The sequence below is a fragment of the Heptranchias perlo genome, chromosome 2, assembly GCF_035084215.1.
Source record: "Heptranchias perlo isolate sHepPer1 chromosome 2, sHepPer1.hap1, whole genome shotgun sequence".
Lineage (NCBI taxonomy): Eukaryota > Metazoa > Chordata > Chondrichthyes > Hexanchiformes > Hexanchidae > Heptranchias > Heptranchias perlo.
This window is the reverse complement of record NC_090326.1, coordinates 14,788,100-14,860,188: the sequence shown is the minus strand read 5'-3', so window position 1 is coordinate 14,860,188 and position 72,089 is coordinate 14,788,100.

Here is a 72,089-nt window from a genome sequence, read left to right as displayed (position 1 = left end):
GAGTCAGAGATTAATCATTTACAAGAGACGCTCCAACAATAGCTTTAGGACTCTTTCAAAAGCAAGAAAAGCAAGAAGGCTGACATTAATCAATGTTGATTCATCTGGGTAAGAATTCCTCCATCGATCAGTTTGGTGACGCCATAAATATCTTCCTGAAGATTTCCCCTGGTATTTTCAGAGAAATTATTAAAATGTTCCTTTAGAATGTGAAATAACTTCACTAGAAATACTAAGCAGAAGAAGTCTTCATAGGTAAATTCACTAAGGGTAAATTTTCTGATTGTGTGTCCCCAGCATAGAGCTGCACCCGCCAGGAGTGAAAAATCAGGAAATAAGAACATACGAAATAGGAGCAGGAGTAGGTCAGATGGCCCCCCGAGCCTGCTCTGCCATTCAATCAGATCATGACTGATCTTTGACCTCAACTCCACATTCCCACCGACCTATTGATTCTCTTAGTATCCAAAAATCTATCAATCTCAATCTTGAATATATTCAATGACTGAGCATCCATAGCACTCTGGGGTAGAGAATTCCAAATATTCATGACCCTCTGAGTGAAGAAATTCCTTCTCATCTCAGTCCTAAATGTCCAACGCATATTCTGAGATTATGTCCCCTAGTTCTAGACTCACCAGTCAGGGGAAACATCCTCTCAGCATCTACCCTGTCAAGCCCTCTTAGAATCTTATATGTTTCATAGAATCATAGAATCATAGAAGGTTACAGCACGGAAGGAGGCCATTCGGCCCATCGAGTCCACGCCGGCTCTATGCCAGAGCAATCCAGCTAGTCCCGTATCCCCGCCCTATCACCGTAGCCCTGCACATTTTTTCGTTTCAAGTACTTATCCAGTTCCCTTTTGAAGGTCATGATTGAATCTGCCTCCACCAGTCCCTCGGGCAGTGCATTCCAGATCCTAACCACTCACTGTGTAAAAAAGTTTTTCCTCATATCACCTTTGGTTCTTTTGCCAATCACCTTAAATCTATGCCCTCTGGTTCTTGACCCTTCCGCCAATGGGAACAGTTTCTCTCTATCCACTCTGTCCAGACCCTTCATGATTTTGAATACCTCTATCAAATCTCCTCTCAACCTTCTCTGTTCCAAGGAGAACAATCCCAGCCTCTCCAGTCTATCCACGTAATTTAAGTCCCTCATCCCTGGAATCATTCCAGTAAATCTCCTCTGCACCCTCTCTAAGGCCTGCACATCCTTCCTAAAGTGCGATGCCCAGAACTGGACACAATACTCCAGTTGTGGCCGAACCAGTGCTTTATAAAGGTTCATCATGACTTCCATGCTTTTGTACTCTATGCCTCTATTTATAAAGCCCAGGACCCCGTATGCTTTTTTAACCGCTTTCTCAACCTGCCCTGCCACCTTCAATGATTTATGCACATATACCCCCAGATCCCTCTGTTCCTCCACCCCTTTTAGAATTGTGCCCTCTAGTTTATATTGCCTCTCCTCATTTTTTCTACCGAAATGCATCACCTCGCATTTTTCCGCGTTAAACTTCATGTGTCACGTGTTCGCCCATGCCACCAGAGTGTCTTTATCCTCTTGAAGTCTATCGCTATACTCCTCACTGTTCACTACCCTTTGAAGTTTTGTGTCACCTCTCATTCTTCCAAGCTCCAGAAAGTATAGGCCCATTCTACTCAATCTTTCCTTATAGGACAACCCTCTCATCCCAGGAATCAATCCAGTGTACCTTTGTTACACCAGCTAGAAGGCAAATATATCCTTCCTTAGGTAAGGAGATCAAAATTGCATACAATACTCCAGGTGTGGTCTCACCAAAGCCCTGTACAATTGCAACAAGTCTCACAGGCCCAGCCTGCAATCTTCCATCCTTTGAAATGAACAGACAGAAAATTAATGCCTATGCTGGGGTGTTTACCTAACATGTGCTCCCTCAGGCAAGGCTCTGCACTGGGAGCACGCAATTGAAAGATTACCAATCAACAGAATTCTCACCCTCAAGTGCTTTTTGGCACAAGCTGAATGTCTTGTAGTGAATATTACAAAGAGCAAATATTGGAAATGCCAACCATTGACATATCTCAGTCCTAAAATTGTGTGACTCTGCTCTCGCCAAAGAGTCTCACTCAATTGGAGCACAGATCAGAGAATCACATCACATGTTAATTCACGGCACTTCCAGTTTTTCACCATTGTTTTGGTTTTTCAATTTTGAAGCTTGCACAAGTTAAAAAAGCATTTTTCCTTTGTAAATTTTGAATAAATAAATGTTGCTTATTCCTATTCATCACTTACCACCCCATATGTTCCAGCAGAATGTACTACACAACCTGACGCGTGCTTTCTGTTCTTATATGAGTTGTGGCCTAGTTTTCCATTGTAACAATACTGTTTCTGTAGAAGATGCTGATTAGATCCAGCACTTTTTGTGCCATTTGTCTGAAATTTCGAGAGCGAGAATGACTCCTGCATTTCTTTGTCAGTCCTCCAATTAAAAAAAAATGAGAAACAAATAAAAGAAATGAGTTAAGAATCGTGGGCTGTATTTTCCTCTCTGTTATTTACATGATCAAGTGCCAGAATAAAAAGGGCTTGTATCAAAGGAGTCAGTGTCAATGGGAGAATTGCCTGACTTTATTCTTTTGGTGAGAAGTCTTGCTCACTGAGTGTACAGATGGGATATTTGGGCAGTAGAGTCGGAAACTCTTTCAATCCCTTGGGTCAACATTTCATCTTCAACTGCATCTTCAGCTGCTTCATCAATGACCTTCCCTCCATCATGAGATCAGAAATGGGGATGTTCGCTGATGATTGCACAGTGTTCAGTTCCATTCGCAACCCCTCAGATAATGAAGCAGTCCGAGCCTGCATGCAGCAAGACCTGAACAACATCCAGGCTTGGGCTGATAAGTGGCAAGTAACATTCGCGCCAGACAAGTCCAGGCAATGACTTATATGTTCTTATATTCTCAGACTGGCAACCAGTAGCCAGTGCTGTTCCGCAGGGGTCGGTGCTGGGTCCCCAACTCTTTACAATCTATATTAACGATTTGGAGGAGGGGACCGAGTGTAACATATCAAAGTTTGCAGGTGATACAAAGATGGGAGGGAATGTAGAGAGTGAGGAGGACATAAAAAACATACAAGGGGATATAGACAGGCTGGGTGAGTGGGCGGAGATTTGGCAGATGCAATACAATATTGGAAAATGTGAGGTTATGCACTTTGGCAGGAAAAATCAGAGAGCAAGTTATTATCTTAATGGCGAGAAACTGGAAAGTACTGCAGTACAAAGGGATCTGGGGGTCCTAGTGCAAGAAAATCAAAAAGTTAGTATGCAGGTGCAGCAGGTGATCAAGAATGCCAACAGAATGTTGGCTTTTATTGCTAGGGGGATAGAATATAAAAACAAGGAGGTATTGCTGCAGTTATATAAGGTATTGGTGAGACCGCACCTGGAATACTGCATACAGTTTTGGTGTCCATACTTAAGAAAAGACATACTTGCTCTTGAGGCAGTACAAAGAAGGTTCACTCGGCTAATCCCGGGGATGAGGGGGTGGACATATGAGGAGAGGTTGAGTAGATTGGGACTCTATTCATTGGAGTTCAGAAGAATGAGAGGCGATCTTATTGAAACATATAAGATTGTGAAGGGGCTTGATCGGGTGGATGCGGTAAGGATGTTCCCAAGGATGGGTGAAACTAGAACTTGGGGGCATAATCTTAGAATAAGGGATTGCTCTTTCAAAACTGAGATGAGGAGAAACTTCTTCACTCAGAGGGTAGTAGGTCTGTGGAATTTGCTGCCCCAGGAAGCTGTGGAAGCTACATCATTAAATAAATTTAAAACAGAAATAGACAGTTTCCTAGAAGTAAAGGGAATTAGGGGTTACGGGGAGCGGGCCGGAAATTGGACATGAAGCTGAGTTCGGATTGGTCAAGGCCCTGTGGGTGGCGGAGCGGGCCCAGGGGCTGAGTGGCCGGGTCCTGCTCCTACTTCTTGTGTTCTTTAGATTTGAGGTTAGGATCAGATCAGCCATGATCTTATTGAATGGCAGAGCAGGCTCGAGGGGCCGATTGGCCTACTCCTGCTCCTATTTCTTATGTTCTTATGTTCTTATCTCCAACAAAAGAGAGTCTAACCACTTGCCCTTGACATTCAACGGCATTACCATCGCCAAATCCCCCACCATCAACATCCTGGGGGGTCACCATTGACCAGAAACTTAACTGGACCAGCCATATAAATACTATGGCTACAAGAGCAGGTCAGAGGCTGGGTATTCTGTGGCGAGTGACTCACCTCCTGACTCCCCAAAGCCTTACCACCATCTACAAGGCACAAATCAGGAGTGTGATGGAATACTCTCCACTTGCCTGGATGAGTGCAGCTCCAACAACACTCCAGAAGCTCGACACCATCGAGGACAAAGCAGCTCGCTTGATTGGCACCCCATCCACCACCCTAAACATTCACTCCCTTCACCACTGGCGCACAGTGGCTGCAGTGTGTACCATCCACAGGATGCACTGCAGCAACTCGCCGAGGCTTCTTCGATAGCACCTCCCAAACCCGCGACCTCTACCACCTAGAAGGACAAGAGCAGCAGGCACATGGGAACAACACCACCTGCACATTCCCCTCCAAGTCACACACCATCCCGACTTGGAAATATATCGCCGTTCCTTCATCGTCGCTGGGTCAAAATCCTGGAACTCCCTTCCCAACAGCACTGTGGGAGAACCTTCACCACACGGACTGCAGCGGTTCAAGAAGGCGGCTCACCACCACCTTCTCAAGGGCAATTAGGGATGGGCAATAAATGCTGGCCTTGCCAGTGACGCCCACATCCCATGAACGAATAAAAAAAAATACTAATTGATCACTCATCTCAATGGCTGTATACCAAAACTTGCCTGGTGTTTAATGACATTGCTGTGACACGACTTCAAAAGTAATTAATTGGTTGTGAAATCCTTTAAGAACAGTCTTGCACTTGAATTGCACCTTGTATTGATACAAGTTTTTTCTTTCTTGATTTTCAAGTTTGTTCATGAACACTTGATAACAGAACAGCAGTTGTTTCATTGGAGCACAGCTTGTCTTCATTTTGTCTGTGTATTACTAGTCTCCATATTCTGTAATCGGTCTTTCGGATTATACGTTAAACCGAGACCCCGTCTGCCCTCTCAGGTGGACGTAAAAGATCCAATGGTGCTATTTCAAAGAAGAGCAGGGGAGTTCTCCCCGTGTTCTGGGCAATATATAGCCCTCAGCCAAGGTCATTAAACAGATTACTTGGTCATTACCAAAGTGCTGTTTGTGGGAGCTTGCTGTGTGCAAATTGGCTGTCGTAATTCCTACATTACAACAGTGACCACACTTCAAAAAATACTTCATTGGCTACAAAGTGCTTTGGCACATCCTGTGGTTGTGAAAGGTGCTATATAAATGCAAGTTCTTTATTTCTTTAATCTAAAGTTATCAATTAAAATAACTACCCATTAGCCCCTGTTGCATTAACTAATTCTGGAACAGATAGGCCCTGGTATTATGCTCTGTCCTGTCCTAGACTAGTTTGGAAACTCTGGCCACCAAAATTCTTGGACCTTCCGATGCAGATCTGCTGTAACCCTGGTGGGACTGCAGTGGAAGGCTCAGGAAGTAGGCCAAGAGATGGAAACTCTAGGTGCTGGCCTGGATCAGCCGTTTCTTCAGTGGGGGGGTGGGGAGGAGGGGAGGAGGAACCTTTGTCTGCTGCAAACATGGTTCCTCACATCAGAGGGCAGTAGGCTAGGATCTGGGACTTCATCTCCCCCATCCCTCCCCGCCGCTACCAGCTTCTTCCCGAGTATCCAAGGTATTCGGTGGAGGAGAGAGTAATGTGCCTCAGGTGCCCCCCCCAACCCAGTACTGCCAAAAGCCCGTTTCTGGAGATCCTTCCTCGGACCCTCGGAACTTTGGTAGTGTCAGCATTGGAGATATTCGGCAGATTCGATCCTGCTGGACGATCCCCCTGCCGATTATCAGGGCCATTGTCATCTTTTAAAAAACAATCATTAGAGCTGGTTTTAATTTTGCATCTCTATATTTAAATTCTACATTTTTGAATGCTAGGAAACTATTTTTGGGAAACTGAAAAATCTTGTGCTATTGTTGCGAGTGCACACAATTTTCAAAAGTTCATTTTGCGCTAGTGCAAAGCATTCATGCAATGCAACATGAAGACAATCTTAGGGGCCATTACCATGCAAATTGGACTCCACATGCTATTTTCAAATTTTTAAACAGGCACAGCTAGGAAATGTCTGCTATAATTATCTATGCCTGGCTTGAATCAACATCAATGAGGTGCAAATCCTTTAAAAAGCCATGCAATTCTGCTTGAAACTTGTAGGAAGTCAAAATATATTGCTGCTTTTATTAATAAGGGGAAGTCCAAATCTAGCAGGGATCATTTACAAACCTAAAATTACAAGAAAGTAACAAATCTTGTACAATTTTTAAAAATATATTTGTTCTCGGGATGCGGGCGTCATTGGCAAGGCCGACATTTATTGCCCATCCTTAGTTGACCTTGAGAAGGTGGTGGTGAGCCACCTTCTTGGATCGCTGCAGTCCGTGTGGTGAAGGTTCTCCCACAGTGCTGTTAGGAAGGGAGTTCCAGCAGTTTGACCCAGCGATGATGAAGGAACGGTGATATATGTCCAAGTCGGGATGGTGTGTGAGTTGGAGAGGAACTTGGAGGTGATGTTGTTCCCACCACATTGCTGTTTTTATCCTTCTAGGTGGTAGATGTTACAGGGGAGGGAGGTGCTGTCAAAATTACTTTGGTGAGCTGCTGCAGTGCATCCTGTAGATTGTATATACCGCACACCCAGAGTACCTGTGATGAAGGGGGGGTGGATATCGAGTCCAGTGGCAAAGCATTGTCTGAACAAGCAAATATTTATTGATCTACAAAAGCTGGAGTCAAAATTTTTTTACAATCTGTGCTTTTTCTGTAGCAAAATTGATGTAACCAGAACATTTAAATATCACGTCCTCAGGAGATCCCAAATGCTTCACGGCCAACAGATTACTTTTGAAGTGTAGTCACTATGGTTGTATAGATAACTGTGGACAGCCAATATTCACATGACCGGGTCCCACAAATAACAATGAGATAAATGACAAATTCATCTATTTCGTTGGTGTTGGTTGAGAGATAAATGTTGGCATTTGCAGGTTCCTGAAAGCATGGTTTCTGGTATTATTAACATCATAAGCCGTCTCAAAACAGAGTTGATGGCACAGCTGGACAAGATTCAAGCATTTGAAATTACAGGAGAAATTGATCATTGGAAGCTGAACATTCTTTGTACAGGCTCAGCAGCAAAGAATAACAGATCATAATAATAACTAGCTAGATGTGACTTCAAGAACAGTTTTCTTTCTTGTTGCACAACAAGCCATCACCAAATACAATTCAAAATCTATGGAATCTTTTATGAAAAATCTGAGCAAGTTCCTCATGGTGAGGGCTTGCTGAACTTGAGGATTACTTATGTCAAAATAAGCTAGTAAATGTCAGAAGGGTAAGACCCTGTCTGACCAATGTTTTGGAGTAAGTGATATTCTGAGTGATATTCTCACCGGAAAGAGAGGTGATATGATTGCTGTTTTTAGGATTCTAAAGGGACTGGATAATATAGACTATGACAAGCTGTCTCATCTTGTCTAGAACAGTGGAACCAGAGGACACAGCCTGCACTTGAAGGAGGTAAGTTCAAAAATAACTTGCAGAAACGATATTTCAGTCAGCGAGTGGTTAATGTATGGAACAGGGTCCCTTGGGAGATGGTGGAAGGAGTTAGTATTGATTCATTCAAATGCAAATTAGATAGATTCCTTTCAGAAAATAATATTTTGGGATACAGTATATGAGTAACTGGGGACATGACATGTGATAAGTGTGGCATACTTGGGAGTAACAAGTGACTTTGGACCTATGGTTCCCAAAGCTCTCCACCACTGGAGTTTTCCTCGCCTCATGTTGTAGATTAATTGATAGAGATTGATTGCTATGTTTAGTCAACAACTCCATTACTGTTGTATCATGTGACTACCAAGATGGTAGAAGGTGAACTGGATAGACTTTGGTCTTTTTTCATCTAGCAATTCCTATGTTCCTAATACTTAACCAACCATCCAGGACGTACCACTGGAAATCATGACAAGAATGAGCTGCCTTACATACGCTAAAGTATGTTGACGAAGGGGAAGACTTAGCACTGTTGGTGATATGAAATTCAAAGGGAGACTCTGGCTGCATTTTCTTCTGTTCGCTAACTTTCATGAATAGGTAGATGTGACCATAAGGCAGGAGTCCCCCCAAGGACAAGATGCAAAAGGACCTGCACTTTACCGTCGCAAAACTATTTGTTTATTCTGACAAAACAGATACTTTTAAAATGTTTTCTTTGACAGGAAATTGATGCTACTAAGCACAGGAAGGTTAAGAACATCAACCATAATATCGAAGAAAATCGAAGTAAAAGAGTCCACACTTGTCGGAAACACCTGGACCTAGAATTTCCTCAAAATGACTGTTGCATCTTTAAAAAAAAGTTTTATGTGCCAGTGGCCTCGAGAGGCAGATCCACAGGAGTTTCCTCGATCTCCTTATTTGCCATGGCGTTGGTGCAGGCTTTAATGTAAAACATGTATAAAATGGATGTAAGCAGCTAAATTACCTGGAAACTACTTTACAGCTTTTCTAAGGAACAAACCAAATTGGATTCTCAGAGGACACGTGCTAGAAATTGGATCATGCTGCGCTCATTTTACAGGCATAGAACGGGCGCCTAAGGGTCCAATATGGTGGGCAACGTGCACGCACTCATTCCCCGCCTGAAATGCGCCGCCCGCCATATTGGTAAAGGCTCCTCCATAGGCGTCCAGGGCCTGCGCCTGAAACTGGCGTTAGACCCTTTGCATATACAAACCGGGGGTCTAATGCCTGTTTCAGGCCCCTTTGCAAAGTTGGTTAGCGAATGACCGCAGGACCGCGGCGTGCGTGCTGTGGTCAGTATCTTCAGGCGCTCAGCAGCCAAACCAACGGTCATTAAAGTGACCACTGGAGGCTACCGCCCGAAAGGTTCTTTACTTAACTTATTGTAGAGCCGGAAAAAACAGGAGTGCTCCCCTCGGCTCCACATTAAAACCAAGGCCACTGCTTGTCACCACTGCCTCTCCACCCCCCACTCCTGATTGTTTCCCCCCCACCCCCCTCCTAAGGAATCTGAGCCAGTCGATCTTGCTGCCCCGCGGGACCAGCGAGCTTCCTCTGGAGCCGTGCCTGGCGCCCGCAGCTCACCGGCCATAAACAAATGAGGCCGGCAGGCCAATTTGCCGAGGTCCTGCCAGCGGCCTTTTTAGGCGCGTGCGCTGAGCCGGGATCGCGCTCCCCTCCGATTCAATCCAAGTTTTAGGCCCAAATGATCCAGACCGTTCATTTGTGCGATTTTGCCAGGTTGTTAATAAAATCACGCAAAGAGGAATTTCCACTATAAGGCGTTAATGCTGTAACAGCGTGCAACAGAATCTCTGTTTCTGTTAGTTTATGATCAGTCGTAATGCTAAAAGCTCAAGCTGATGCGATGCATAATTTCCTGCACAGTTTACTACCTGTGTATCCATATTACCACAGTGCTGAAGTACATCCTTAATACTCCAATGTCAAGTTCATTTGGCCATTCATCACCCAGTTTGTGAGTGTAAGTGGATATATTACTCAAACTATTTCATTGTACTTAGATAGATTTAGAGACTCTGAAAGAAGCAGTTGGATGGAAATGATCCTTTGCAAAGCTGCCCAGTAATGAAATAACCTTTGGAAATTAAAATAACTCACTATAAAGCAAATTATGAACACTACAATTAAGATCAAATTTTTGATTCCCTTGTGCAGACTTCAGAAAGCTGAAGGGAAAAAAGGCATCATAATGAACAGTACCTTCTTGTTGATTCATTATGTATATCATTTGCATTTTCCATTAACTGAAGTGATTACATTACATGGCTTTTTAGATATCCTGAGTCATAATTCCACTAACATTGATCTCCAGCTGAACAACGATACCAAATATAAAGTCCTATCAATTTGTAAAACAGAACAACTCACAATATTCATACTAAAATTTTGGATGCACACTCAAGACAGATGCAGTTACTAACTACAAAAGATATTTCATCTTCAACTCTTTGAACAGAATACATCAATCACCAAGTGTTGAAATATGATATTATTATTAGTATCAATATGATAATTGCTTTTTCATGCAAAACAGGATGTATACAAAGATTCATCTCATATGGTTGTGATGATACCATTACAAAATGGATATACCATCCAAGGACTCGACCCAGCCCATCGCTGCTACCTCTCCAGCCCTAAAACCAATTCCCCCCACCTCCGCCCAACCCTGCAACCCCACACAACCTCGCTATCTCCAGTTCTCTGACTCCAGCCTCTTGTAAATACCCCTCTCCTTTTGCCCCACACCCATTGGAGTAGCTCAATATAGGTGGGAAGTGGGACATGTTAGGTGTTCTGTGTACAACTGGATCTTCTTGATCACCTGTTAATAAAACTGGGTAAGTGGGTTAAACCAGGACTAGAATTTATGCCAAATCACAGTGATGAGAATGAGAGATCCCTGGGGTTGGACTGAGCTACCGTCAGGCAAATAATTAAAAAAGGGAAGATTGGCACAAGCTCCTCATGCCAAAATTCACTTAGATAGGAACCATGGAGTGAAATTTGTCTTGGGCACTAGTACCAAACAGGTGATAGCGAATCAGCAGCCCGTTTTACACTCCATTAATGGAAAATAAAATCGGGCGGGCTGTATAATGGGCGGCCGATTTGATAGCGCCCGTTTTTGCGCTACTGCACATGATCAATTTCACGCCCCCCCCCCCCCCCCCCCCAAAATGTCTCGGGTACTCAAAAAATCTTAGGCCAAGAAATTATGCCGTGGGATATCGGTGCACAAACGCTGGATGTGTCCGACTGAAATTCGTCTCTCCACTGATGTAGCTGAGGTGTTAACCCATTCTTACCAAATGTGGGTTAACATTTCTGCTACAAATAGTGGAGAGGGGAATTTCCGATGAATGAATTATGTGGGGTACATTTCCGCTGGCCCTTTGTAACTTTGGGGGAAAAGGTGCGGAAACCCCGGGAAAATGCCGTAAACAGCGTTTACCTTTCTCTTGGGGTTTTTGTGACTCCGAGGTTTCAGTGCACGAGCGGGTTAAGTGTTCTTTCACGAGTATCCCACAGAGCAATTTAAAGGCCTTTAGTTTATTAGCCTTTAAATTGTTATTGTACCAGCCACTAGTGTCCCTTTTATTTGTATTGCACCATTTGCATATATCAACACCAATGAAACATTTTTGGCAGGGAAGTTTAGCAAGTGATAAAGGATGAAGTGTTACAAATAATAACAAGATACCTTTCTGCCTAAAGCCTCAAAAGTTACAGATTAAAGGAAATGGCTCCATTTACTGTACGGATTAACAGGTGGAACTCTTGACCTCGTGAATTTTAGATAGACGTGTTTATAATTTTCCAAAAATGCAATAAAAATGTAACACAGTTAACGTTTACACATCAAATGACAGACTCAGCTATAAGAGACAGTGAAAGACCCTGCCTGACTCTACCAAACAACCATGAACCATACTAAGTGTACAGAGAGAGGGAAAAATGTGAAGGGTACTTGTTACAAGGCTGTGACGTACTCACAAGGTTGTGATTGTAACTTGGCTAAGTTAAGGGTGGTGTCATCTACCAAATGCGTGTTTGATCCAAGAAACGATATACATAGTTTAATTCACACAAGTGCACAGAGTCGATATTTTGTAAGTACCTTACACTTTACCTGATACATGAATGCAACAACACTGACAGCCTTGAGTACCAGCATGGTAATCAACTGTACACTTAACACACACATCTACAAGGCACAAGTCAGGAGTGTGATGGAATACTCTCCACTTGCCTGGATGAGTGCAGCTCCAACAACACTCAAGAAGCTCGACACCATCCAGGACAAAGCAGCCCGCTTGATCGGCACCCCATCCACCACCCCAAACAACATCTCTCCTCCACCACCGGCGTTCCGTGGCTGCAGTGTGTACCATCCACAGGATGCACCATAGCAACTCGCCAAGGATTCTTTGGCAGCACCTCCCAAACCCACGACCTCCATTATCTAGATGGACAAGGGCAGCAGGCGCATGGGAACAACATCACTTCCAAGTTCGCCTCCAAGGCACACACTTTCCCGACTTGGACATATATCGTCGTTCCTTCATCGTCGCTGGGTCAAAATCTTAGAACTCCCTACCTAACAGTACTGTGGGAGCACCTTCACCACATGGACTGCAGCGGTTCAAGAAGAAGGCCCACCTCCATCTTCTCAAGGGCAACTAGGGATGGGCAATAAATGCCGGCCTTGCCAGCGACTCCCACATTCCGAGAATAAATTTTTTAAAAAGATAATGTACTACTAAACCAGCTCAATCAGATTGTAGTATTGTGTGCAGTTTTGGTCTCCTTATCTGAGGAAGGATGTCCTTGCCGTGGAGGGAGTGCAACGAAGGTTTACCAGACTGGATTCCTGGGATGGCAGGACTGACGTATGAGGAGAGATTGGGTCGACTAGGCCTATATTCACTAGAGTTTAGAAGAATGAGAGATGATCTCATTGAAACATATAAAATTCTAACAGGACTAGACAGACTAGATGCAGGGAGGATGTTCCCGATGGCTGGGGAGTCCAGAACCAGGGGTCACAGTCTCAGGATACAGGGTAGGCCATTTAGAACCAAGATGAGGAGAAATTCCTTCACTCAGAGGGTGGTGAACCTGTGGAATTCTCTACCACAGAAGGCAGAGGAGGCCAAGTCATTAAATATATTCAACAAGGAGATAGATATATTTCTTAATGCTAAAGGGATCAAGGGATATGGGGAAAAAGCGGGAATAGGGTACTGAGTTAGACGATCAGCCATGATCATTTTGAATGGCAGAGCAGGCCCGAAGGGCCGAATGGCCTACTCTTGCTCCTAATTTCTATGTTTCTATGTTTCTAGTAATCGTCTTTACATTGCCTTGATGTTAATTAGCATTCGACACTAACAGATTGGGGGAGAATTAACTCTGTCACTGGTATTGCAGTTCTTGCATTCATATTTGCGAATGGAAATCCGGTTCCAGTGGTGTGCCACAGGGCTCAGTGTTGGGTCCCTTGCTGTTTGTGGTATATATTAATGATTTGGACTTGAATGTAGGGGGCATGATTGGCAAATTTGCAGACGACGCAAAAATTGGCCGTGTAGTTGATAGTGAAGAGGATAGCTGTAGACTCCAAGAAGATATCAATGGGTTCGTGGAGTGGGCGGAAAAGTGGCAAATGGAGTTCAACTCGGAGAAGTGTGAGGTAATGCACTTAGAGAGGGCAAACAGTAAAAGGGAATACGCAGTAAACGGGAATATATTGAGAGGGGTAGAGGAAGTGAGAGATCTTGGACTGTATGTGCACAGGTCCCTGAAGGTGGCAGTACAGGTAGATAAGGTCGTGAAGAAGGCATACAGAATGCTCTCCGTTATTAGCTGAGGTATAGAATACAAAAGCAGGGACGTAATGATGGAACTGTATAAAACGCTGGTAAGGCCACAGCTGGAGTATTGTGCGCAGTTCTGGTCACCACATTGCAGGAAGGATGTAATTGCTCTGGAGAGAGTGCAGAGAAGATTTACAAGAATGTTGCCAGGGCTTGAAAATTGCAGCTACGAGGAGAGATTGGATAGGCTGGGGTTGTTTTCCTTGGAGCAGAGGAGGCTGAGGGGAGACTTGATTGAGGTGTACAAAATTATGAGGGGCCTAGATAGAGTAGACAGGAAGTACCTGTTTCCCCTAGTGGAGAGTTCAAGAACTAGAGGACATAGATTTAAGCTGATTGGAAGAAGGATTAGAGAGGATATGAGGAAAAATCTTTTTTATCCAGAGGGTGGTGGGTGTATGGAACTCGCTGCCTGAATTGGTGATAGAGGCAGGGACCCTCAACTCTTTTAAAAGTACCTGGACCTGCACCTAAAGTGCTGTAAGCTGCAGGGCTGCGGACCGGGTGCTGGAAGGTGGGATTAGAATGGGCACCTGGTTGTTCTTTGAGCCGGCGCGGACATGATGGGCCGAATGGCCCCCTTCTGTGCTGTATCTTTTCTATGGGTCTATGGTTCTATATGTTGTATCCTGTTCATTGATCCTCCAGTTCCTCCCACCTTGTGTTTAAAATCACCTCCTGGGGGGTGATTTTAAACCCCAAGAACAGCTGAGTTGGGGGCAGGTGGCAGTTGAAAACAATTGTTTTTTTGGGTTGCAACCACAAAACTTTCGGACTTTGCGTTCCCAGTGGGAAGCCTGTACCTTTACACGCCAACGTTAAACCCGGAAGTGAAGCCGGATTGCGGTCGCGACCCAAAAAACAACCGTTTTCAACTCCCACCCGCCCCCAACCCACCCATTCTTGGAGTTTAAAATGACCCCCCTGGTGTCCCATGGTATATTTGTTTTGACAAATGCCGCTGGCATGAGAGTAATCGTGGAACGAGAAAGAGAAAAAACACTCCAGGCATTGCCCCAACAAATCAGCGGTAGGTTTTTCAATTTCTGTCGGGGTTCCCAGACAGATTACAATATTTCTGTTCGACCACTAGAGGTTGGGAGGGCTGGCTGTGTATTTATGCATTTAACCATACGGACTAAGGGTACTTCCTCGCTGCTGCAAACCATTGCTTTGTTTTATAGCGTCTCTCATTTGATATTATCAGATCAACCAGTGGAGGCTAAAATGGTTATGGGACATTACTGGGATCAGGATTATGAGGATAAATTATAAATCATGAGGACAGGTCGCAAAAACTTGGCTTGTATTCCCTTGAGTTTAGAAGTTTGAGGGGCGATCTAATTATGGTGCTTAACATGATGAAAGGTTCCAATAAGGTGGATACAGATAAACTATTTCCTCTGGTAGAGGAATGAAGAACAAAGGGGCACAATTTTAAAATTAGATCTAGGCCGTTCAGGGGTGAAATCGGGAAGCACTTTCTCACACAAAGGGGCGGTGGAAATCTGGAACTCTCCTTGCCAAAAGGCTGTGATTGCTTGGAAATTTCAAGAATGGGATTGATAGATTTTTGTCAGGTAAGGATATCAAGGGATATGAATCAATAGCGGGTAAATAGAGTTGAGGTACAGATCAGCTATGATCTAATTGAATGGCCCCGAGGGGCTGAAAGGCCTACTCCTGTTCCTATGTCTCTCGGATGAACTCCGAGCTTCCTGCCTCTACTCCCAAAAATACCCAGGAAATGGCACCTTGAGGCTGGGAGAGGCGATTCCAGGTTGAGAGGGTGTGACCACACTGTAAGTTTCAGAAAGAGGTTTGATAGATAAGAAGAGGGCCTACCCAATGTTGATGGCCTAGGCAGCTCATTACAACCTCCCCTGCCTACTGACATCGACCTGCTACCCCATCCACAGGGCCCACCCATTCTCCTTGATTTCGGCCCTTTCCTTCAAAGTCTGACTGACTGTTTCAATATGTAAGGTGAGTACATAGATGGACACCATACACTATATATATCAGAGTGGTAGCTATGATACTGGACCAGCAACCCAAAGATTGTGAGTTCAAGAGACCACCGTAGCAAGTTGTAAAATTGAATTCTGTAAACTTATGAGCTGGCTGTTGGGGAAAATTCCACAAAAGCTGCCAGATTGTCATAGAAATTTAACTGGGGCACTAGTTTTCCTCAGGGAAGGGAACTTGTCACTCCTACTTGGCCTGGCCTACATATGCCTAGTCCACACTACGTGATTGAAGTGGCCTAGTGAGCCATTTAGCTATGCAATCACTCACTCAAAAAGAAGGCCCAAATATCTCTTGAGGGCCACTTGGGATTAGCAATAAATGGGGCCTTGCCAGTGGTGCTTACATATTGAGAACAAATAAAGAAAGATACATTGAGCTACTGACACGGTTAGAGCAGTGTCTTTGTCCAGCCTTTCTGCCTCTGATATGCCCATGGGTCGTTTGCAACCAATCTGAGGGCTAGGAGTCAGGGCTGGATGGAAAGTGTTGAACAAGCTACCAATCATGCATAAGAAAAGATTCATTGTTATGATGTAAAAGAAACAGTTTTATCAGACGGGGGAAGGTCAGATTTTGTTTCTCCATCAGTTTCTACAGTCTTGATTAATTCAATTATTATGTTTGATCAATCCCATCCTCCGCAATAACAAAATGCCTGTGACATCGGATTTAGGATTACATCTTACGTGGGTGTTTTTGCATCAACCCCATTGGTTTCATAAAGTATATTTCTGAGCGCTATGGTGTGAAAGCATCAATTTTATTTACCAGGATTATGTGAAGTTACATTATGCCAATTTAATATTCATGTTTCTCCTGCGTGATCTCATAGCAGTGCAGCAGGATTAGTCTGTGCACTGGAGAGGAAACAGCCTAACACGGTACAGGAAATTTAAAGGATTCAGCTCCTCCCCTGCCCATGCCGAGACACTGGAGGTAAATGTCACCAAGGACTGTGGGGGACAGCCCTGGGCCCCGAACTGGAGCTCAAATGCTGGAGGTCAGATCTTGTCTAGAGAGAAAGGTATCACCACAAACAAGTCAATCAGCCCATGGCGGGACAGGGCGTTTTTGGAGGAAAGAAGTGAGGTTGTAAGAAATAAGTGAAATTTGCTTTGAGAGTCACTCTGTATGTTCACCTGCTGTCGGTCAATAAAGCAGCTTAACGACCTCCCTTCACTAAGGTGTGGTCTCAATCTGACTTCGGTAGAGGTGCCCTTGAGGGAACGTACGAAAGACACGATGTCCGGTTCCGATCACAAGATTGTCCGGTTGTTACACCCTTGGGTTGTGCTATTGCACAATTAGGTATTGGGCAGTATGGGCATCAACACACAGAGCTCCCAACAACAATGGACTCATTCAGTAATGAAACAGTCTTTGGGCAAGTTACTTTACAATAGGCCATGTACATACATGTCGGTCACCAGTGTTTCACATTGAGTGTCCTGGCCAATATTTATCCCTCAACCAACATCACTAAAACAAAATGGCATGGAATTTGTTGTCAAAATAATGGTGAGGCTAACAGTGCTCACCGCTATTTATACGCAAATCACACCGAAACTTCAGGCGAGGGCAGATGCGAGGTTATACGCGAAAATCCAAAAGTTGCTGTCCGAGATGTGCCGCTCCACCATTGGCTTTGCAAAAACAGCATCTCACTGACCGATTCACCATTGAAATGCATTGAATGGCGTGAAGTTCCTGTACTTTCATGGTAGATTCGAACTAAACTCACCACAGAAAGTTAGGGTTTCTCCATTTCAGTCTAAGTATCTTTTTAATGGTGTGATAACTCTTAATACTGCCCAACAAGCTCTTTGGCACTGAAAATTAACTTTTACAAGTGTGGAGACTCATTCCTTCACGTTTTAATTGTTGGAGATTTTTTTAAAAATGAAAATAATTTTTTTTTGTTTTTTTTCTTTTTCTGTCTCTTTTTTCTCTCTCTCTTCGTCCAATCTTTCTTTCCCTCTCTTTATTTATCTTTCTGTACCTGATTTGACCTTGAATTCACTATTCTATCTTACACCTCCTGTTCATTTCACAATCCTTCAATCTGATTTGTTAAGGGGGTACCCCGTTGCTTGCCCTGTTCACACAGATCCCAGATGCCGTTTCCATCTCACACTTTCAGTAACTTCCAGTGCAAGATCCCATGGAAATTAAACAGGCAGGGGCAAGTCTAACTAATGGCAGATGGGTTTGTTGACCGGCTACAGCAAATTTTGGGCCGTTATCTGGTTTTGTATCTCACTGCTGTGTGTGGGACCTTGCTGCCTTCAAATTGGCTGCTGCAGTGGCTACATTTCAAAAGTACTTCATTGGCTGCAAAGCATTTTAGGACGTCCTGAGGTTGTGAAAGGCGCTATGTAATTACTAATTACTTTCTTCTTCCTTAAATTTCTTTCTAATTAAAATATTTCATTTTTTTAAATTTGCATTCCATCCTAGCCAAAACAGAAGATTATGTCAGAGGACATCTTGGTAAACCTGTATAATGCCCTGGTCAGACTGTCCCTTGAGTATTCCATCCAGTTCTGGTCATCAAGTCACAAGGGCGACATTCTTCAGCTGCTTCATCAATGACCTTCCCTCCATCATAAGGTCAGAATGGAGATGTTTGCTGATGGTTGCACAGTGTTCAGTTCCATTTGCCACCACTCAGATAATGCCCACGTGCAGCAAGACCTGGACAACATCCAGGCTTGGGCTGATAAGTGGCAAGTAACATTCGCGCCAGACAAGTGCCAGGCAATGACCATCTCCAACAAGAGAGAGTCTAACCAACTCCCCTTGACATTCAATGGCATTACCATCACCGAATCCTCCACCATCAACGTCCTGGAGGTCACCATTGACCAGAAACTTAACTGGACCAACCACATAAATAATGTGACTACAAGAGCAGGTCAGAGGCTGGGTATTCTGCGGCGAGTGACTCACCTCCTGACTCCCCTAAGCCTTTCCACAATCTACAAGGCACGAGTCAGGAATTTGATGGAATACTCTCCACTTGCCTGAATGAGTGCAGCTCCAACAACACTGATAAAGCTCATAGAAACATAGAAAATAGGAGCAGGAGTAGGCCATTTGGCCCTTCGAGCTTGCTCCACCAATCAGTATGATCATGGCTGATCCTCTATCTCAATACCATATTCCCGCTCTCTCCCCATACCTCTTGATGTCTTTTGTGTCTAGAAATCTTTCTAGCTCCTTCTTAAATATATTCAGTGATGCGGCCTCCACAGCCTTCTGTGGTAGAGAATTCCACAGGTTCACCACCCTCTGAGTGAAGAAATTTCTCCTCATCTCAGTCCTAAATGTCCTACCCCGTATCCTGAGACTGTGACCCCTCGGTCTAGACCCCCGGCCAGGGGAAACATCCTCGCTGCATTCAGTCTGTCTAGCCCTGTCAGAATTTTATATGTTTCAATGAGATCATCTCTCATTCTTCTAAACTCGAGTGAATACAGGCCGAATCGACCCAATCTCTCCTCATATGACAGTCCTGCCATCCCAGGAATCAGTCTGGTGAACCTTCGCTGCACTCCCTCAATGGCAAGTATATCCTTTCTTGGGTAAGGAGCTCGACACCATCCAGGACAAAGCAGCCCACGTGATTGGCACCCCATCCACCACCTTAAAGATTCACTCCCCTCCCACCGGTGCACTGTGGCTGCAGAGTGCACCATCTACAAGATGCACTGCAGCAACTTGCCAAGGCTTCTTCGACAGCACCTCCCAAATGTATGAACCTCTACCACCTAGAAGGACAAGAGCAGCAGGCACATGGGAACAACACCACCTGCACGTTCCCCTCCAAGTCACACACCACCCCGACTTGGAAATATATCGTCGTTCCTTCATCGTCGCTGGGTCAAAATCCTGGAACTCCCTTCCTAACAGCACTGTGGGAGAACCTTCACCACACGGACTGCAGCGGTTCAAGAAGGCGGCTCACCACCACCTTCTCAAGGGCAATTAGGGATGGGCAATAAATGATCGCCTCGCCAGCGACGCCCACATCCCATGAATGACTAAAAGATAATTCAAGTGCTGGAGGCAGTGCAGAGAAGAACAACAAGGCTGATTAGAGGTTTGAGTTATGAGGAAAGACTGGAGAGATTTGGGTTTTTCATCTTTGAAAGGAAACATCTGAGAGGCGCCCTTATGGAAGTATGTAAGATAGTTAAGAAAATAGAAAACGTGAATTACTTTCAATTAAACTCTGGAAGTCAGACAAGGGGACACAGGTTCAAACAAGTAAAAGGTGTGATGACTGGACGTTCTTCACACAGAAAGTGATCAACACTTGGAATAGACTCTGGGCAAAGTGGAGGAGGCAAATACTCCAGAATCATTTAAAAAACAATTCGATGTAGCAATGGTGGGAAGGAGGTGGAAGAGTAGAGTCATTCTGGATGATTGAATTAAGATGGGCCGAATATCTTGTGATCTGATAAAGGAGGATTATGTACAATATTGTACTGCACAGCTTGAGGTTAGTCCCTCTACATGTACGGTACACACTGGGTAAAAGGGAAGAGCTCACTTCTTGTGGTGCTGCATTCCTCAGTGTCAGCTCCTGTACATGTACAGTACAAACTCAGTAAAGAAGAAACAACTCACTCCTGCCTGGTGTAGACATGCCATCCATCAGCGTTTCATGGTGACAGTCAGCGTTCCCTCAGCCCTGTCACTGGGTCAGAATTTGTTGACTGAAATCAGCTCTTTTATTGCCCCTGATCAATTGCCCCAGAAAACCCTGAATTCACTTTGAGATGTCCTGAGGTTATGAAAGGCGCTATACAAATGCAGTTCTTTCTTCTATTAATGGAGAGAGAATTGCTGGGGGCGGAGGTGGGTGCTTTCTATTGGCATGCTCCAATATTTTGACATGCGCCCCAACACAGAATTCTCTGCAGCAAGAGTACAAAAGCGGAAAATGTTTTCTTACAACCCTCAATCACTTTTTTCAGTGGACATCAATCCAGCTCCCTTTGAAGGTGTCAATTAATTTTAATTCTCTGAAAGTGTGTTCCATAGCCACTATCCCATGAGGAAATAGATTTTTCCCATTCTATGACCGAGGCTTGAGACTTCTGAATTTTGTACTTGTGCCCTCCGGACTGATGCTGATTGCCCAAGATAAATAGCTTGCTTTCTTTAATCTTTCATTTTTTTAATGACTTGTATCATTTTTATTTATTTATTTTTTTTTTTTTTTATTCGTTCATGGGATGTGGGCGTCGCTGGCGAGGCCAGCATTTATTGCCCATCCCTAATTGCCCTTGAGAAGGTGGTGGTGAGCCGCCTTCTTGAACCACTGCAGTCCGTGTGGTGACGGTTCTCCCACAGTGCTAATAGGAAGGGAGTTCCAGGATTTTGACCCAGCGACAATGAAGGAACGGCGATATATTTCCAAGTCGGGATGGTGTGTGACTTGGAGGGGAACGTGCAGGTGGTGTTGTTCCCATGCGCCTGCTGCTCTTGTCCTTCCAGGTGGTAGAGGTCGCGGGTTTGGGAGGTGCTGTCGAAGAAGCCTTGGCGAGTTGCTGCAGTGCATCCTGTGGATGGTGCACACTGCAGCCACTGTGCGCCGGTGGTGAAGGGAGTGAATGTTCAGGGTGGTGGATGGGGTGCCAATCAAGCGGGCTGCTTTATCTTGGATGGTGTCGAGCTTCTTGAGTGTTGTTGGAGCTGCACTCATCCAGGCAAGTGGAGAGTATTCCATCACACTCCTGACTTGTGCCTTGTAGATGGTGGAAAGGCTTTGGGGAGTCAGGAGGTGAGTCACTCGCCGCAGAATACCCAGCCTCTGACCTGCTCTCGTAGCCACAGTATTTATATGGCTGGTCCAGTTCAGTTTCTGGTCAATGGTGACCCCCAGGATGTTGATGGTGGGGGATTTGGCGATGGTAATGCCGTTGAATGTCAAGGGGAGGTGGTTAGACTCTCTCTTGTTGGAGATGGTCATTGCCTGGCACTTATCTGGCGCGAATGTTACTTGCCACTTATGAGCCCAAGCCTGGATGTTGTCCAGGTCTTGCTGCATGCGGGCTCGGACTGCTTCATTATCTGAGGGGTTGCGAATGGAACTGAACACTGTGCAGTCATCAGCGAACATCCCCATTTCTGACCTTATGATGGAGGGAAGGTCATTGATGAAGCAGCTGAAGATGGTTGGGCCTAGGACACTGCCCTGAGGAACTCCTGCAGCAATGCCCTGGGGCTGAGATGATTGGCCTCCAACAACCACTACCATCTTCCTTTGTGCTAGGTATGACTCCAGCCACTGGAGAGTTTTCCCCCTTATTCCCATGGACTTCAATTTTACTAGGGCTCCTTGGTGCCACACTCGGTCAAATGTTGCCTTGATGTCAAGGGCAGTCACTCTCACCTCACCTCTGGAATTCAGCTCTTTTGTCCATGTTTGGACCAAGGCTGTAATGAGGTCTGGAGCCGAGTGGTCCTGGCGGAACCCAAACTGGGCATCGGTGAGCAGGTTATTGGTGAGTAAGTGCCGCTTGATAGCACTGTCGACGACACCTTCCATCACTTTGCTGATGATTGAGAGTAGAATGATGGGGCGGTAATTGGCCGGATTGGATTTGTCCTGCTTTTTGTGGACAGGACATACCTGGGCAATTTTCCACATTGTCGGGTAGATGCCAGTGTTGTAGCTGTACTGGAACAGCTTGGCTAGAGGCGCAGTTAGTTCTGGAGCACAAGTCTTCAGCACTACAGCTGGGATGTTGTCGGGGCCCATAGCCTTTGCTGTATCCAGTGCACTCAGCCGTTTCTTGATATCACGTGGAGTGAATCGAATTGGCCGAAGACTGGCTTCCGTGATGGTGGGGATATCGGGAGGAGGCTGAGATGGATTATCCACTCGGCACTTCTGGCTGAAGATGGTTGCAAATGCTTCAGCCTTGTCTTTTGCACTCACGTGCTGGACTCCGCCATCATTGAGAATGGGGATGTTTGCAGAGCCTCCTCCTCCCGTTAGTTGTTTAATTGTCCACCACCATTCACGACTGGATGTGGCAGGACTGCAGAGCTTTGATCTGATCCGTTGGTTGTGGAATCGCTTAGCTCTGTCTATAGTATGTTGCTTCCGCTGTTTAGCATGCATGTAGTCCTGAGTTGTAGCTTCACCAGGTTGGTACCTCATTTTTAGGTACGCCTGGTGCTGCTCCTGGCATGCTCTTGTACACTCCTCATTGAACCAGGGTTGATCCCCTGGCTTGTTGGTAATGGTGGAGTGAGGAATATGCCGGGCCATGAGGTTACAGATTGTGCTGGAATACAATTCTGCTGCTGCTGATGGCCCACAGCGCCTCATGGATGCCCAATTTTGAGCTGCTCGATCCGTTCTGAATCTATCCCATTTAGCACGGTGGTAGTGCCACACAACACGTTGGATGGTGTCCTCAGTGCGAAGACGGGACTTCATCTCCACGAGGACTGTGCGGTGGTCACTCCTACCAATACTGTCATGGACAGATGCATTTGCGACAGGTAGATTGGTGAGGACGAGGTCAAGTAAGTTTTCCCCTCGTGTTGGTTCGCTCACCACCTGCCGCAGGCCCAGTCTAGCAGCTATGTCCTTCAGGACTCGGCCAGCTCGGTCAGTAGTGGTGCTACCGAGCCACTCTTGGTGATGGACATTGAAGTCCCCCACCCAGAGTACATTCTGTGCCCTTGCTACCCTCAGTGCTTCCTCCAAGTGGTGCTCAACATGGAGGAGGACTGATTCATCAGCTGAGGGAGGACGGTAGGTGGTAATCAGCAGGAGGTTTCCTTGCCCATGTTTGACCTGATGCCATGAGATTTCATGGGGTCCAGAGTCAATGTTGAGGACTCCCAGGGCCACTCCCTCCTGACTGTATATCACTGTACCGCCACCTCTGGTGGGTCTGTCCTGCCGGTGGGACAGGACATACCCAGGGATGGTGATGGAAGAGTCTGGGACGTTGGCTGAAAGGTATGATTCTGTGAGTATGGCTATGTCAGGCTGTTGCTTGACTAGTCTGTGGGACAGCTCTCCCAATTTTGGCACAAGTCCCCAGATGTTAGTAAGGAGGACCTTGCAGGGTCGACTGGGCTTGGTGTTTTGCCGTTGTCGTGTCCGGTGCCTAGTGGTCCGATGCCGGGTGGTCCGTCCGGTTTTATTCTTATTATGACTTTTCGTAGCGAGATTTTACAACTGAGTGGCTTGCTAGGCCATTTCAGAGGGCAATTAAGAATCAACCACATTGCTGTGGGTCTGGAGTCACATATAGGCCAGACCAGGTAAGGACGGCAGGTTTCCTTCCCTGAAGGACATTAGTGAACCAGATGGGTTTTTACGACAATCCGGTAGTTTCATTGCTATCATTACTGATACTGGTATTTTAATTCCAAATTTTTATTTAATTAATTGAATTTAAATTTGCCAGCTGCCGTGGCGGGATTTGAACTCATGTTTCTGGATTTTAGTCCAGGCCTCTGGATTACTAGCCCAGTAACATATGTTCATGGGATGTGGGCATCACTGGCGAGGCCAGAATTTGTTGCCCATCCCTAATTGCCCTTGAGAAGGTGGTGGTGAGCCGCCTTCTTGAGTGTCTTGCTGGGCCATTTCAGAGGGTGATTAAAAATCAACCACATTGCTGTGGTCACATATAGGCCAGACCAGGTAAAGACAGCAGGTTTTCCTTCCCTGAAGGGCATTAGTGAACCAGAGGGGTTTTTACAACAATCTAGTAGTGTCATGGCCAACATTACTGATGCTAGTTTTTTTTTATTCCAGACTTAATTTACCCCAGCTGCCTTGGCAGGATTAGAACTCATGACACTGGATTATTAGCCCAGTAACATAACCACTATACTACCATGCCCTTGCTTCCTTGTAGAATCATAGAAATGTTTACACAAAGATCTTCCAATAAATGTTTCTACTTCTTTGCTAATGTTATACTGGCTAACATTTATCCCTCAACCAACACCACTGGTTATTTATCTCATTGCTGTTTGTGTCCAGATCCCCCACTAAAACAGTGTAGATCCGGCACAGAGACAATGGGCCGAATGGCCTCCTTCTATGAACAGTGACTAGATTTCAAAAGTAATTCATTCACTGTGAAGCACTTTGGGACATCCTAAGGATATGAAAGGCACCATATAAAAGTGATTTTTTTTTTCTAATCAGTATTCATATTAAGCAGATTACATTAGCTTTTTGCAGCTTAGTGCAGAGCTTCCAGTATTTAGTCATAATTAGCAACATTAAAAAAATGAGAATCACATGAATAATGCAACAAAACTGTTTCCTTTGTCATTCTCTGTTCTAAACAATTACATTATGCAATTTCTTTCCATCTCTTCCTCACATAATTAATTTGTCAACAAGTCCTTAATTGTTCACCTGGAATTATCAGAACTAACCGCTACAGTAAATGATAAAATTTGTGTTTTTCTATAAACTCATTTTCTCTTTCAATGCTCCGACACGAGCTCCTGTAACTCCATATGTATGTAAACCAAGTTTCTAGCTACGGTGTACCATTGATCATTTCTGTCACTGTGAACATGGTTTTTTTAAATCTCTACTTGATCTATCAGCATTTGATGCAGTTGACCATGCCCCCACCTCTATTACCTCACACAGGCAATAGAGGTGGGTGGCATGAACACAGGCAGAACATCTCCAGCAATGCCTTCTTTCTCCGCCCCCACCCTGTCTCCTCCAGCTTCTCCCTACGATGAATCCTTGGTCCCCTTGTCTCTCCCATCTACATGTTACCCCTTGACGATATCAGCTACAGACACAGGGTTCAGCTTCCGGTCACCAGGCATGCTGGTGACACCCAATTCTGCTTCCCCCAACTGAACACTGAGAAAACCAAAAAAAACACTGCTTTAGGCCTCCACCATAAACTCCTCTCCTTCACAGTTAACTCCTCCCCCCCCCCACCACTGCTTCCTGCCACTTTGTGAGAGTGAACCAGACCATTCAAAAAATTGGTGCTCTGTTCAATTCAGAGATGAGCTTCAAACCATACATTGGCGCAGAAATTGGTATGCAGCACGTCTGCTCTTCAGCCGTAAAACAGACAAAAAGCAGACCAATCCAGCTGTGGGATGGCCTGCGCCCAATCTGCGCAGGTGTTGGTATCGGGCCTACCCCACTCAGGATTCTTCAGCGGCTGCCAATGAAAAGTGAGTTGCGAAAAGCCGGGAGAAGCAGGAGTGCTCTCTCCCTCCTCCCCCCCCCCCCCCCCCCCGCTGACTCCACAGGCGTCACGATCACCCCCACCCCCTCCTCCGTAGGCTGCTCCAACCACCACCGCCCCCCCCCCGGACCAGGGTCTTACCTGAGGGCTGGTGAGGCAGGTGGCCCTAAATTGGTCTTTCATCTCGGCACAACCTCCACCACCAGCTCACTCCATTTTTTTTGACGTAGCTTTTGATCCCTCCTCTTACGCTCTCCCTGCACGGCACTACATTCATTTCAACGTTTATGCATGCAAGTTGTCATTGTTTATTCAGAAAAGAGACTTAATAAACAGAATATTAAACTGTGAAGATAATTACACGCACAAAGATGTGTCCCTGGGTTGCCAGACGCCAGAGGTATAAGTGCTGACTAATATTGCATTGTTGAGCTTTGTGATTCCATGTTTATTTGGGAGCAGTTTTTGTGCAGATGTTATTGTTAATTGTGCACTTGCATGTCAACATGAATGAGCTCCCTAATATACACACATCTATAATTCATCGTTGGGCCAGCTGCTATCCTGTTTAATAATATATAAGTTCACATTTCTGTTTTAAAGAAAAATGTCTGTTGTCAGATCAGGTCGAGTTGCCCATACACATAAAACCTCTGTTAAGTGATGAATAATGGGCGTGTGAAATTGGAGATGGAAGTTCACAATGGAATCACTGTCGCTGGCAATTAAAAAAAATAAAATCCACACCTTCTGACTCAAACCAGGGTTTCGAAAGACGAGGGTTGAATTTCCTCACCTGTTCTGGCAGAACAGCTTGGAGATAGGCTGGAAACTAACCTGAACTGGGAGTTTCCACCTCTCATTACCCAATTAAAAAATGTATTCTTAGAATGTGAGTGATACTTATGGTTGCCAACCCTCCTGGAATGTCCTGGAGTCTCCAGGGGTTAAAGATCAATCTCCTGGACAATCCAGGGGATAAAAAATCATTGGGAATTTTAAAAAATAATTTTCTTTCAACACTTTGTTTAATAGTTATAAAATTCCTGTTTGACCGATAGTCAAGAACCGTCCAATCGGGTAACAAAGAGTCTGTTCGCTTTCCCATTGGCGGGAAAAGGTGTGGCACTGTGAGAATGGACGTGGGGGGGGGAGCATGGGGGTGGGGCAATTGGAGGGAGGAGGTCATGTGATGAAAACTCCAGGAATATATCCAACCAGAGTTGGCGACGGTAGTGATACTGGCATGGCAATATTTATCATCCATCCCTAGTTTCCCTGAGGGCTTTAATAGTCAACCATGCAGTGTAGGACTGGAGTTACACATAGGCCAGACCATGTAGGGATGGCAGGTGCCTTCTCTGAAGGACATTAGTCAACCAGCTGGGTGTTTACAACAATCCGGCAGCTTTCATGGATATTTTATCTGGTGCCAACCCACAAATCATTCGATTTATCAGATTCATTTTCACAACTTGTCATGGTGAGATTTGAACTCACACATTCTAGGTTGCTCGTCCATAAAGGACCGAGCATGTACCTGGAGATTAGTGTTCACAGTCAAGAGGCTGGACCTCCGAGGAAGGGAGTGATTTTAAAATAATAGGTTTTTAAATCGGCTTCCTTGGTAAGAAGGGGGGGGGGGGGCGGGGTGGTGTTGGGTCAGAGGTCCAAAGAAGAGGTTTCTCCCGGGAAGGCCTGGGCGTCCCCTTCCCCCGTTGGTGGGCAGGTGCTGAAGCTTCTGGCTGTGTGGGGCGTGCACCTCCAGATGTGCCCACAGTGGTGTGGGGGCCTGCTAGCCCCATGCAAATGGGATACCCTCCTACTGACCCGCCATACTCCGGCGGAGCCTGTGCTGGTGGGCACCAGTGGGCCCGATCTCAGTGTAATTGCCGGGATCATGACCCATGGATTTCCGGGCACTACATATGGGAAATTTGGGATAATGAAGGAATGCTATGGACATTCTGCAGCTCCAGCATGGAGATCTCACAAATAAAATTGAAGAGACCTATGGGTGGTGTTTTGACTTGCAGGCATTAAAACCCTTTTAAAAACTACCCTGACAATAGGAGGTCATAGTTACCTCTTGACCATAAAGGTCGTAGTTCCTGTAAATCAGTGACTTAACCTACTGCCTGTGGTAAGTTAAGACAACCAATCAGATGCTGGACAATAATATTCATATCTACCCCTTTTTTATTTCTCAGAATAGCCACATTGCTACCAATAGCAGGAGAAAGGACATTTGCCTGGACAACACAGAAAAAGTGAACAAGGTGACCAAGCTTCAATGAACTAAACTGTGTTGTCAATAAAAGAATCATTGGTGGGTAACTTTCACTTTCAAAGTTTGTGCGGTGAATTAGCAGAGCAGTTCGGCCAGATTTGACCTGCCTGTTAAAGAAACAGTCTGTTACAGAAACAAACAGCCTGTTATAGAAACCGCCCGTTACAGAAACTGCCCGGAATAGAAACCGCCCGTTACAGAAACCGCCCGTCACAGAAACCGCCCGTTACAGAAACAAACAGCCTGTTATAGAGACTATTCATTATAGAACCCGCTCGTTATAGAAACTGCCTGTTATTGAACCTGTCCATTATAGAACCATCCATTATAGAGCCTGCTAGTTATAGAGCCCGTCCATTATACAGCCCGTCCATTATACAGCCCGTCCATTATAGAACCCGTCCATTATAGAGCCCGTCCATTATAGAGCCCGTCCATTATACAGCCCGTCCATTATAGAACCCGTCCATTATACAGCCCGTCCATTATAGAACCCGTCCATTATAGAGCCCGTCCATTATAGAGCCCGTCCATTATACAGCCCGTCCATTATAGAACCCGTCCATTATAGAGCCCGTCCATTATAGAGCCCCTCCGCTATAGAAACAGCCCGTTATAGAATAAGCCCGTTATAGAATAAGCCCGTTATAGAAACAGCCCATTGTAGAATAAGCCCGTTATAGAAACAGCCCATTGTAGAATAAGCCCGTTATAGAAACAGCCCATTGTAGAACCCCCCCCCACCCCATAATAGAAACAGCCAGTCACAGAACCCGCCTGTTACAGAACCTGCCTGATTTTCTTCTCCATTGATTTCAGTGAAGGTGAAAATTACTCCCCAACATTCCTGAAATGGCTCATTAAAAATGCTCAAATAGCAACAGGAAATCATCGTGGTGATTTGCCACTGAAGACACGTCTAACATGATCAGAAGAAGAGATACAAAAGCTTCCAAGGTTGTATCTGAAGTCAAAGGATGTACCCGAGTCTCACATGTCTGCTAAATTGATATGACTGTTTCTCGTTCAGTGCAATCATCCAGTATACTAGAAACAGTTGGGATACATCTCAGAATGCCAAACCTCTGCTGCAAAGATTTTAATACGCGTGCATATTCTACAGTTAGCCATAGTTTCACTGCACTTGCAACTATTCTAAAATGGCACCTGTTTGTCTCCAGTTCCTAAGCTTACTTGTGTCAAGCTAGAAGCTCCTATATTGTCCATTTTTTTTGCCTGATCAGATAAATAATCAGCCTCCAGCTCCACCCAACTGCAGAGGTGCATTGCCATATCTGAGGGCAGTGAAGAGCCACCAAGGGTCAGCAATCCGCCCCATCATCTGCAGCCAAGTAAAGGTATCCATGCCAGGAGGGGCATCCGCACATGTGTCCCATTCAGGTGGGTGGGTGTTAAAATTACTGTGCATTATCTTACTCACGAGAAAAGTATCACCTATCTTGTGCAGCAACAGCAGTGTATAATCAGCAGTTGAGAGAGCTTAGATTCTGGGGCCGCGGGAGACTGAAGAGCTGGTCACAAAGAAACTAAGGGCCAGAAATTCAGGAGCGGCCATTTTTTGGGCAGGCGGAGGGCATGGGTTAAACGGTGAGGCCCGGGGGTCCCCAGATCTCGGGCCTCGGACCTCATTGTAATAGAGCTGGCATGGCGAAGCAGACCACTGGTGAAGACTGGAGAACAAACGGCCCACTGCTAGGGTCGGGCTGGGGGCAGGGATCGAGTCAGGGGTGGGGTTGCCTGTAGTCGCGGTGGATCTGTTGTGGGGGGGAAGGTGGCGCTGGAGCAGTGACTATTGGGAGGCCCCACGTTCAGGTACGTTACTTACCTCCTTTGTTGCAGGCAATCCCAAGGGCTGGTTTCCGGCCATGGCACCAGCTGCCTCAGGGCAAACCAATCGTGGGGAGGGCACCTTAAGCAGGTGTTAGGCTGCTTATTTGCATATGGAAAAGGCCTACTGCCTGCTTCAGGGATGGGTCAAGGGCGCTTCTTGTCTGTCCTTGCCCAATATGGTGGGCAGCATTCTTCCTGGTTGGAAGAATGTGTGCGGGTCCAGTCCGCCATTTTGGGGCCTTAGGTGCCAAGTAGCATCTGAAAGACAGGCACTGAGCAGTGCAATCTTCAACAATTGCTGTCATAAACGCTCAACATCCTATTGGTTTTGTTGATTGCTGCTCTGCATTGGTTGGACATGTTTAGCATTAAGTCTACTGGGACTCGTAGAGCTCCTTCAACTTCATCATTAGCAATTTCATGGGGTAAGCCTGTTGTCTATTTTTCCTGTTCTGCCCACTTACATATTTTGTCATTCTGTAATTTCTGAGCTGCCTCCACCAATTCCACTGCCTGCCCCTCCCAGTTTGGTAACGCCTACAGATTTGACCATTTTGTTTTGAGTTTCTCAATCAAGGTGGGTTAGAGGGCAGGAATGGCCCTCCTCATTGGGTTACTACCACTGGCAGGGAGGGAAATCGTGCTGCTGTGTTTAAAGCACCGCACCTAATTAAAGGGGGAACTTAAACTTTTGGACAGCAAGAGCCACAAGTAGAAGAATATCTGAAGGAACAGCAGCCTTGGGGGGAGGCACGGGGGAGGCAGCAGCAGAAAGGACTCCCAGACTCACAAATGTATCCCTTGAGGTTTTAATGGTTGAAGTAAGAGCTATGAGGGAACGATGGTTGGGGACTGAGGGGAGCAAGGAGCCTAAATAGGTGGTTCAAGCTGGATAAAGGGAAAATGAATCACATCAGATCTGAGATTCTCAGTGGAATACTTGGCTGCCGAATGTAGCATTCTACAAAACAACACTAAGCTGGCAGCAAGAAAGAGTGATAAATATACCTTTTCTTTGACTCCCCTTTGACCTAGAACTCTGTTATGCCACATTATATATGGACAAGTACAGCTAATGTTCAATAAATTCTTCATCGCTGGGAATTTCTGTGGGCACTGTAACTTCGATTACGAGGCATAAGCAGGGTTCCCGCTGATCTTACACCAAAGTTACCGTTGCCGATTGGGAGATACCCCAAGGAAATTCATGTGCATGCATTTTGTTTGATTTATAGAGCAAACTGACTCTAAAAACATAACTGCAATGCAGAATAAATTAGATCCAAACCGATGATAAAATTCACTAATATCCCTGGAAAAAGATTAAACAGAATTTAGGCTCATCTTCTTCCAGGAGTAACTTGCAAGGCTGTGAGTTGTTTAAATTTAAGCTGTGACTTAGAAACCCGTCTTAACTCATTGGTTAAAGTTTTAAAATTCATTTGTTGGTGGTACTTTGCATAATGTATTCATCTCCAGTTAATAGAAAATACGCAAAACCACTGTCAGCTTCCCTGCGTGCGGGCAGACTGACACGGTTCAGCTCCCCTGAGTACAGGCAGACTGACACGGTTCAGCTCCCCTGAGTACAGGCAGACTGACACGGTTCAGCTCCCCTGAGTACAGGCGGACTGACACGGTTCAGCTCCCCTGAGTATAGGCAGACTGACACGGTTCAGCTCCCCTGAGTACAGGCAGACTGACACGGTTCAGCTCCCCTGAGTACAGGCAGACTGACACGGTTCAGCTCCCCTGAGTACAGGCAGACTGACACGGTTCAGCTCCCCTGAGTACTGGCGGACTGACACGGTTCAGCTCCCCTGAGTACAGGCGGACTGACACGGTTCAGCTCCCCTGAGTACAGGCAGACTGACACGGTTCAGCTCCCCTGAGTACAGGCAGACTGACACGGTTCAGCTCCCCTGAGTACAGGCAGACTGACACGGTTCAGCTCCCCTGAGTGCGGGCAGGGTGACACGGTTCAGTGTTGCTTGCTGAGCATCATTGTGTGATTCCCCACTGCGATCTGCTCGGTGAAACCACCAAAGTGGTTATACCTTGACACGGCCGGCAGAAAGACAAGGCCTACTCGCCCCGGTGAATTAAGGGTTCTTCACTCCGCAGTATGAACTGTGACTGGCTGTGCCGTGATGGGGAGTTGATTTATAGCATTTTGGGCATATGTTTCTGGGGGAACAGGCTGCCAGCTCTCACATTGAAGGCATGTTGGCAGCTTCTGGAATACACAGGATAATATCTGCACCTGCTGCTTCGACCGGCCTTGTCGGAGCCATGAAGTTATAAACAATGATGAGCATCTGCTCTGAAATGTCAGCCGCAGGGTAAAGGCACCAACTCATCATTATTTTGTCTCACCTCCTAGCATGGCTGGATGTACTTGTTAACTTTAACGGTCATATATGGAAGAGATGTTCTCTGGCCGCTAGGTTTCAGTGACACTGTAAACATAGCAAAAGAAAGAAAGACTTGCATTTATAACGCGCCCTTCACAACCTCAGGACGTCCCAAAGCGATTTGCGGCCAATTAAGTACTTTTTTGAAGTGGCAGCCATTTTGCGCACAGCAAGGTCCCACAAACAGCAATGTGATAATGACCAGATAATCTGTTTTAGTGATGTTGGTTGAAGGATTAATAGTGATCAGGACACTGGTGCAATCTCCCCTGCTCTTCTTTGAAATAGTGCCATGGGATCTTTTACGTCCACCTGAGGGAACAGACGGGGCCTCAGTTTAACATCTCATTCAAAAGACGGCACCTTTGGCAGTGCAGCACTCCATCAGTACCGCACCGTAGTGTCAGCCTAGATTATGTGCTCAAATCTCTGGAGTAGAACTATGAACCCATGACCTTAATGACTCAGAGTGCTGCCCACTGAGCCACGGCCAATATCTGTATGGAAGCAGCCGGAAGATTCCCGATCTTTACCACTTCTTAAAAGAATGCATTGCTCATTTCACTAGAAGTAACAAATCAGAGGCCGTCTTCGGGTCTACACACAACTCTTCAAAGTTTCTCCTCGTTTTCAGGCACTGACGGTCCTACTGTGCATTTCTGTTGCGCTGCCAGAAATGTGGTACAGCGGGAATGCTGCCCAGCGGTGACCCTGCCCCAAATCTCGGGTGATAGGGACGGGTGCCCACGCCTGCGGTGGCACAGCTGGGCTGCCTGCCTGCAGAGGCATTGTGAACTCAGAGCAGCACCCTACCACGCCAAGAGGGGAAGCACGCAGGATGAAGATGATAAACCATTAAAATCTGTTTTAATTCCTGTCCCAGATTCAGATTGGGACCCTTTGACTCCAAATCCTATGTTGCTGTTATTTAAAATATTAAAGTAGAGCACAGAGGTAATCCTTTTGTCTTTATCCTCCCGCCTGGAGAGAATAGCAGAAATTCAGGTATGAACTGTGCCATTCTCTGACCATAAGTCGGAAAATTGTTACTGTTGGACGACAGGAATATTTTTCTGTTACAAAGCCTCCTTTTCAACATGGGATTGAACTAACAGTCACTGCTACTGATACCTAGCATTGTGCTCTTGAAATGTTTTGAGCTGTGTCAGAAGGTGCAGAGGAAAACAATCCATTTCTTCACATATCCAGCTGTGTCTTCCCATCAAACACAATGGCTATGCAAGAAGTCAAGGAAACGGCATTTTGTCCTCTGTTTATTGGACTCTCAGGCTCCCACTGTTTTCAATTGGAGAGAAAAAAAAATAGCAGCATAACCTTTATGTGGCTGATCGCTGTTCGAATGCATCGTTTTTAAAAGAGCTTTTAAGAATATATTTGTCAAAATAAGGCAGAAATGTTGAATTAAAAAATCACTGCGATGTGTTGCATGAAAAGGTTACCGTTGTTTGATGGCAAAGTGGATTATTCAGTGGAATGGTCCAGGATTTTGCCAGGAATGTGCATGAAGTTATATTGGAAGCCTTGAAGAGACCTGAATTGGGCCATTTTTTTTTGAGTTCAATCATAAATACCTCAATTTAATCCAATTTTGCTCACTTCCCTTTTAGCTGTGCTTGACCCTTTCAAAGAAATTGCTGTTGCTTTCACGCAGAGTTACGAAATGTTCTAAAATGTTGTTTGTTGTTTCCATGCCGCCATCACATTTCATGGACAGAACAATGAAATATCTTCCTGCTCCATGAACTATGAATAACTTCCTCTAACACAAACATATGCAGGTAGTTGCAACCTAATCATGCAAGAAAATAATGGTGGATGTATAACTTAGTATATGGCGACGTGCCGTAATAATTTTGTATCACACCCCATCGTACTCTGCTGTCAGACACCACTATCTTCACTTTCATTTGGTACTTAATTCAGTGTTTTGGAAAGTGTCTTTACCTCTGTGTACACCAGGTACGACCAACATCAAGGCAAGCCATTGAAACTTACCCAAGTCCGTACTGTCCGTTTTGACTTTAGTGTCTATAGAGTAGACAATAGATTAACAAATATTTTGTATCTGTCTTCACAGTAGAGGACACAAAAAACATACCAGAAATAGCGGGGAACCAAGGATTTAATGAGAGTTAGAAATTTAAAGTAATTAATATTAGTAAAGAAAAAGTACTGGAGAATTGGTGGGACAAAAGCCAACAAATCCCCTGGACCTGATGGCCTATACCCTAGGATGCTAAAAGAGGTGACTGCAGAGATAGTGGATGCATTGGTCGTGATCTTCCAAAATTCCCGAAATTCTAGAACAGACCCAATGGATTGGAAGGTAGCAAATATAACCCCGCTATTCAAGGAAGGAGGGAGAGAGAAAACAGGGAACGATAGGCCAGTTAGCCTGACATCAGTAGGAGGGAAAATGCTGGAATCTATTGTTAAGGATGTGGTAACGGAACACTTAGAAAATCATAATATGATTAGGCAGAGTCAACGTGGTTTTATGAAAGGGAAATCGTGTTTGACAAATTTATTAGAGTTTTTTGAGGATGTAACTAGCAGGGTAGATAAAGGAGAACCAGTGGATGTAGTATATTTGGATTTTCAAAAGGCATTCGATAAGGTGCCACATAAAAGGTTATTGCACAAGATAAGGGCTCATGGGGTTCAGGGTAATATATTAGCTTGGAGAGAGGATTGGTTAACGGAGAGTAGGGTCATTTTCAGCTTGGCAGGCTGTAACTAGTGGGGCGCCACAAGGAACTGTACTTGGGCCTCAGCTATTTACAATCTATATTAATGACCTAGATGAAGGGACCGAGTGTAATGTATCCAAGTTTTCTGATGATACAAAGCTAGGTGGGAAAGTAAGTTGTGAGGAGGACACAAAGAGTCTGCAATGGAATATAGACAGGTTAAGTGAGTGGGCAAGAAGGTGGCAGATGGAGTATAATGCTTTGGTCGGAAGAATAGAAAAACAGAATATTTTTTAAGTGGTGAGAAACTATGAAATGTTGGTGTTCACAGAGATTTGGATGTCCTTGTACACGAAGCACAGAAAGTTAACATGCAGTTACAGCAAGCAGTTAGGAAGGCAAATGGTATGTTGGCCTTTATTGCAAGGGGGTAGGCGCACAAAAGTAAGGAAGTCTTGCTGAAATTGTGTAGGGTTTTGGTGAGACCACACCTGGAGTACTGTGTACATTTTTGGCATCCTTACCTAAGGAAGGATATAATTGTCTTAGCAGCGGTGCAATGAAGGTTCATTAGATTGATTCCTGTCCTATGAGGAGAGATTGAGTAGAATAGGCCTATATTTTCTGGAGGTTAGAAGAATGAGAGGAGATCTCATTGAAATATCTAAGATGCTGAGAGGGCTGGGGAGTCTAGAACTAGTGGGGCATAGTGTCAGGATAAGGGGTCGGCCATTTAGGACTGAGATTAGAAGGAATTTCTTCATTCAGAGAGTTGTGAATCTTTGGAATTCTCTACCCCAGAGGGCAAAGTGAATAACCTCACATTTCCCCACCTTATTATCCATCTGCCATCTTCTTGCCCACTCACTTAACCTGTCGATATCCCTTTGCAAACTCTTTGTGTCCTCCTCACAACTTACTTTCCCACCAAGCTTTGCATCATCAGAAAACTTGGATATAGTGCACTCGGTCCCTTCATCTAGGTCATTAATATAGATGTAAATAGCTGAGGCCCAAGCATTGATCCTTGCGGCACCCCACTAGTTACAGTTGAATACATTCAAGATGTGGAGATGCCGGTGATGGACTGGGGTTGACAATTGTAAACAATTTTACAACACCAAGTTATAGTCCAACGATTTTTATTTGAAATCTACAAGCTTTCGGAGGCTTCCTCCTTCCTCAGGTAATTGTGAGGAGGCTTCCTCCTTCCTCAGGTAATCACAATTACCTGAGGAAGGAGGAAGCCTCCGAAAGCTTGTAGAGTACATTCAAGGCTGAGATCGATAGATTTTTGGACTCTAAGGGAATCAAGGTATACGGAGATCGGGCGGGAAAGTGGAGTTGAGGTTGAAGATCAGCCATGATTTTACTGAATGGCGGAGAAGGCTCGAGGAGCCGTATGGCCTACCCCTGCTCCTATTTCTTATGTTCATATTAGTACATCCATCAATTTTCTTTGAACGTTTGGTGATTTTCATCTTCCTTATTGGTTTTATTTTTGCTTTTCTTCTTTCCATTTGACCATTTTCCATTTTCATTATTCACCAATAATATTCAACAAAACCTCACTGATTTTCCCCCAAAAATCCTTCCTAATCATAGTTCAGCAAAAAACCTTCTCCAAGATACTTTCTCATAAATTCCACAAAATGTCACTATAAACAAGTATTATTCCATCATGAAATTAATAATAACACAAAAAAAAATTCCCAATTCCACTTTTTATCACTCCAACATCTGGTGACGGGGTGGTGAATCTTTAGAATTCTCTAGCCCAGAGGGCTTTGAAGGCTCAGTCATTGAGTACATTCAAAACAGAGATCGATAGATTTCTAGACATTAAGGGCATCAAGGGATAATGGGGATAGTGCAGGAAAATGGCGTTGAGATAGAAGATTAGCCATGATCTTGTTGAATGGCGGAGCAGGCTCGAGGGACCGGACGCCTACTCCTGCTCCTATTTCTTACGTTCTTCGGTTCTTTCCCACCCCATGGAAAATCAATAGCCTCAACCCTTGGTGCACCATTTCCCACCAGCCAACAGTGCAACATCTGCCCTCACTCCTGTACCCAGAAACCAGTCCAGCCCAGATTCAAAGGACTTATGCTTGATGTAAGGACCTCATGCTTTTACACAGCAGATCAACAGCATTTGCATAGGATGGTGGTGAGAGTGAGGAGGCAATAAATAAAATAGACTCAAGAAAAAAGGAAATTAACAATAGAAAGACCAAATAAGATAAGGAATGCTGTGAAAGATAGGCTTAATCTATTAGCGTGCAGAGACACGAATGCTAAAAGATCATGCAACAAGATGACTGAGCTCGGAGCTGGAAAGCTTGTCCGGTACCAAAGGGTCTTCTTCCTTTGCCTCCTGAATGTGCCTGACATATAGAGCCACTCCATCTCCTTTCCTATCTAGACTGTCCTTCCGAAGGATTTTAAACCCTGGTATGTTGTACTCACCTCCATTACAGTTGGTTATTCATATTACAGGGGTTCTATGTAATTCACCGAGTGTATTAGAGGGGTTTTATGTAATTCACCGAGTGTATTAGAGGGGTTTTATATAATTCACCGAGTTTATTAGAGGGGTTTTATATAATTCACCGAGTTTATTAGAGGGGCTGAATGTCATTCACAGAGTGTATTGGTGGGGTTCAATGTAATTCACAGAGTGTATTGGTGGGGCTGAATGTAATTCACAGAGTGTGTTGGTGGGGTTCAATGTAATTCACAGAGTGTGTTGGTGGGGCTGAATGTAATTCACAGAGTGTGTTGGTGGGGCTGAATGTAATTCACAGAGTGTGTTGGTGGGGCTGAATGTAATTCACAGAGTGTATTGGTGGGGTTCAATGTAATTCACAGAGTGTATTGGTGGGGTTCAATGTAATTCACAGAGTGTATTGGTGGGGCTGAATGTAATTCACAGAGTGTATTGGTGGGGCTGAATGTAATTCACAGAGTGTGTTGGTGGGGTTGAATGTAATTCACAGAGTGTGTTGGTGGGGCTGAATGTAATTCACAGAGTGTATTGGTGGGGCTTTATCTAATTCACTTAACTTTTTTATGCAGTGAGTAGTTATGATCTGGAATGCGCTGCCTGAAAGGGTGGTGGAGGCAGATTCAATCATGGCTTTCAAAAATGAATTGGATAAATATTTAAAGGGGAAAAAATTGCAGGGCTACGGGGAAAGAGCAGGGAATGGGACTAACTGGATTGCTCTTACATAGCTCTGGCACGGGTTCGACGGGCCAAATGGTCTCCTTCTGTGCTGTAACCATTCTATGATTCTATGATGTCTGAGTGACTTTGCTATTGGTGTTTGTTTCAGTGTCGCAGGCCATGCCATAAGCTGAAAACTAGCTAGCCCAGGGATCCTGAAATTTTACAGACGCCAGACCTAAGACTAAAAATAAAGGTTATAAACCATGAGCTTAGGCTCCACCCTTCAGCCCAGCCCATGATTTGATATGTAAGGGGCAGAAGGGAGTTCCACCCCTTACAGGCAATCAAGAAACAACAGCTACCTGACCCTGTTTACAGAGAGAGACCAGTGGAACCCCCAGGGAATTTGGGGGTCATTGTCTTCCGAGGTTGTATTCCCATATGTGATTAGTTTTATTTATAACAATTTCACCCTCGCTGGATAAGATCAGCGAAAGGGCAATAATGAAGGCTTGTGATTTTCACAGAAAAATGAATGGAAACTTGGAATGTAATCTCCAAAACACTATTAACAATCCTGTGTAATAAAAATGGAATTAGACTATTCAGTCATGTAAACCAGTGACCCTAATTAAAAATGGGTGGAACTGTGGAATGCGATTCCCAGAGGACTAGTAGAATTGCTAGAATCTCATGTAATAAAAACAGAATTTGATTTAAATCAGTCTCAGTAAAGCAGTGATCCTGTCAATAATTACACTTAATCCTTTTCTGCCTTGCTCAATGTTACCCGTTATATATTTCAGTATCCATTTTTGATTGAATCCACAGCAGAAATGATGAGTGTTTTTCTCTGAAAGAACTTTGTTACTTATTTGTGTTGTTGTATCCTTGGGCCACTTGTAGGCATTCTACCAGGTAATATCTGAAGCAATCGAGGGGAATCCCATACAGCAACATGTACAGCACAGGGGAATCCCATATAGCAACATGTACAACACAGGGGAATCCCATATAGCAACATGTACAACACAGGGGAATCCCATATAGCAACATGTACAACACAGGGGAATCCCATATAGCAACATGTACAACACAGGGGAATCCCATATAGCAACATGTACAACACAGGGGAATCCCATATAGCAACATGTACAACACAGAGAAATCCCACATAGCATCATGTACAACACAGAGGAATCCCACAAAGCATCATGTACAACACAGGGGAATCCCACATAGCATCATGTACAACACAGGGGAATCCCACATAGCAACATATACAACACAGGGGAATCCCACATAGCATCATGTACAACACAGGGGAATCCCACATAGCATCATGTACAACACAGGGGGATCCCACATAGCAACATATACAACACAGGGGAATCCCACATAGCATCATGTACAACACAGAGGAATCCCACATAGCATCATATACAACAGGGGAATCCCTTATAGCATCATGTACAACACAGGGGAATCCCTTATAGCATCATGTACAACACAGGGGAATCCCACATAGCATCATGTACAACACAGGGGAATCCCACATAGCATCATGTACAACACAGGGGAATCCCACATAGCATCATGTACAACACAGAGGAATCCCACATAGCATCATGTACAACACAGGGGAATCCCACATAGCATCATGTACAACACAGGGGAATCCCACAAAGCATCATGTACAACACAGAGGAATCCCACATAGCATCATGTACAACAGGGGAATCCCATATAGCAACATGTACAACAGGGGAATCCCATATAGCAACATGTACAGCACAGGGGAATCCCATATAGCAACATGTACAGCACAGGGGAATCCCACAAAGCATCATATACAACACAGAGGAATCCCACAAAGCATCATGTACAACACAGGGGAATCCCACATAGCATCATATACAACACAGAGGAATCCCACATAGCATCATATACAACAGGGGAATCCCATAAAGCAACATGTACAGCACAGGGGAATCCCATATAGCATCATGTACAACACAGGGGAATCCCATATAGCAACATGTACAGCACAGGGGAATCCCATATAGCAACATGTACAGCACAGGGGAATCCCATATAGCAACATGTACAGCACAGGGGAATCCCACAAAGCATCATATACAACACAGGGGAATCCCACATAGCATCATATACAACACAGAGGAATCCCACATAGCAACATGTACAACACAGAGGAATCCCACAAAGCATCATATACAATACAGGGGAATCCCACATAGCAGCAGTTGGGGTACGGTAGCATAGTGGTTATGTTACTGGACTAGTAATCCAGAGGCCTGGACTAAAATCCAGAGTCATGAGTTCAAATCCCGCCACGGCAGCTGGCAAATTTAAATTCAATTAATTAATTAAATTCAATTAATTAAATAAAAAAAATCTGGAATTAAAATACTAGTATCAGTAGTGATGGCCATGAAACTACCGGATTGTCGTAAAAACCCATCTGGTTCACTAATGTCCTTTAGGGAAGGAAACCTGCCGTCCTTACCAGGTCTGGCCAATATGTGACTCCAGACCCACAGCAATGTGGTTGATTCTTAATTGCCCTCTGAAATGGCCCAGCAAGCCACTCAGTTGTGCAATCTCGCTACGAAAAGTCATAATAAGAATAAAACCAGACGGACCACCCGGCATCGGACCACTCGGCACCGGACACGACAACGGCAAAACACCAAGCCCAGTCGACCCTGCAAGGTCCTCCTTACTAACATCTGGGGACTTATGCCAAAATTGGGAGAGCTGTCCCACAGACTAGTCAAGCAACAGTCTGACATAGCCATACTCACAATCATACCTTTCAGCCAATGTACCAGACACTTCGATCACCATTCCTGGGTATGTCCTGTCCCACCGGCAGGACAGACCCACCAGAGGTGGCGGTACAGTGATATACAGTCAGGAGGGAGTGGCCCTGGGAGTCCTCAACATTGACTCCGGACCCCATGAAATCTCATGGCATCAGGTCAAACATGGGCAAGGAAACCTCCTGCTGATTACCACCTACCGTCCTCCCTCAGCTGATGAATCAGTCCTCCTCCATGTTGAGCACCACTTGGAGGAAGCACTGAGGGTAGCAAGGGCACAAAATGTACTCTGGGTGGGGGACTTCAATGTCCATCACCAAGAGTGGCTTGGTAGCACCACTGCTGGCCGAGTCCTGTAGGACATAGCTGCTAGACTGGGCCTGCGGCAGGTGGTGAGCGAACCAACACGAGGGAAAAACTTACTTGACCTCGTCCTCACCAATCTACCTGTCGCAAATGCATCTGTCCATGACAGTATTGGTCGGAGTGACCACCGCACAGTCCTCGTGGAGACGAAGTCCCGTCTTCGCACTGAGGACACCATCCAACGTGTGTGTGGCACTACCACCGTGCTAAATGGGATAGATTCAGAACAGATCTAGCAGCTCAAAACTGGGCATCCATGAGGCGCTGTGGGCCATCAGCAGCAGCAGAATTGTATTCCACCACAATCTGTAACCTCATGGCCCGGCATATTCCTCACTCTACCATTACCAACAAGCCAGGGGATCAACCCTGGTTCAAAGAGGAGTGCAGAAGAGCATGCCAGGAGCAGCATCTGGCGTACCTAAAAATGAAGTGCCAACCTGGTGAAGCTACAACTCAGGACTACATGCATGCTAAACAGCGGAAGCAACATGCTATAGACAGAGCTAAGCGATTCCACAACCAACGGATCAGATCAAAGCTCTGCAGTCCTGCCACATCCAGTCGTGAATGGTGGTGGACAATTAAACAACTAACGGGAGGAGGAGGCTCTGTAAACATCCCCATCCTCAATGATGGCAGAGTCCAGCACGTGAGTGCAAAAGACAAGGCTGAAGCGTTTGCAACCATCTTCAGCCAGAAGTGCCGAGTGGATGATCCATCTCGGCCTCCTCCTGATATCCCCACCATCACAGAAGCCAGTCTTCGGCCAATTCGATTCACTCCACGTGATATCAAGAAACGGCTGAGTGCACTGGATACAGCAAAGGCTATGGGCCCCGACAACATCCCAGCTGTAGTGCTGAAGACTTGTGCTCCAGAACTAGCTGCGCCTCCAGCCAAGCAGTTCCAGTACAGCTACAACACTGGCATCTACCCGACAATGTGGAAAATTGCCCAGGTATGTCCTGTCCACAAAAAGCAGGACAAATCCAATCCGGCCAATTACCGCCCCATCATTCTACTCTCAATCATCAGCAAAGTGATGGAAGGTGTCATCAACAGTGCTATCAAGCGACACTTACTCACCAATAACCTGCTCACCGATGCTCAGTTTGGGCTCCGCCAGGACCACTCGGCTCCAGACCTCATTACAGCGTTGGTCCAAACATGGACAAAAGAGCTGAATTCCAGAGGTGAGGTGAGAGTGACTGCCCTTGACATCAAGGCAGCATTTGACCGAATGTGGCACCAAGGAGCCCTCGTAAAATTGAAGTCAATGGGAATCAGGGGGAAAACTCTCCAGTGGTTGTAGTCATACCTAGCACAAAGGAAGATGGTAGTGGTTGTTGGAGGCCAATCATCTCAGCCCCAGGACATTGCTGCAGGAGTTCCTCAGGGCAATGTCCCAGGCCCAACCATCTTCAGCTGCTTCATCAATGACCTTCCCTCCATCATAAGGTCAGAAATGGGGATGTTCGCTGATGACTGCACAGTGTTCAGTTCCATTCGCAACCCCTCAAATAATGCAGCAGTCCGTTCCCGCATGCAGCAAGACCTGGACAACATCCAGGCTTGGGCTCATAAGTGGCAAGTAACATTCGCGCCAGATAAGTGCCAGGCAATGACCATCTCCAACAAGAGAGAGTCTAACCATCTCCCCTTGACATTCAACGGCATTACCATCACCGAATCCCCCACCATCAACATCCTGGGGTCAGCATTGACCAGAAACTTAACTGGACCAGCCATATAAATACTGTGGCTACGAGAGCAGGTCAGAGGCTGGGTATTCTGCGGCGAGTGACTCACCTCCTGACTCCCCAAATCCTTTCCACCATCTACAAGGCACAAGTCAGGAGTGTGATGGAATACTCTCCACTTGCCTGGATGAGTGCAGCTCCAACAACACTCAAGAAGCTCGACACCATCCAAGATAAAGCAGCTCGCTTGATTGGCACCCCATCCACCACCCTAAACATTCACTCCCTTCACCACCGGCGCACAGTGGCTGCAGTGTTTACCATCCACAGGATGCACTGCAGCAACTCGCCAAGGCTTCTTCGACAGCACCTCCCAAACCCGCGATCTCTACCACCTAGAAGGACAAGAGCAGCAGGCACATGGGATCAACACCACCTGCACGTTCCCCTCCGAGTCACACACCATCCCGACTTGGAAATATATCGCCGTTCCTTCATTGTCGCTGGGTCAAAATCCTGGAACTCCCTTCCTAACAGCACTGTGGGAGAACTGTCACCACACGGACTGCAGCGGTTCAAGAAGGTGGCTCACCACCACCTTCTCGAGGGCAATTAGGGATGGGCAATAAATGCCGGCCTCACCAGCGACGCCCACACCCCGTGAACGAATAAAAAAAAAACACAGGGGAATCCCACATAGCAGCATATACAACACAGGGGAATCCCATATAGCACCATATACAACTGAGGGGAATCCCACATAGCAGCATATACAACACAGGGGAATCTCATATAGCACCATATACAACTGAGGGGAATCCCACATAGCAGCATATACAACACAGGGGAATCCGATATAGCACCATATACAACTGAGGGGAATCCCACATAGCAGCATATACAACACAGTGGAATCTCATATAGCACCATATACAACTGAGGGGAATCCCACATAGCAGCATATACAACACAGGGGTATCCCACATCGCAGCATATACAACACTGGGGAATCCCACATAGCACCATGTACAACTGAGGGGAATCCCATGTAACATCTGATACAACCGGGGGAATCCAATGTAACATCTGATATAAACGAGGGTATCCCATGTAACAACCGAGGGGAATCCCATATAACAACTGATATAAACGAGGGGAATCCCATGTAACAACCGAGGGGAATCCCATATAACAACTGATACAACCGGGGGGCGGGGGGGGGGGAATCCCATGTAACATCTGATACAATTGGGGGGAATCCCATGTAACCACTGATACAACTGGGGGGTATCCCATGTAACATCTTATACAAACAAGGGGAATCACATGAAAGAACCGATACAACCAAGGATAATCACAGCCAACATCTAATACAATTGAGGGGAATCTAATTTATCATCTTACACAACTGAGGAGAATCCCATGTAACAACTGATACAAGGGTGGGGGTGGGCAGGGGGGAAATCCAATATGGCATCTTATACAACAGAGGGGAATCTCAGGTAACATCTAATATAACAAAGGGTTATCTAATGTAACATCTAATACAATAGAGGGACATTTGAAGTTGTCCCATTTTGATTGCTTCAGGGTTAAATGAGTGGAAAGCCATTTTGTGGTGAAAAGGCCCTACAATGAGTGTAAGTTTTGTGAATGAGGTTACATAGCCCTACGCACACACTAAGGATTCCATGATGGTTTTTAACCAAGCTTCTCAGAATCAGAGAAACTACTTACTACCGAGAAGGATTTTCCTGCTGCCATAACTAATTAGCTAATAACTATCAAATGCAGCATAAAAATTGCGATTGGCAATTCAATCTATTCCTTTTAATTCAAAGCTGGTAACTCAAATGATCTGAATATTTCATTTTTTTCAGTAAATAATTCCTATTTTCCTTTGTTACTTGCATTGATTAATTTGAGTTACTGGATAATTCATTTTTATAGTGCAAATAAAACAACTGAATTATGAGTAGGTTGTATTAGTGGAGGGTTTGTCCGACATTCCTCTGTTGGCTACTTTAGTGAAAGCATTAACCCATTTAAAAACAGTGAACGCAGCAATCTCACAGGAATGCATTAGAAATTTCTCTGCTAATATCAGCAATGGTAATTTCTTTACAAGGACAATTCATCAATGGTGTGCTCTGTAAATCAACCCCTGCATCCTGAAGGTGGTGAATTGGGCAAGGAGGCTCTGGTCTCCTTTGTGCTTGATTCGTGAGGTGCTGAATTCAAATTGTCAGTCTTTTTGGAGGTCTGGCAATGAGCATGTGAGATGTGTAACCTCCTGCCATGCACAATGTGGCACAGAGAACGGTTCCTTTCACTACTGAAAAAGCTACCCTCCTTTCCTGCACCATTTCCATGCAACATCCAAACTACTTTCATTAAGGGGGGGCAGTCCAGGACACGTTCCCTCGCTCACCTTCCGTTCTGTCCTTGGAGATTTGCCGCAGCCAAGTGGGAGCTTTAAGTGGGAGCAGCAACCTTTTAAGAGTTGCTAAATCTGACCCTTGCTAATCATAGCGCTCCCTGCACTCATGAAATATGCACAGGGAGCATATTCTAATTAACTGCATGACTGACTCACTTAATTGGGTAAGGTTAACTGGCCACTCTTGTCCCATGAGAGCATAGCAATCCTGATGCCACTCCAGCAGCAAGGATAGCTGAATTGGCCCAATCTATCGAATCTCCATTTGGAAGACTGTTTCTCTGATGGGTAGGATCAGCAGTAACATTCCAAAGCCAAATTCATCACGCACACATGGCAAGAGATTAATCATTTTGATTTGCACTTTTACAAGTGCATTGTAAATGCTAATCTCTGAAAAGTTCCAGTTTTAACACCTTATTATTCCCTAACTACAAGCCTGACTTCTGTAAATGTCAGAGTGCTTAAATTCTTTCAGCTGTCCAGAATGTCTTGCTGTTGTAAATCTAAATTGGGTCTTTTACACTACATATTTAAAAATAATTTGCATGTTTTTCAATAATAATGCATGCTGATATAGTCCTGCACAATAATCAGATCAGACAGGGCCCTGTTACAGCTAATATTGAAGGGCAGCTACAGAGAACTGCACGAGGGCAAGAGGTACAACCAAAATACATTTACAGCTTGAAGATGATGGAATGAAAATAGAACTAACACACCGACAAAATTGAGAAAATATTTCGGAGGAAAATTTATGATCAAAAGGATTGATACACATCACAAACCGCAATGGAAAATGTGATTATTCTCAGAGTGAAATTGACTAAAGTAAGTCATATTTGGAAACAAGACTAAGTTATTTTCATTCCTAATGAGTGATGTAATAGACATATCCTGTATTATCTGATGTTAAATACAAGGTCTTAGGACTTCAGATGTTAAGCACAATAATAAAAAAAATAACACGGTGAACAAAGAGAGCTGCAGATTCTGGTAATGTAGGAACTTGTTCTGCCTCAGAGTTGGGAATGAGCAGTCAGCCTATGGAAGGATCTGAGGGATCATCGGAGCCTTCACTGGCTGAGGAGATAGAAATAGTACCCATGCAACATGCTTGCTCGGGTTGTGCCCAGTGATCAGTGAGAGCTGAGGATACCTCTCAGGTCATCACCTCCAGCACTCCAGGAAGGGTGACTGCATTGCAAGGAACCTTGCCTGATTTAGTTGGAGGACTAGACAATTTTCCAGGACATCTTCATCCAGGGAACCCATGGTACATGACTAGGTTGCATTTTTGTGGACCATATTGTAAGACAATAATTTTGCCCATTCCAGTACGAAGGGGAATCTCTAAAAGGAATTGTATGTGCCATTAGGTCTTCTTGAATCAATGGTAATCTCAGGTATGGGTTAACCTCTTCAAGTATCGTAGCCTACTATGCCTAAGAAGATTCCAATTATATTTCAATGGATTCCTACATCCTGTCCACTGAATTGCAGAGACATTGCAATTCCAATGATACAATTGTACCCTGGCATTTAGCTGACCCCTCCCTTATAAATGATTGTAGCAATTGTGTGAAGCATTAACAACTCATTTTGCATTCCTTCTCTACAATTATCTTCTATCTGGCTCTCACATGGTCTGAAGTTCACTGGGTTCTTAGGAATAATATTGGCTCAGATTTTGCTGTCAAAATATCAGTGAGGCAAATGGCGCTCGTCATCATTTATATGCAAATGATACAGCAACTTCAGGTGAGGGGCAGATGTGTGGTTAAACTCAAATGTTCAAAAGTTGCTGTCCGAGATCCACCGTGAGCTTCGCAAAAACAGTATCTCGCTGTCTGCCTCACCACTGAAATGCATTGAACGGCGTGAAGTTTTTTTTATTTGTTCATGGGATGTGGGCGTCGCTGGAGAGGCCAGCATTTATTGCCCATCCCTAATTGCCCTTGAGAAGGTGGTGGTGAGCTGCCTTCTTGAACCGCTGCAGTCCATGTGGTGAAGGTTCTCCCACAGTGCTGTTAGGAAGGGAGTTCCAGGATTTTGACCCAGCGACGATGAAGGAACGGCGATATATTTCCAAGTTGGGATGGTGTGTGACTTGGAGGGGAACGTGCAGGTGGTGTTGTTCCCATGTACCTGCTGCTCTTGTCCTTCTAGGTGGTAGAGGTCGCGGGTTTGGGAGGTGCTGTCGAAGAAGCCTTGGAGAGTTGCTGCAGTGCATCCTGTGGATGGTACACACTGCAGCCACAGTGCGCCGGTGGTGAAGGGAGTGAATGTTTAGGGTGGTGGATGGGGTGCCAATCAAACGGGCTGCTTTGTCCTGGATGGTGTCGAGCTTCTTGAGTGTTGTTGGAGCTGCACTCATCCAGGCAAGTGGAGAGTATTCCATTACACTCCTGACTTGTGCCTTGAAGATGGTGGAACGGCTTTGGGGAGTCAGGTGGTGAGTCACTTGCCGCAGAATACCCAGTCTCTGACCTGCTCTTGTAGCTGTATTTGCACGGTAGAGATGAACTAAACTGGCCACAGAAAGATAGGGCTTGTCCATTTCAGTGTAAGTACCCTTTTTAACGACATGATAAGTGTTAATTACTTCCAGTTAACCTCTCTGGCACTGAAAATTAACTATTACAAGTATGAAATCTCATTCCTTCAGGTTTTAATTGTTGTTGGTGATTTTAAAAATGTAAAATTTTAAATTTTTCATTTTTTTCACTTTTCCTTTCTATCTCTTTTTTCTCTCTCTCTTTAATCCAATCTTTCTTTCCCTCCCTTTTTTTTTCTTACCTGATTTGACATTGAATTCACCGACTCTAATTTACACTTCCTTCTCAGTCCTTGCGCTGTTAATTTCACGATCCTTCAATCTGATTGATTAAGGAGATACCCAGTTGCTTGCCCTGTTCACTCAGGTCCCAGATGCCCTAATTCCCTTGCTGCGACATTATCAGCTCGCACTTTCAGCAATTTGCCACGCAAAAATTTAAAAACCTAAACATGCAAGGTCAAGTCTAACTAACGGCAGAGGCCATTAGATGCCCTGCCACTTCAAAATTTGGCCCAGTGACATAAAAGAGGCAAGAAGATTAATTCACTGATTGAAGCAAACAACTCAAAGGGAACTTTGGTGCCAAGTTGCTGGGCTTGCTATGAACTGACACAAGTTTCTACTTTTCAGGTGAAATTAATATTGCAAATACCGGTTTAATTGGTCAGATTTCTCATTAAACATTTTAAACAGGTACAATAGATGCTGATCTAACCAGGTCAGAGGCTGGGTATTCTGCGGTGAGTGACTCACCTTCGGCAGCACATCCCAAACCCGCAGGGCACTTAGAAAATCTCAATGCAATCAGGCAGTGTCAACATGGCTTTGTGAAAGGGAAATCGTGTTTGACTAATTTATTAGAGTTCTTTGAGGAAGTAACAAGCAACGTGGATAAAGGGGATCCTGTGGATGTGGTGCACTTGGATTTCCAGAAGGCTTTTGACAAGGTGCCACATCAAAGGCTGCGACACAAAATAAGAGCTCATGGTGTAGGGGGTAACATATTAGCAACATATTAGCATGGATAAAGGATTGGTTAACTAACAGGAAATGGAGAGTAGGCATAAATGGGTCATTTTCAGTTTGGCAAGATGTAATGAGTGGAGTGCCACAGGGATCAGTGCTTGGGCCTCAACTATTTACAATCTATATCAATGACTTGGATGAAGGGACCAAATGTATGGTTGCTAAATTTGCTGATGACACAAAGGTAGGTAGGAATGTAAGTTGTGAAGAGGACATAAGGAGTCTGCAAAGGGATATAGATAGGTTAAGTGAGTGGGCAAAAATTTGGCAGATGGAGTATAATGTGGGAAAATGTGAACTTGTCCACAGGCAGGAGGAATAGTAAAGTAGTATATTATTTAAATGGAGAGAGATCGCAGAACTCTGAGGTACAGAGGGATCTGGGTGTCCTAGTACATGAATCACAAAAAGTTAGTGTGCAGGTACAGCCAGTGATTAGGAAGGCAAATGGAATGTTGTCATTTATTGCAAGGGGAATGGAATATAAAAGTAGAGATGTTTTACTACAGTTGTACAGGGCATTGGTGAGACCACATCTAGAATACTGTGTGCAGTTTTGGTCTCCTCATTTAAGAAAGGACATAATTGCTTTGGAGGCGGTTCAGAGAAGGTTCACTCGACTGATTCCTGGGATGAGGGGGTTATCTTATGACGAAAGGTTAGACAAGTTGGGCCTGTGTACACTGGAGTTTAGAAGAATGAGAACTGATCTTTTTTTTTATTCGTTCATGGGATGTGGGCGTGCTGGCAAGGCCAGCATTTATTGCCCATCCCAAATTGCCCTTGAGAAGGTGGTGATGAGCCGCCTTCTTGAGCCGTTGCAGTCCGTGTGATGAAGGTTCTCCCACAGTGCTGTTAGGTAGGGAGTTCCAGGATTTTGACCCAGCGATGATGAAAGAGCGGTGATATATTTCCAAGTCGTGATAATCTGTGACTTGGAGGGTATTGTGGTATTGTTCCCATGTGCCTGCTGCCCTTGTCCTTCCAGGTGGTAGAGGCCATTGGTTTGTGAGGTGCTGTCGAAAAAGCCTTGGCGAGTTGCTGCAGTGCATCCTGTGGATGGTACACACTGCAGCCACAGTGTGCCGGTGGTGAAGGGAATGAATGTTTAGGGTGGTGGATGGGGTGCCAATCAAGCGGGCTGCTTTGTCCTGGATGGTGTCGAGCTTCTTGAGTGTTGTTGGAGCTGCACTCATCCAGGCAAATGGAGAGTATTCCATCACACACCTGACTTGTGCCTTGTAGACGGTGGAAAGGCTTTGGGGAGTCAGGAGGTGAGTCACTTGCCGCAGAATACCCAGCCTCTGACCTGCTCTTGTAGCCACGGTATTTATGTGGCTGGTTCAGTTAAGTTTCTGGTCAATGGTGACCCCCTGGATGTTGATGGTGGGTTATTCGGCGATGGTAATGCCATTGAATGTCAAGGGGAGGTGGTTAGACTCTCTCTTGTTGCCTGGCACTTGTCTGGCGCGAATGTTACTTGCCACTTATTAGCCCAAACCTGGATGTTGTCCAGGTCTTGCTGCATGCAGGCACGGACTGCTTCATTATCTGAGGGGTTGTGAATGCAACTGAACACTGTGCAATCATCAGCGAATATCCATATTTCTAATCTTATGATGGAGGGAAGATCATTAAAGAAGCTGAAGATGGTTGGGCCTCCAACAACCACTACCATCTTCATTTGTGCTAGGTATGACTCCAGCCACTGGAGAGTTTTCCCCCTGATTCCCATTGACTTCAATTTTACTAGGGCTCCTTGGTGCCACACTCGGTCAAATGCTGCTTTGGTGTCAAGGGCAGTCACTCTCACCTCACCTCTGGAATTCAACTCTTTTGTCCATGTTTGGACCAAGGCTATAATGAGGTCTGGAGCCGAGTGGTCCTGGTGGAACCCAAACTGAGCATCAGTGAGCAGGTTATTGGTGAGTAAGTGCCGCTTGATTGTACTGTCGACGACACCTTCCATCACTTTGCTGATGATTGAGAGTTGACTGATGGGGCAGCAATTGGCCTGATTGGATTTGTCCTGCTATTTTTGGACGGGACATACCTGGGCAATTTTCAACATTGTCGGGTAGATGCCAGTGTTGTAGCTGTACTGGAACAGTTTGACTCGAGGCGCGGCTAGTTCTGGAGCACAAGTCTTCAGCACTACAGCCGGGATGTTGTCGGGGACCATAGCCGTTGCTGTATCCAGTACACTCAGCCGTTTCTTGATATCTACGTGAAGTGAATTGAATTGGCCGAAGACTGGCTTCTGTGATGGTGGGGATATCGGGAGGAGGCCGAGATGGATCATCCACTTGGCAAACACTTCAGCCTTGTCTTTTGCACTCACGTGCTGGACTCCGCCATCATTGAGGGTGGGGATGTTTACAGAACCTCCTCCTCTCGTTAGTTGTTTAATTGTCCACCACCATTCACGACTGGATGTGGCAGGACTGTAGAGCTTTGATCTGATCCGTTGGTTGTGGAATCACTTAGCTCTGTCTATAGCATGTTGCTTCCACTGTTTAGCATGCATGTAGTCCTGAGTTTTAGCTTCACCAGTTTGGCACCTCATTTTTAGGTACGCCTGGTGCTGTTCCTGGCATGCTTTTCTACACTCTTCATTGAACCAGGTTTGATCCCCTGGCTTATTGGTAATGGTGGAGTGAGGGATATACTGGGTCATGAGGTTACAGATTGTGCTGGAATACAATACTGCTGCTGCTGATGTTCCACAGTGCCTCATGGATGCCCAGTTTTGAGCTGCTAGATCTGTTCTGAATCTATCCCATTTAGCACGGTGGTAGTGCCACACAACACGTTGGATGGTGTCCTCAGTGTGATGATGGGACTTCGTCTCCACGAGGACTGTGCGGTGGTCACTCCTACCAATACTGTCATGGACAGATGCATCTGTGACAGGTAGATTGGTGAGGACGAGGTCAAGTAAGTTTTTCCCTCGTGTTGGTTCGCTCACCACCTGCCACAGGCCCCGTCTGGCAACTATGTCCTTCAGGACTCGGCCAACTCGGTCAGTAGTGGTGCTACTGAGCCATTCTTGGTGATGGACATTGAAGTCCCCCACCCAAAGTAAATTCTGTGCCCTTGCTACCCTCAGTGCTTCCTCCAAGTGGTGCTCAACATGAAGGAGGACTGATTCATCAGCTGAGGGAGGACGGTAGGTGGTAATCAGCAGGAGGTTTCCTTGCCCATGTTTGACCTGATGCCATGAGATTTCATGGGGTCCGGAGTCAATGTTGAGGACTCCCAGGGCCACTCCCTCCTGACTGTATATCACTGTACTGCCGGTCTGTCCTGCCGGTGGGACAGGGCAATTGTTTTTAATTGAAACATATAAGATCCTGAGGGGACTCGAAGAGGTAGATGCTGAGGGGATGTTTCCCGTTGTGGGAGGGACTGGAACTAGGGGCCACAATTTAAAAATAAAGGGTCTCCCAATAAAGATGGAGATGAGGAGAAACTTTTTTTCTCTCAGAGGGTCGTGAGCCTGTGGAACTCCCTTCCCCAGAGAGCGGTGGAGGCAGGGTCATTAAATATTTTTAAGGCTGAGTTGGATAGATTCCTGATTAACAAGGGAGTCAAAGGTTATAGTAGATAGACGGGAAAGTAGGGTTGAGGTCACAATCAAATCAGCCAAGATCTTATCAAATGGCAGAGCAGGCTCGAGGGGCCGAATGGCCTACTCCTGCTCTTAATTCGCATGTTCATCTGTTCGTATGACCTCTACCACCTAGAAAGACAAGGCAAGCTGTTGCATGGGAACACCATCAACTTCACATTCCCCTCCAACTCACACACCATCCTGACTTGGACATACATCATCATGAAACATAGAATCATAGAATCATAGAAAGGTTATAGCATGGAAGGAGGCCATTTGGCCCATTGAGTCCACGCCGGCTCTGTGCAAGAGCAATCCAGCTAATCCCACTCCCCCGCCTGTGCCGTAGCCCTGCAAATTCTTTCCTTTCAAGTATTTATCCAGTTCCCTTTTGAAGGCCATGATTGAATCTGCCTCCACCACTCCCTCGGGCAGTGAATTCCAGATCCTAACCACTCGCTGTGTAAAAAAGTTTTTCCTCATGTCACCTTTGGTTCTTTTGTCATTCACCTTAAATCTATGTCCTCTGGTCCTTGATCCTTCTGCCAATGGGAACAGTTTCTCTCTATCTACTCTGTCCAGACCCTTCATGATTTTGAATACCTCTATCAAATCTCCACACAACCGTCTCTGTTCCAAGGAGAACAACCCCAGCTTCTCTAGTCTATCCACGTAACTGAAGTCCCTCATCCCTGGAATCATTCTAGTAAATCTCTTCTGCACCCTCTCTAAGGCCTTCACATCTTTCCTATAGTGCGATGCCCAGAACGGGACACAATACTCCAGTTGTGGCCGAACCAGTGTTTTATAAAGGTTCATCATGACTTCCATACTTTTGTACTCTATGCCTCTATTTATAAAGCCCAGGATCCCGTATGGTTTTTTAAACACTTTCTCAACCTGCCCTGCCACCTTCAACGGTTTGTGCATAAATACCCCCAGATCTCTCTGTTCCTGTATCACTTTGAGTTGTGCCCTTTATTTCATATTGCCTCTCCTCGATCTTCCTACGGAAATGTATCACTTCACATTTTTCTGCGTTAAATTTCATATTCCACGTGTCTGCCCATTCCACCAGCCTGTCTATATCCTCTTGAAGTCTATCACTATCCTCCTCAATGTTTACTACCTTTCCAAGTTTTGTATCATCTGCAAATTTTGAAATTGTGCCCTGTACACCCAAGTCCAAGTCATTAATATATCAAGAAAAGCAGTGGTCCCAGCCCTGACCCCTGGGGAATACCACTGTACACCTCTCTCCAGTCCAAAAAATAGCCATTCACCACTACTCTCTGTTTCCTGTTCCTTAGCCAATTCTGTATCCATGTTGTTACTGCCCCCTTTATTCCATGGGCCGCAATCTTGATGATAAGCTTACCGTGTGGCACTTTATCAAACGCCTTTTGAAAGTCCATATCTACCACATCAACTGCATTGCCCTTATCTACCCTCTCTGTTACCTCATCAAAAAACTCTATCAGGTTGGCTAAACATGATTTGCCTTTAATAAATCCATGCTGGCTTTCCCTAATCAATCCATCATCATCCAAGTGACCGTTAATTCTGTCCCGGATTATCGTTTCTAAAAGTTTCCCCACCACCGAGGTTAAACTGACTGGCCTGTAGTTGTTGGGTTTATCCTTACACACTTTTTTGAACAAGAGTTTAACATTTGCAATTCTCCAGTCCTCTGACACCACCCCCTGTATCTAAGGATGTTTGAAAGATTATGGCCAGTACCCCCGCAATTTCCACCCTTACTTCCCTCAGCAACCTAGGATGCATCCCATTCGGACCGGGTGGCTTATCTACTTTAAGTACAGTAAAAACCATTTTAGATACACTACCAGCACATTCCATGGATAACTGATTAAATGATGTTGTAAAACAGTTATATGTGCAATCTAGAGATGCATTGTACATTAACATACAACTAATCATATTTATTTTACCAATACTCGGACATCATCCAAAATTACTTTGTTATATTCCTAATGAGTTGTCCAGCTCAGCTCTTTTCTTTCCCCTAAAATTAGTTGAAGAACAGTAACGCAATTTTACAATACAAATGAGAATACTCACTCATTTACATCATTTACAAACCATAAATGGTATGTTTACTCCTCTTATTTCTGGCTTTTGCAGAGATCAGCAATTTCGACCCATAACCACTACCAGTAGAAAGTAATGAACACATTCACAACATAATCTGTGGCTGTTAATGGATTATTTGGGGACAATCCAAAACTCTGCTTTTGTATTCAGTATAAGTCAAACAAACTAACCACCATGTTCCCAATTAACTACTGTATGACAGGTCAAAAAGCTTTAAAACTATAACATTAATCAAATAAAACTCTTGTTTACAGCATCGTGTGGACTCTCTAAAATATTAACTTTGAGAGCCATAGCAAAGGGGTTATCTGTGCAATAAAAATTCTCTTTAGGTTATTTGTCTTTATTTTCATGATGCTCTCACACTATTTTGTTCCCCATTCAGCCTGTCTCCCTTCTTCAACTCTACAGGACAACCCAACGGTAGAACTGAACAATCAGTGGGAAATGTTGTTGTTGTTTTTGTATCTTCTCCCTCTTCCCTCAGAGAACAGTCTGAAGTTGTGGGAGGATTCGCAGGCTGATTAACAGTCTAACTGGGTGGCGGTTTTATTGTTTTTGTATCTTCTCCCTCTTCCCCCAGAGAACAGTGTGAAGTTGTGGAAGGATTCGCAGGCTGATTAACGGTCTGACTGGGTGGTGGTTTTATTGTTTTTGTATCTTCTCCCTCTTCCCTTGGAGAACAGTGTGAAGTTGTGGAAGGATTCGCAGGCTGATTAACAGTCTGACTGGGTGGCAGTTTTATTGTTTTTGTATCTTCTCCCTCTTCCCTTGGAGAACAGTGTGAAGTTGTGGAAGGATTCATGGACTGACTAACAGTCTGACAGGCTGCAAAGTGAACGCTCCTTCCGTGGCCATAACCAGCTTTACACCAGCCGAGAGGGGGTTTAGTCCTATACTGCGGGAGGGTTTTATGGGCTCCCTCAACCCATATGATGAGGGCGGGGGGGACACCCACCAGACACAAATATCCCGCTGGATGCCAATCTGGAATTCAGAGCAGGAGCTCCGGTCTCCACTCGTCGGGACTATCTGGAGTGGATTTCCAGTCCTGCACCTTCTGACTCAGAGATGGTAATGCTACCATTGAGCCAAAGGCTCGCTCTATCAGATAAAAATAAGTGATTGTAAATGGTTTCTGAAAAAAATTCTGGTCAGATGTAAGTATGCATGCCTGTCTGTGTGTGTGTGGTTGGTATACTGTACTGTATTTATAACATTCAATTAAATGACAGTGAGTCATTTCATATCTTAATAATATTCTATATGCTGTTACCAGGCAGCCCACCTTAAAATAGCAGCTGACTGTTGTCATAGCAACACACCATTATTAGACACAATTATTTTTTCATGTCTTACTATGGATGCTAGAAGTCATCAGGTTTGATCCTGGGTTTGGTGGGGAAAGAAAAGGGTGAAATTAAATTAAGAAATCGGCTAGGATTCCCACTCCTAGTCATTAGAAAAAAAGAGATCAAGAACACGCATTTATATAGTGCCTTTCACATCTTCATGACATCCCAAAGCATTTTACAGCCAATTAAATACTTTTGAAGGGTTGCCAATTTGCATACAGCAAAGTCCCACCAGTTACTACTCTGAGATAAATGATCAGTTCATCTGCTTTTGGAGGTGTTGAATGAGGGGCACTGGGGAGAACTTCCCTGCTCTTCTTTGAAAAGTACCATGGGATCTTTTACATCCATCTCTGAAGGTGGCAGGACAAGTCAATAAGGCAATTATAAAAGCATACAGGATCATTGTCTTTATAAATAGAGGCATAGAGTACAAAAGCACATTTTGGGAAGGATGTCAAGGCCTTGGAGAACATGCAAAGGAGATTTACTAGTGAAAGGCGGCACCTCCAACAGTGCAGCGCTCCTTCAGTACTGCACTGAAGTGTCAGCCTGAGATTATGTGGTCAAGTCTCTGGAGTGAGTTCGAACCCACAGTCTCCTGACTCAGAAGTGAAAGTGGTACCACTGAGCCAAGGCTGACATATTTATCCCTCAACCAACGTCATAAACAGACTATCTGGTCATTTATCTAATTGCTGATTCTGGGATCTTGCTGTTCACAAATTGGCTGCTGCATTTCCCTGTATTACAACAGTGACTAAATTTCAAAAATACTTCATTGGCTGTGAAGCGCTTTGGGACGTTCTGAGGTCGTGAATGGCGTTATATTATTACGAGTTCTTTCTTCTTTCTATGTTCTACATTTTCATCATCAGTTCGATATTCTGAATGAACCTTCAAGTAAATTTAAACTTTCGATTTAGATGCAGCTTTGAAGGGTCTGAAATTAAATGTCAAAATTTTACGGTTAAAGTAGATAAATCCAAATGATTCTAATTCTTACCAATGGTTATAATCTTTAGCATTGGGCAGACAACTCCATGATACATATAGAGTAGAGTTTCCTTTCAAGTAAATGAATCTACAGTCCAGTGAACTCATATAAGAATTGAGACGGATGCATCATCACCATAAAGCCATATGCTCCCAGCCTCTTCACTACTGAGTATCACAAAGCTGAATGCCATTCTCCTCTCACTAGAGAATCAGATTTTAATCACACATAAAAATAACCGACCTTTGTCAATGCGGCTCTAGTCACGGGCAGCAGCCACTCCACTCTCCCATCACAATTGTACTTAGGTAATGGGAGCTTACGTAATGGGTTTTAGAAATACTCTCAGTGCATTTTGGCAATCTTTACATAGACTCACTCACTTCTGAGTGCTAGTCTCTGCCCTTCCCTGTTCTCATATGCTGCTCTATGAGCAACAGATTGTTGTTGCAGCAACAGAAGTTATTCTATCTGCCTTCCCCCCATCAAACATAACATTTTAGTTGGAAGCCACGCTATAGATATTAAGATTCAAAAGTGAGTATAGGACGGACTTGACTGAAGTAGAATTGGGTGTTACAATCACTCTCAGGCAATTCCACTTTGACATATATGGAAATAATACAATGCAAATTATTTTAATATTGGTCAATCTTCTATAACAGTGCAAGCCCAAAAAACAATCAAACGGATACACAGATGTAATTTGGCCTTTCAATGTCACCAAAAAGCTGAAACAATATTTACTGCATTGCTTATCTGGATTTAACAAATTAATGGGACATTTAGTAAGAAAAACTCTGTCATGGAGCCAATTTTTAGTTCCTGGTGTAATTCAGTTCTATATGATTAACAACTGGTGTAAATCTTATCAGAATTCTAGTATGTTAATAGTACTCTATTTCCATGGATCATCCATTTGCATGTTTATTCACAATTCCAGCTGTAGTTTTGGATGTGTGGGGGCAGAAAATTGCATGTAGGTGAAATTTAAAGGGATACAGACAATTAAAGGGAAGCGGCAAATCAGGAGATATAAATTCTTCCAACCTCTGAAAAGGCTCAAAACGTATCTCATCCCATTGGCAGCCTTTGCCAAGGCTGAAGGTAAGGAACCCAAGATGCAGGCACAAATCTACAGGTCAGTGACGGAGCAGCCCAACACCCGGCTCCCTGTAAGATGGCTGCTGAAAAACATAGGGCATAGGAACAGGAATAGGTCATTCAGCCCCTTGAGCCTGTTCTGCCATTCAATAAGATCGTGGGTGATCTGTATCCTAACTCCATTCACCCATCTTGGCCCCATATCCTAATACCCTTGGCTAGCAAAAATCTATCGCTCTCAGATTTAAAATTAATAATTGAGCTAGCATCTACTGCTTTTTGTGTGAGAGAGTTCCACAATTCCACCACCCTTTGTGTGAAGAAGTGTTTCCTAACTTCTCTCCTGAGCGGCCTGGCTTTGATTTTAAGGTTATGTCCCCTTGTTCTAGAATCCCCCACAGCTGAAAAAGTTTCTCTCTATCTACCCTATCAATTCCTTGCAAAATCCTAAAAGCCTTAATCAAATCACCCCTTAACCTTTTATATTCCAGAGAACACAAGCCTAGTTTACGTAAACTCGCCTCACAGTTTAACCCTTGGAACCCTGGTATCATTCTGGTGAATCTACGCTGCACTCCTTCCAGGGCCAATATATCCTTTCTAAGGTGCGGTGCCCAGAACTGTACACAGTAATCTGGATGTGCTCTAACCAGGGCTTTGTGTAGCTGTAGCAAAACTTCCTCCCTATTATATTCTAGCCCTATGGATATAAAGACTAACATTCCATTAACATTTTTGATTATTTTTTGTACCTGACCATTATATTTTAGTGACCGAGAGGCACTGATAGTAGCCCTCCAAAGAACTTGCTTTTTAAAAAACATTTCACATTAAAACATTTCAGTTTAAAAACATTTCAGGATGTCCCAAAGCGATTCACAGCCAATGGATTATTTTTGAAGGTGCAGTCACTATTGTCATGTAGGCAAACACAGCAGGATATCACAAACAGAAATTAGAATAATGATCAGTTAATCTGTTTTGGCAATGTTGCACTCAAGGTGGGTCTGACCAGAACTGGACACAGTGCACAAGGTGGGTCTGACCAGAACTGGACACAGTGCTCAAGGTGGGTCTGACCAGAACTGGACACAGTGCTCAAGGTGAGTCTGACCAGAATTGGACACTGTGCTCAAGGTGGGTCTGACCAGAACTGGACACAGTGCTCAAGGTGAGTCTGATCAGAACTGGACACATTGCTCAAGATGGGTCTGACCAGCACTGGACACAGTGCTCAAGGTGGGTCTGACCAGAACTGGACACAGTGCTCAAGGTGGGTCTGATCAGAATTGGACACTGTGCTCAAGGTGGGTCTGACCAGCACTGGATACTGTGCTCAAGGTGGGTCTGACCAGAACTGGACACTGTGCTCAAGGTGAGTCTGATCAGAACTGGACACATTGCTCAAGGTGGGTCTGACCAGAACTGGACACAGTGCTCAAGGTGGTCTGACCAGAACTGGACACTGTGCCTAAGGTGGTCTGACCAGAACTGGACACTGTGCCTAAGGTGGATCTGATCAGAACTGGACACTGTGCTTAAGGTGGGCCTGATCAGAACTGGACACTGTGTTCAAGGTGGGTTTGACCAGAACTGGACACATTGCTCAAGATGGGTCTGACCAGCACTGGACACTATGCTCAAGGTGAGTCTGACCAGAATTGGACACTGTGCTCAAGGTGGGTCTGACCAGAACTGGACACTGTGCTCAAGGTGAGTCTGACCAGAACTGTACACATTGCTCAAGGTGGGTCTGATCAGAACTGGACACATTGCTCAAGGTGGGTCTGATCAGAACTGGACACATTGCTCAAGGTGAGTCTGACCAGAACTGGACACATTGCTCAAGGTGGGTCTGATCAGAACTGGACACATTGCTCAAGGTGAGTCTGACCAGAACTGGACACATTGCTCAAGGTGGGTCTGATCAGAACTGGACACATTGCTCAAGGTGAGTCTGACCAGAACTGGACACATTGCTCAAGGTGGGTCTGATCAGAACTGGACACATTGCTCAAGGTGAGTCTGACCAGAACTGGACACAGTGCTCAAGGTGGGTCTGACCAGAACTGGACACATTGCTCAAGGTGGTCTGACCAGAACTGGACACTGTGCTCAAGGTGGGTCTGACCAGAACTGGACACAGTGCTCAAGGTGGGTCTGATCAGAACTGGACACAGTGCTCAAGGTGGTCTGACCAGAACTGGACACTGTGCTCAAGGTGAGTCTGACCAGAATTGGACACTGTGCTCAAGGTGAGTCTGATCAGAGCCCTGTATAGTTTGATCATCACTGTTTCTGACATATTCTACCTTTTATTGGTTTTGTTGATTACTGCTCTGCATTAGATGGATATGTTGAATGTCGAGTCTACTAAGACTGCTAGGTCATTTGCAGTTTTCTTCTTGGTTATTTCAACACTGTTCTTGAAGTATGTGTGTTGCCTATTATTCCTTCCTATGTCCAGTATTTCACACTTGCCCATGTTACATTTCATCTCCTATTGTTCTGCCTGCTTACATATCTTATCCAACTCACTGTAATTTATGAGCTGCCTCCCCTGATTCCAGTGCTTGTCCTCATTTGGTATAATCTGCAAGTTGACCAATTTCCAATGGTTTCTGAGGTCAAGCCATTGATGTAAATTAGAAACAGCAGTGGTTCCACTAAGCCCTGTGGCACACAACTCAGTAGCCCCCTTACCCTGATTTTACCCCTCTAACCAGCGCTCATAGTTTCCAATCCTTATCACAATTTCTTACCCGTACCCAATATTTACCTCAAAATTCTGCAGCTTTGAGTTTAATTAAAGCCTTTCATGTGGAACTTTATCAAATGTCATCTTGAAGTCTAGGTATAACATATCATAAGGCTTACTGCAGTCTACTGGGATGTTGCTTCCTCAAGTAAGTTGAGGAAGTTAATCAGATAAGGATCTGCCCCGTCTAAATCCAAACAATTGTTATATTATGTGTGCTACTCATTATTATCTCGTCCCGCTCCATGAGTGAGGATGACATCACACAAACAGCAAAGTCACAAATGAGTAATAAAAATTTCCCCCCACAAGTGGAATATGATTGATTTTCCTATTATTTGTTCCATTCATACCAAAGAGTAAAAATGAGACACAGAAGCCGACTTAAAAGGTTATGCCTTGAACTGCACTGAAACACTGAGTCATTGAACAGAGTTCAGTGTCTCCAGGAAAATGAACTAATGACAATATCAGGATTATTATTAGCAGAGAACACAGTTGAACTCACCAAGGAGAGTTCATTTAATTTATGTGAGGTGTAGGATTTAGAAACACCACAGTGCCACACACTTCTGGTATAATGTGTGTGAAAGAATTCAATGATCATATATGAAAGACTCATAACTCATGAGCCCCGATGGGATGAGAAAGCTAAGAAGGTCTTTCACAAGCGAATGAACCACCATAATGACTCATTCTCAATGATGAAATTATCATTCATGCCCAAACATTGAAAAAAATAAGCATGTCCTACCAGAAATCATTGTTGATTAGAAACGCTGAGGAATCTTATGGAGTATAATCTTTCCACATTTTATTGATTATATAAATATTCAGAGTACAGTGATTTCTAAGGAGCTACACTCCTCATTTATAATGATTTACTGACTATTGATTCTATGCCATTAAAAGCTTTCATCAAGCCATGTATTTCAAAGACTTATCCCCGATATAATTATAAAATAAAAACTTTAAATATCTGTTTCTATAGTTGCTATGGAAACACATGGGGCTCAATTTTGAAATGGTGGCTGGTTGGCAGCGGGGAAAAAATTTTAAAAACTTACCGTTTCCGACGCGATCGCAATGTAATTGATGGTGATTAAAGTTCTTTCCGGGATTCGCACCCAGCAGCCCCAGATTGACAGGCTGGCTGCCGACAGGAGCTGCAACGCTGTGTTGTGGGGGGGGGTAGTAGAAAGAGAGAGAAAGAGACATAATCCAGCGTTGGAACAGAAGATCGGTGGGGTGGGGGAGGGATAGTGGAAGATTGGGAGGGGAGAGGGAAGATTGGGGGGAGAGGAGTAGATTGGAGGCAGAGGGGGAGATCGGGGGGAGAGGAGAAGATTGGGGGGAGGGGGAAGATCGGGGGGGAGAGGGGAAGATCAGGGGGGGAGAGGGAAGATCAGGGGGGGAGAGGGGAAGATCGGAGAGAGAGGGGAAGATCGGAGGGAGAGGGGGAGATCGGGGGGAGAGGAGAAGATTGGGGGGAGGGAGAAGATCGGGGGGAGAGGGGAAGATCGGGGGGGAGAGGGAAGGTCAGGGGGGGAGAGGGGAAGATCGGAGGGAGAGGGGGAGATCGGGGGGAGAGGAGAAGATCAGAGGGAGAGGAGAAGATCGGGGGGAGAGGGGAAGATCGGGGGGGAGAGGGAAGGTCAGGGGGGAGAGGGGAAGATCGGAGAGAGAGGGGTAGATCGGGGGCGAGAGGAGAAGATCAGAGGGAGAGGAGAAGATCAGAGGGAGAGGGGAAGCGGGGGGGAGAGGGGAAGTTGGGGGGAAGGGGAAGATTGTGGGGAGGGGGGAAGATCGGGGACAGTAGGGGGCAAGAGGGGGTGATCGGAGTGGGAGACATCGGGGGCTGAGAGGGAGACGTCGGACATCGGAGGTTGATTTTGTGGTTTTAACTTTGTGCAATGGTTTTTAATTTAATTTATTTAGTTTCTTTTTGCCTGATCCGGCCCTTCATGCCTGGTTTCACCAGGTGTGAATCAGAAGCCGTGGGAAAGCCATCTAGGTAAGTTAAAAATCGTTCAAACTACCTACTATGTCACAAGTAAAGTGCTTTAAGTACCTCAATGAGGTACATTTGGTTCTTTAACTATCGCCGGCGGCTTTAATTGCCAGTGGGACTTCCGGATTCGGGAAGCGCACACTCACTCAAGTGCGTCTGTGGGAAACTCGGAAGTCAGCGGGTTGGAGCCGGCTTCCGAACCCGTTATGCATTTTTGCAATTTTCGCAGCCCCCTCCGCCCCCAACGCATCCGCAATTTACGCTTAAAATTGAGCCCACGATCTCTCTATACCAGCATGAAAACAAAGCTACTTCACCAACAAACATTCACAGGCCTTTTAAGAAACACATCCTTTCACACCAGTCTGCTTGTTGCCGTGACTGAAAATGCAGGGGTAACAATTTGATAGCGCCAGCCTACTGACGTGGACTGGGCACAGGGAAAGATCCCAACCCAGTTAGGTCGGCCTGAGGCCCTGTCGAAATTAGACTTCATTTAAATTAGACCAGCAAGGTGAGTAGGCCTGCTGCGTGTCCCCACTGGGGTGGGGAGAGGCGATCGGGAAGGGGCCGAGCGGGGGCTGGCAATGGTCTTTGGGACTGCCGTGGAGCTGAGGGGAACATTCCTGTTCATCCCAGCCCCACGTTCAGGTGCAAATTTTTTGGAGAAACTTTGAGGACCGTTGGTCAAGCCGCATGTAGACCTGGTTTTCCTAAACACAGCAGGACTCAGGCTGGTTGTGTTCAGGGCAGCCCAATTTCAGGAAAGGGTCTTGAACAGGCAATAGGCCCCTCGTTAACATCTGCACGGGGTCTAATGCCTGATTGAGGTGGCCATCAAGGAATCCTAAAAAATTGGCCGGTCCATATGGGGTCGGACGTATTTCAGGCATCTTTGGGGAATGGGACATTGCCCTGTGAAATTGTTCCTTTTTGCACCCATTTTCTGTGAGAAATGAAGCTATATAGGAACAGAAGTAGGCTATTTACCCCCTCGAGCCTGTTCCGCCATTCAATGAGATCATGGCTGACCTGAATCCTAACTCCATATCCCTTAATACCCTTGGCTAGTAAAAATCTATTGATGTCAGATTTAAAATTATGAATTGAGCTAGCATCTACTGCTTTTTGTGGGCGAGTGTTCCACACTTCTACCACCCTTTTCATGAAGAAGTGTTTCCTAACTTCTCTCCTGAATGATCTGGCTCTGATTTTAAGGTTATGTCCCCTTGTCCTAGACTCCCCCACCAGCGGAAAAAGTTTCTCTCTATCTACCCTATCAATTCCTTTCAAAATCCTGAAAACCTCAATCAAGTCACCCCTTAACCTTTTATATTCCAGGGAATACAAGCCTAGTTTATATAATCTCTCCTCACAATCTAACCCTTGGAGCCCTTGTAACATTCTGCTGAATCTACGCTGCACTCCTTCCAAGGCCAATATATCCTTTCTAAGGTGCGGTGCCCAGAACTGTACACAGTACTCCAGATGTGGTCTAACCAGGGCTTTGTATAGCTGTAGCAAAACTTCCTCCCTTTTACACTCTAGCCCTCAAGATATAAAGGCTAACATTCCATTGGTCTTTTTGATTATTTTTTGTACCTGATTACTACATTTTAGTGATCTCTGTACATGAATTCCTAATTCTCTTTGGACCTCCACTGTTCCTAGCTTTTCAACATTTTAAAAATTCTCGGATCGATCCTTTTTCGGTCCAAAATGGATGACCTCACACTTACTTGCGTTGAAATCCATCTGCCACAGTTTTGCCCACTCACTTAATTTATCAATGTCTCTTTGTAATTTAATGCTCCCTTCGATAAGGTACCACACAAAAGGTTGTTACACAAGATAAGGGCCCATGGAGTTGGGGGTAATATATTAGCATGGATTGAGGATTGGTTAACGGACATAAAACAGAAAGTAGGAATAAACGGGTCATTTTCAGGTTCGCAGGCTGTAACTAATGAGGTGCCGCAAGGATCAGTGCTTGGGTCTCAGCTATTTACAATCTATATTAATGACTTAGATGAAGGGACCGAGTGTAACATATCCAAGTTTGCTGACGATACAAAGCTATTTGGGTAAGTAAGCTGTGAGGAGGACACAAAGAGTCTGCAAAGGGATATTGACAGGTTAAGTGAGTGGGCAAGAAGATGGCAGATGGAGTATAATGTGGGGAAATGTGAGGTTATTGGTAGGAAGAATAGGAAAATGGAATATTTCTTAAATGGTGAGAAATTATTAAACATTGGTGTTCAGAGGGATTTGGGTGTCCTTGTACATAAAACCCAGAAAGTTAACATGCAGGTACAGCAAGAAATTAGGAAGGCAAATGGTATGATGGCCTTTATTACAAGGGGGTTGCAATACAAGAGTAAGGAAGTCTTGCTGTAATTGTACGGGGCTTTGGCGAGACCACACCTGAAGTACTGTGTACAGTTTTGCTCTCCTTATCTAAGGAAGGATATACTTGACTTAGAGGTGGTACAACGAAGGTTCACTGGATTAATTCCTGGGATGAGAGTGTTGTCCAAGAGGAGAGATTGAGTAGAATGGGCCTATACTCTCTAGAGTTTGGTAGAATCAGAGGTGATCACATTGAAACGTATAAGATTCTGACAGGGCTTGGCAGTGTAGATACTGAGAGGCTGTTCCCCTTGGCAGGAGATTCTAGAACTCGGGGGCATAGTCTCAGGATAAAGGATGAGCCATTTAGGACCTAGATGAGGAGGAATTTCTTCACTCAGAGGGTGGTGAATCTTTGGAAATCTCTACCCCAGAGAGCTGTAGGTGCTTAGTCGTTGAATATATTCCGACCGAGATCGATAGATTTTTGGACTCTAGGGGAATCAAGGGATATGGGAATCAGGCAGGACAGCGGAGTTGAGGTTGAAGATCAGCAATGATCTTATTGAATGGCGGAGAAGGCTCGAGGGGCTGTATGGCCTACTCCTGCTCCTATTTCTTATGTTCTTATGTTCTACACTATTTACGATACCACTAATCTTTGTGTCATCTGCAGACTTGGATATATGGCTCTTTATTATGTTATCCAAGACATTATTAAATAAAGTTAATAGTTGAGGCCTCAGCACAGATCCTTGTGGGACACAGTAGTCACTTCCTTCCAATTTGAGTATGTACCCATTATCCCTACTCTCTGACTGCTACTGCCTAACCAATCTCCTAACCATGTCAATAATTTGCCTTCAATTCCATGAGCTTCAATTTTAGCTAACAGTCTCTTATGTGGAACCTTATCAAATGCCTTCTGGAAGTCCATATAAACTACACCCATAGACATTCCCCTGTCTACTACTTTAGTAACTTCCTCCAAAATTCAGTTCGGTTCGTTAGACATGGCCTACCCTTTACGAATCTGTGTTTGCCCTCTCTAATCAGGTCAAATTTCTCAAAGTGCTCAGTCATTCTGTCTTTAATTATAGATTCCAATAACTTCCCCACAACAGATAGTAGACTAACAAGTCTATAATTTCCTGGTTTCTCTCTCTCATCTTTCTTAAATAATGGAGTTACATTTGCAATTTTCCAATCTAAAGGGACAATTCCTGAATCAAGAAGGTTTGGAAGATTATGGTTAAAGCATCTACAATTTCCTCAGCTACTTCCTTTAAAACCCTGGGGTGGACCCTCAGGTCCTGGGGATTTGTCGGTCTTTAGTGCCATTATTTTTTCTAATACTGTTTTCTTGCTTATGTTAACTTTAGTGAGTTCCAGTCCTTGATTCATTATTAGTTTCCCTGGGATGTCAGGTATATTATCCTCTTCCTCTACTGTGAAGACTGACACAAAGTAATTACTCAACAAGTCCGCCATTTCCTTATTTTCATTTGCGAATTTACCTGCATCTGTTTTTAAAGGGCCCACATTACTCTGACTACCCTTTTTCTTCTAATATAATTGTAAAAACTTTTTATGCTAATCTTGATATCACTCACAAGTTTCTTTTCTTATTCCCTTTTTGCAGCTCTTACTATCTTTTTTGCCTTCCTTTGCTGTTCTTTATATCTCTCCCAGTCCCCTGGATCTACACTGTTCTTTGCACTTTTATATGCTCTTTCCTTTCGTTTTATGTTATCTCTCACCTCTTTTGTTGACCGTGACTATTTTATTTGGTAAGTAGAGCTCTTGTCCATTAGGGATCTATATTGGTCCTGTATTAAGCTAAATTCTTTTCTGAACACCTCCCACTGTTCATCTGTAGTTTTACCTGATAACAGTTTTGACCAGTTTGCTGTCGTCAGTCTCTCTCATCCAATTAAATCAAAATCTAGAATCTTAGTAACTGAGTTAAGTTTCTCCTTTTCAAACCAAACATTGAATTTGATCATATTTTGATCACTGTTAGATAAATGTTCCCTTACTGTTCGATTATTAACTAAATCTGGCTCATTACGCATTACTAAATCTAGTATGGCCGGCCCCCTTTTTGGTTCTAGAACATATTGCTCCAGAAATGCAATGAAGAAATTCACTACCTTTCTGACTTGAGTTACTCTGCTCTTCCCAATCTGTATGAAAATTAAAGTCTGCTATTAAAACAACTTTGCTTTTGCTACAAGCCTTTCTAATCTCTGCATTAATACATTCTGCCACTTCATTGCTGCTATCAGAAGGCCTGTTGACAACTCCCATTACAGTTTTACGTCCTCTCTTGTTCCTCAATTTTAACCATAGAATCTCCGCTAATTGCTTTCCCTTACCTAAATCCTCTCTAACTAATGTTGTAATAGCATCGTTAATCGATAAGACTACCCCTTCTCCACTTCCAGTTTCCCTATCCTTTCTAAAGACCATAAAACCTGGAATATTTAACTCCCAATCATGACCAGCTTGTGGTCATGTCTCAGTAATGGCCACCATATCATATCCTCTAAGCTGCATTTGAGCCTCTAATTCAGTCAATTTATTTCTCACAATCCGTGCGTTAGTAAATAAAACTCTTATTTGATTAAGAGACCTAACCTGTCCTTCTGCCCTGATGATGTCTTTCTCACACGATTTAACTTAACGCATTTCTTATTTGTCACCCCTGATGTGACTAGTTATTTTAGTATTCCCTTCACCTGTAGTATTTGTATCAATGTTTGTTTAATTTTTTTTATTCGTTCATGGGACGTGGGCGTCGCTGGCAAGGCCAGCCTTTATTGCCCATCCCTAATTGCCCTTGAGAAGGTGGTGGTGAGCCGCCTTCTTGAACCGCTGCAGTCCATGTGGTGAAGGTTCTCCCACAGTGCTGTTAGGAATGGAGTTCCAGGATTTTGACCCAGCGGTGATGAAGGAACGGCGATATATTTCCAAGTCGGGATGGTAGGTGACTTGGAGGGGAACGTGCAGGTGGTGTTGTTCCCATGTGCCTGCTGCTCTTGTCCTTCTAGGTGGTAGAGGTCGTGGGTTTGGGAGGTGCTGTTGAAGAAGCCTTGGCAAGTTGCTGCAGTGCATCCTGTGAATGGTAAACATTGCAGCCACGGTGCACCGGTGATGAAGGGACTGAATGTTTAGGGTGGTGGATGGGGTGCCAACCAAGCGGGCTGCTTTGTCCTGGATGGTGTCGAGCTTCTTGAGTGTTGTTGGAGTTGCACTCATCCAGGCAAGTGGAGAGATTCCATCACACTCCTGACTTGTGCCTTGTAGATGGTGGAAAGGCTTTGGGGAGTCAGGAGGTGAGTCACTCGCTGCAGAATATCCAGCCTCTGACCTGCCCTTGTAGCCACTGTATTTATGTGGCTGGTCCAGTTCAGTTTCTGGTCAATGGTGACCCCCAGGATGTTGATGGTGGGGTATTTGGTGATGGTAATGCCATTGAATGTCAAGGGGAGGTGGTTAGACTCTCTCTTGTTGGAGATGGTCATTGCCTGGCACTTGTCTGGCATGAATGTTACTTGCCACTTACGTCCCAAGCCTGGATGTTGTCCAGGTCTTGCTGCATGTGGGCACGGACTGCTTCATTATCTAAGGGGTTGCAAATGGAACTGAACACTGTGCAGTCATCAGCGAACATTCTCATTTCTGACTTTATGACAGAGGGAAGGTCATTGATGAAGCAGCTGAAGACGGTTGGGCCAAGGACACTGCCCTGAGGAACTCCTGCAGCAATGTCATGGGGCTGAGATGATTGACCTCCAACAACCACTACCATCTTCCTTTGTGCTAGGTATGACTGCAGCCACTGGAGAGTTTTCCCCCTGATTCCCATTGATTTCAATTTTACTGGGGTTCCTTGATGCCACACTCGGTCAAATGCTGCCTTGATGTGAGCTGAACTCTGCTCTTATCCACTTTTTTTAGCTTTGAACTATAATTTTTACTATTGCTTCTGACTGAGACTCCCCCACCCCCATTTATTAGTTTAAAGTCCTTTTTTCCACCATATTCATCCTTTCAGCTAGGACCCTGGTCCCAGCTCGGTTCAGGTGGAGCCCGTCCCAATGGTGCAGTTCCTTCCTATCCCAGTACTGGTGCCAGTGTCCCATGAAATGTTACCCCTCCTTCCCACGCCACTCCTTTAGCCACATGTACACCTTTCTGATCTGTTTGTCCCTATGCCAATCAGCATGTGGCTCAGATAATAATCCTGAGATTACCGCCCTTGAGATCCTGCTTTTTAATTTAGCTCCTAACTTCTGATACTCTCTCAGCAGGACCTCCTCCCTTGACTTCCCTGTGTCCTTGGTAGAAATGTCAATAGATTCTGGCGGAGACAGTGAGGGGGAGAAATTGAATAAGAGCTGTTTTGGTCTTAGGTAGCATGATGTGCTATTACCCCCCGCCCAATGACCCCTGCGCAGGCAGGACGCAAGTTTTGGCCCACCCGAGGACTCACCTGCAATCAGCGTTGCATTCCGGGTCTTCCATGTGGAATCAATGCAATTCAACACATTCCACCACCAGGGGAGCTCAATCTCTTAAAGGGAGGATGTTTCTTTGAAATCTCTTAAAGGTAGCTGGTACCTGTTATTTGCTGAAAATAACAGTCTGCTGTCTGCATGGAGTCTGAACGGAGATCAGACATCACACACGTAAAACACAGATACAGGTCCCATCCCTATGTTTACACACTGATGAGTTATGTTAAAACATTGAATAAAGGTTGTGCACTACTAAATCCCACATCCTCCGATCTGCACGCCAGACCTCACCAATCTGCCGATCTGAGTTGGTACCAGGCCTGCGAGAGTGCATGCACCAAGGTTCTCTGCTGATGCACCAGATTCCTTGGTGCAAGAGGTGGACAGAAGGATGATATCTTATATCCGCGGGGGGGCGGGGGCAAGAGGCCCTCCAGACATATATCCAAAAGGCAGTGGGAGGCAGTGGGGGACGAAGTCAATGCCAGACACACAGCATCTTGAACATGGATGCAGTGCAGGAAGAAGTTCAATGCTTTGACATGAGTGGTCAAGGTGAGTGAGGTCAACTGACAAGTGGCGTCTCCTACCAACTGCACCACACACTACACCCCCATCACCCACATACCAATAAACTCTTTCCATCAGTACTCAACTCTTCCAATCAGATACTTCCTCTCACCCTTACACATTACCACTGTTGCAAGCCGCCCACCCACAACTCACAGGCCACACACACTGGTAGCTATTCAACCATGACAAGCACATCACCCAGACACACGTCCCGCTTTCTTGCAGGAGAAGGTGGTGCATATCAGGAGGCAGCAAGTGGCAGTGGGATTTAGCCCCTCGAGCCTGTTCCACCATTCAATGAGATAATGGTGGACCTGTGACCTAACTCCATATACCCGCCTTAGCCCCATATCCTTTAATATCCTTCGTTCACAGAAATCTATCAATCTCAGATTTAACATTCACAAGTGAACTAGCATCAACTGCCAACTGCAGAACTGCATTCCAAACGTCTCCCACCCTTTGCGTGTAGGACCATTTCCTAACTTCACTCCTGCACGTCCTGGCTCTAAATGTTAGGCTTTGTCCCTACGTCCTTGTATTCAAGTCTAGGAGATCTCCAAAAACAGTTACAAATGTCTCGGCAGCCAGAAGCAATAATCCAGCCACTAACCTGTAAATCCTGCATGGTCCCTTTAAATAGCACTGGTGGGGGGTCTGCCAGGCACTCTAAGACACGTTCAGATGGTCGGGGTTAAGACTGTGCATTGAGTTAAGTGCTAAGTCCCAAAATGGTGTCTATCACTTTAAATCAGTGTTGCACACTGATTGAAGCCATTTTCTCCCTCCTTTACATGATTCCGGCGTGTGTTATTCCAGTCTGCGCTGACTCCTATACCAAGATGGCGTCTAGCGCACATCACGCTGGAAACGTGTGTGCGCATCCAAGTTGCCATCTTGGATGTCAGAGAGGCCGTGTAGCGCCGAAACAACGGGCGTTACACGGCCCAATTTAGCGCCCTGAATGTTTGCTCTTTGAATGTTTTGCACTACCACTGAAGACCAATTTCAGCCTCATTGTACCTACAAAGGTATGTTTTTCTTTGGTTTACAAGCGATTTCGGGTTTTCTTATAGAAACTGCCTTTTTGTTAGTACAAAAGCAGTGTTGAGAGAAAGCCCAATTCATAATACCCTGTATCTCGTGAGATTAAATGATAGGCTGAAAAATGCCTCCCATGTCCTTCGTTAAGGCCCAGCTAAGGATTTGTACTACCTCCCAAAAATCACAAAGAATGAACATCTCTGTATTTCCACTTGCCAAAGACACAGGGCTGATGAGATCATTAGAATGAAAATTTGAATGAAATGTAGATTTCACAGGGCAAACACAGCAGAATTTGTGCATGTGCGCACTGTCACACCTCGATGCACACATCACTGCATGTGA